At 37.1% G+C, this 72,089-nt stretch overlaps 1 protein-coding gene across 3 annotated transcripts; it reads left to right on the top strand.

Annotated features, from left to right (window-relative positions):
* Positions 1-15,410: 15,410 nt before the first annotated feature.
* LOC110570819 (U2 snRNP associated SURP domain containing) lies at positions 15,411-71,013 on the top strand. Of its 3 annotated transcripts, none has more exons than XM_044920331.1 (28): positions 15,411-15,513; positions 23,824-23,868; positions 26,542-26,673; positions 29,645-29,743; positions 31,961-32,075; positions 32,532-32,665; positions 35,267-35,334; positions 35,913-36,007; positions 36,090-36,125; positions 36,219-36,301; positions 37,512-37,677; positions 37,862-38,073; positions 39,000-39,043; positions 42,137-42,241; positions 43,341-43,407; positions 43,482-43,645; positions 45,159-45,321; positions 45,688-45,767; positions 46,864-46,951; positions 47,916-48,038; positions 52,834-52,990; positions 54,101-54,196; positions 54,891-54,957; positions 59,378-59,537; positions 63,759-63,869; positions 66,191-66,309; positions 67,622-67,798; positions 68,955-71,013. In XM_044920331.1, the coding sequence occupies exons 1-28, from the start codon at positions 15,469-15,471 to the stop codon at positions 69,091-69,093; spliced, it is 3,090 nt and encodes a 1,029-aa protein (XP_044776266.1). In that variant the 5' UTR covers positions 15,411-15,468; the 3' UTR covers positions 69,094-71,013. The 3 variants fall into 3 exon arrangements, with proteins under 3 accessions (XP_044776266.1, XP_021534536.1, XP_021534537.1); XM_021678861.2 differs by having other exon boundaries at positions 15,461-15,513; positions 36,090-36,122; XM_021678862.2 differs by lacking the exons at positions 15,411-15,513; positions 23,824-23,868; positions 26,542-26,673; ... (7 more) ...; positions 37,512-37,677; positions 39,000-39,043 and having other exon boundaries at positions 37,950-38,073.
* The last annotated feature ends 1,076 nt before the right edge of the window (positions 71,014-72,089 follow it).

Below are 72,089 nucleotides of genomic sequence, written 5' to 3'. Positions count from 1 at the left end.
AAATAGACAAGTTGATAACTCCTCATCACAGGGCATGACATATCTCATATCCTACCAACACTTGGTATCACCCAGCTTTCTAATCTTTGCCTATCTTATAGATATAAAATAATATCTTGTTTCATTTGGATTCTTTAGGATTACTAATAAAATTGAATATTTCTTTGTATGTTTGGTGGACTTTGGGCTTCTTTTTCTTAAATTGCCTATTCATGTCCTTTGCCCATTTTTCTTGTGAAGTTGCTGTTTTTTCTTGATGATTTGTAGTTCTTGCATATTCTAGATATTAATACCCTTTCATTTTTACATACTGCAAATATCATCTATCATGTAATCTATTATTTTTATCCATGATAGCCTTTGTTGAATCCAATTCTTTAATTTTTTATGTAATCAAATGCATCAACTTTTTTTTTTTTTTTTTTTAAGTAAGCTCCATGTCCAACATGGGGCTTGAACTCACAACTCTGAGATTGAGAGTTGCATGATCTACCGAGTGAGCCAGCCAGGCACCCCTTTTAAAGATTTTATTTGTTTGAGTAATCTCTATAACCAACATAGGGCTCAAACTAAAATCCAGAGATCAAGAGTTACAAGCTCTACCAACTGAGCTAGCCAGGTGCCCCTTAAATGCATCAACGTTTTGTTTTATGGTCTGTGCTTGTGAAATTTTGTTTAGGAAATGCTTCCCAACTCCTAGGGTCACAAAGACACCCTACTACAATTTCTGCCACCAACTTTAGAGTTCTTCCTTAGACAATTAGATCCTTCCTTCATTCCTCTTGAAACCTTACTGCTAGTTTGGAAAGTGAAAAGGGATTTTTGCACCACAGTCCCATGAACCTGCTTTGGGGCATGGTGTTAGATAGGGACCAGGTTTTCTTTTTCTTCATAGTGAGTCACTTTCCCCACCATTTCCCCACTGTCTGCTGGACAATTCATCCTTTCCCACATTGATTTGTGATGACACCTTTGTTGTACATTAATTTCCCTTGTGCAAGTGGGTCTATGTTTCTAGTCCATTGGCCAATTTGTCAGTTCTTGTGCTATTATAACACTGTTTTTTGTTTGTTTTGTTTTTACCGTGATAGGCTTGATAGTTTATTCTTATGTTATAGGCATTCTGCCATATGCTTTTCATTTCAGATGATTCACTTAATCTCACAAACCTGCAAGGTTTATATTATTATCTCTGTTTTACACATAAGGAAACAGATGCCCAGAAAATCTACTGTCATTGCCCAAATTTCATGTGATATTAAGTGGTGGAGTTAGGATTTAAAGTAGTCAATCTGGCTGGAGAACCTGTGTGTCCTATTCTACAATATACCCAGCTTGTCAGCTCCTGGTCTGGTTGTTCTTTAAGCTCTCTGAAGAGTCCTGGCCAATTGGGAAAGGGAAGAAAGTCATCTCCTCAGTCCTTTGGCAAACACCAGCATGGTCCCAGTTTTAACTGCCTCACTCTTCTCAGACCCCCGTCATATCTTTCCAAACAATAAGACTAGCAGTACCAATGCTCAAAGTTTTAAAAATACATATTCTGAGCTGGATTTAGGTCGCATGTGTGGTACTTTTTAAAAATAGATCTCCAGGTGCTGGGAGTGTTGTAGTGTTTTCTAATTATAATATATGCAATTTAGCATAATAGTGAGAAAAAAAAAAAGTAAGAGAGCCCAGGTCCTCACAATATAGAAGACAGTGTTGTTGTTACCCACCCCCTTCCTTCCTTTTAGCAAAAGGCAGATTTTCAGATAATGCATGTCCAAATGCTCCATATAAGCCAATCATCTATTTTACTCCCTCTGCCATCAGATAGATAAGGCATGGGTGTCAACCCATGTATGGCCAATGAAACATGAAGGGAAAGTCTGCTGGAGTGGTTTCTAGGACTTTTTTCCTCGGTCCTAAAAAAAGAGATATACAAGCTTTCAGGAAGAAAGGAACACTTCTTCTGGTGTGGTGTAGGGAGCTGTGGTAGCCAATCCATGGGGGGGGGGGGCGGAGCGGGCGGGCTTAGCCTGAGGGGCAGGTTGACCCACTGAAGATAACATTGCAGAGAGATGGAAAGTTCGAACTGGGTCCTTGATGAGACCGAGCTGCTAAATTAACAAATCCTGCAGCAGTCTTACCTCTGAGCTTCTTGATGGGTGAAATAAAATTTCCTTACAGTTTAAGCTACACAAGTGAGGAAGCTTCTGTCAGTTGCAACTAAAGGTATTTTATATATGCGCCCTAAGGTGATGCACGTATAAATCTTCAGATATCTCTTGTGAATTTGTGTCAAGAATGTAAGTGACCTATATGTCAGCTAAACTTATCCACTCCCACTGCTCTGGTTAGGGTTATGCACTGGGAAAGGGGAAGTGAAAAGGGTATGTTGTACCACAGTTCCCATATCCCTGCCTTCTATCCCTTCCCTTCTCATCTCCATGAAGCTTACTGACTAGTAGACAAGGCAGAAAAATGGCAGTACAGTGGGTCAAGACCTATTCTGGACTATGTTGAATAAGGGACAGCCCAAAGACGTAAGGGACCAACTTATCTGGGATGCATAGCCAGAAAGAGAATTGCAGGATGTGGGGGAGGGGGACAGGCAAGAGGCAGGCTGAGGCCGGAATGGCCTGAGGGTGTCAGAGGAGGAGTCTGGAGTTGGGTTTTGTATTTTACGTAGGAATTAGTCAGGGCAGAGGCCTGGGAGGAAAAGTATTCCAAATTGAGGGAAGGTGTGAGTTAAGGGACAGAGACTGGAAACAACAGATCCTAATGGCGGAACTGCAACCTTGGTGTGGCTGGAGCCCAGGGGAGTCAGAGCAGGGGGGGCAGACAAGAAGATTGAAAAGAAGGCATTTTTGGGCGCCTGGGTGGCTCAGATGGTTAAGCGTCTGCCTTCGGCTCAGGTCATGATCTCAGGGTCCTGGGATCGAGTCCCGCATCGGGCTTCCCGCTCCTTGGGAGCCTGCTTCTCCCTCTGTTTCTCTCTGTCTCTCATGAATAAATAAATAAAATCTTTAAAAAAAAAAAAAGAAAAGAAGGCATTTTTCCCATTCCCCCAAAAAGTATGAAAGGAAAGTCTCTCTCTCTTTCTTTTTTTTTAAAAAAAAGATTTTATTTATTTATTTGACAGAGAGAGAAACAGTGAGAGAGGGAACACAAGCAGGGGGAGTGGGAGAGGGAGAAGCAGGCTTCCCGCTGAGCAGGGAGCCCGATGCAGGGCTCGATCCCAGGACCCCGGGATCATGACCTGAGCCGAAGGCAGACGCTTAACGACTGAGCCACTCAGACTCTCTCTTCCTTTTTTTTTTTTAAGATTTTATTTATTTATTTACTTATTTATTTATTTATTTATTTGAGAGAGAGAGAGAAACAGCATGAGAGGGGAGAGGGTCAGAGGGAGAAGCAGGCTCCCCGCTGAGCCGGGAGCCCGATGCGGGACTCGATCCCAGGACTCCGGGACCATGACCTGAGCCGAAGGCAGTTGCTTAACCAACTGAGCCACCCAGGCGCCCCAGACTCTCTCTTTCTTAATGTGAAATGATATATGTGCCCAAGTTAAGAGAAGTATGAAAAAAACTTATTTGTGAGTGAGTAGATAATGGATACAGATATAGAAAAAAATGCATAAGAGAATTTTAGAAATGGGTCTTTGGAATTACTGTTTATTGGAAGGTATTAAAAATGTTATTATTTGCCTCCGTTCATTTGCTGAGTAAACAATATATTCAAGTAGACCGAAATGTGTACAGGAAAAAGTAAGTTTCCTCCCACCCCTGATACCCAGAATTTTAAGTTTCCTTCCTCAGGGGCAAGCACAGTGGCCACTTTTTGAAGAAATATATTGTATATATGCATAAACACACATTACATCTTGTATTAGTTGTCTACTGCTGTGTAACAAATTACTCAAAACTTAGTGGCTTAAAACCATGAACATTCATTATCTCACATGTCCTTTGGTCAGGAATCCAGTGGCTTAGCTGGGCCTCTGGCTCAGGGTTTCTTGCAAGGTTGTGGTCGAGCTGTCACCTGGGGCTGTAGTCATCTCATACCTCTACTAAGATGGATCTGCTTTCAAGCTCACTCAAGGGGTTGTTGGCAGGATTTAGTTTCTCACAGGCTGTTGGACTGATGGCCTCATTTCTTCACTAGCTTTTGGCCTGAGGCCTCCTTCAGTTTCTTGCTGCATGGGCTTCGGCATAGGGTGCCTCACAGCATGGTAGCTGGCTTCCCCAGAGCAAATAGCCAAGAAGAGCCAGAAAAGTGAAGGAAGACAACAAGCCAAACATTTTTTTTTTTTTTAAGATTTATTTATTTATTTATTTGAGAGAGTGGGGAAAGGGCAGAGGGTGAGGGAGAGGAAGAGAATCTCAAGCAGACTCCCTATTGAACATGGAGCCCCACACAGGGCTCCATCTCATGACCCTGAGATCATGACCTGAGCTGAAATCATGAGTCGAATGCTTAACCGACTGAGCCACCCAGGCGCCCCCAAAGTTTTTTTTATAACCAAGTCTCAGAAGTGACAACCTTTCACTTTTGCTGTTTGTTAGAAGCACGTCTCTAGGTTGAGCCCAATCTCAAGGGAAGGGAATTACATAGGGCATGGTTACTGGAGGTTGGACCTCATTGGGGTCAACTTAGAAGGTGCCTGGTGCACATGTGTATACTATATTTCTATCTATAGACACCTTTTTTTTTAAAGCACAAAGATGTTTCCTGCCTTGCTTTTGTCATACTACAGTGTATCTTGAAGAAATTTCCAAGTTAGTCCATAAAGACCTCCCTCATTCTTCTAGCAATGGCATAGGATTTCAGGCCTGACTCCACACTGATTTTTTTTTTTTTTTGGATGTGCCATACCTTTATTAAACAGTCCTTTATTGATGGGCAGTTAGTTAAGGTGTCTTTGATCTTTTGCTGCACACATTCTTTACTGGTGTGAGAATGCATCTGGAAGCTAAATTCCTACCAGTGGAATTGCTGGGTCAAAGGGGATGGGCACTTCACATTTTGGTAACTATGGCCAAATTGCCATTCAAGCGAGGTGGTACCAATTTATTTTCCAACCCCAAAGTATGAGAATTGTCTACTTCTCCACAGCTCCTTGAGGAGTTTTTTCCCCACAAGTTTTAATGAAAAAGGAACAGAGAAATCATGGAATAAAAACTAAAAACTGAAGTCTAATAAACACAACAAATTGGAGTCACTGATGTTTATTAAATGAAAATGGAGCAAGGCTCTGCTATTTGTTTAATTTGATCTGGATTTACCAGGGTATTTTCCTAGTATATTATACAAAAAGTGCAGGGACTCTTGGTTTAGGTCTTAGTGTCCCTGATAATCTGTTCTGGCTCCTGTTACTATCATCTTAGATAATAGCCTCCTCTAAGGTTGTCTGGATTTCTAAAAGCACTCAACAGTTAGCTTATCAGATTCAAACTTCATCTGGGGGACCTGACACTAATAACTCTCAAACCAATATACACTGAATAATTATTGACTTTGGCAACTTTACAGCTTTGGTCATCTTTGTCTTCTCTACTGATGTTTTAAGCATTAGGAAGACAGAGAATGTTGGGCTCTAAGAAGTCTTAGAGTCCAGCTATAAATCTTCCAACCTCCTCGTCCTTTTTACAATCAGTTTCTGTCTTTGTATTTTCACAGAGTAATGCTTATTTCATTAAGGTATACTGTTCCATTGTTAAACAGTTCTAGAAGTTAACAATTGTTTTATACATTGAGTTGAGATCAGAAATCTGTTGTTCTATGCCTCCATTCAATGCTTTCTCAACTGCCTTAAGGAGAGGGGAAAAGTCTTTGTTCATTTTAAACAGTTCCGATCGCTTCGCTTCCATTAAGTCTGCTTTTCTCCAGGCTGATGCCTGTTTTGCATCATTCCTTCTTCACTGGAGTTGATTCCCAGGTGTACCATCACACCGATTCCTCTCCACTTTACGTACTCCTCATCTAAGATTCAACAGATAGCAAGCAGGAGGATACTCATAGTGTCAGTTTTTTCTGCTGATCCCCACATGATAGTAGGTGTACTTTTAGGACCTTTGATCGCGAGTATGCATAATGACAAAGAGCTGTTGTGAATTCAAGAGTGCTTTGACAACGTGTATAGCAGCATTATACAGGATACCCAAAAGCTGGAAGCAACCCAAATGTCCCTCAGTGGATGAACGGATAAACAAATTGTGGTCTAGACATATAATGGAATATTATTCAGCCTGAAGAAGGAAGGGAGTTCTACACATGCTACATCACAGATGAACCTTGGAGACACTGTGCTGAGGAAAATAAGCCTGTCACAAAAGGACCAATGGTGTATGACTTCACTCATCTGAGGTACCCAGAGTAGTCAAATTTATAAAGGCAGAAATAGAATGGTGGTTTCCTGGGGTGGCAGGAGGGGGGATTGTGGAGTTACTGTTTAATGGGTACAGAGTTTCAGTTTGCGAAGCTGAAAAAGTTCTGAAGAAGGATGGTGGTGATAGTTTGCCCCACATGAATGTACTTAATGCCACCGAAGTATATACTTAAAAATGGTTATAATGACAAATCTTATGTTACGTGTATTTGACCACAGTAAAACAAATTGTGTCCTATCAAGTACAGTAGCATCTGCAAACATATGAAAAACTATTGTATATGTATCTGACACTTATTATTTATACACTCTACAATTAACTTTAGCTCACACATCCTCCTCCCCCAAATCTTCATTCATCCCATGGTGAGCCTCTGGAAGCCATTTGTACTTGTACTGTGTGGCACCGTTGATTAGACCAAAAATGAGCAGCTAACCTGAGCTAAACTATTCAGAAACTTACTGCTGTGATTTTGGAATTTGGTTTCAGGAACTTTTTGTTGGTCTCTAGGTAGGGGTAAAACTGAGAGGATAGATATGCGGTTGGGAGCTATCAGGTGGTTTATAGGTGATCTTCCATGTTTATTTATTATTTATTCAACAAATATATATTGTTTTCCTACTGTGTGCCAGGCATGGAAATAGGTGCGGGATTCAGCCCTGTCCCTGCCTTCCTAGAGAAATAGAGCAAGCCTGACTGTAAAGATATTATCTCTAATGTTGTCTCTAATATTCTTGTTATCTCTAAAATTTAGTGGACTGTTTGCTCCTAAATAAACAACACAGTATTCCATGATTTTATCACATTTAACTTCCCCTTCTACATTATTTTTTAGCACTTTTTTTTTTAGCAACAGCCCTAGCACAGTTGCTCAATGAAAGCTTGGTGGACAACAACAGGATACTAGAAAGATTTTTCACTGTAGCAAAAAATGTGACAAGAGCACCAACATGATCACAGAGGTTCTGTGTGTGTTCCTGGGATACCTACAAATTTTTGTTTGTTTTTGTTTTTGCTTACCAGCTGCAGCAGCACTTCCAGGTGGCAAACAGTAAAAGATGTTTGCAGCCCACTGAGCCTGCCTGTGTAGAAATTACACAATTCTTGAAAATTGTTTTTTCACTGGGGATGAGAGGAGAGTTGCATTATTTCAAAATTTGTACATGAAGGGAGACGTGTAAGCCTGCCCAAACAGAAAAAATTTGCATTTTCTTAAAATGAGACAACGTTTTGTAAGGTCCTCATTCTGCTCTCTGAGCAGCTTCTAGTTAATTCCTGGGAGTTCGCCCCAAATGTGAAGTCTTGAGATTGAGACAGACATGCCCAAAAGTTCTACAGCATCCTTCATGAGGTCTTCCCTCTCCTCTTCTGCAGTGCTAATCCTCTGAGCTCCCCCAAACCGCCTCTGATAGAGATTTCATTCATTAACAAATACTTGCCGAGTGCCTGCTTGGTGCTTACTCTATTCTAGGCACTGAGGATACAGCAGGAAATAAATCAGACTAAAATTTCAGTCTTCACTTAGGACACTCTTATTGTGACACACTTGTCTCCTTTATGCCTGTAAGTCTTTGACAATAGGGACCTGTCTTAACCCTTCTTCACTGGAACCACAGCCACTGAATTCCCCAGTAACAATTTCAAGAACTCAATTGGTTTGGCATCACCGTATTTATTAGAACCATTCCTACGTCAATTTTCTGATGGAATCAAAGCTGTGCCTGCCAACCAGCGACAAAACACAGAAGCAGAAAGTTCATTTTAGATCCTGTGGGGGAATGAACAATAGCCTTCCAAAGATGTCCATATCCTAACCCCCCAAACCTGCAAATATGTTAATTTACATGGCAAGCGGACTTGTGGACGTGAGTCAGTGAAGGCTCTTGAGATGGGGGGATTATCCTGGATTGTCATGGTGGGCCCAGGGTGATCACAATGGGCCTTATCAGAGGGAGGCAGTAGAGTTAGAGTCAGAGAAAAGATGTAAGGAGGTCAGAGAGGAGAGAAGATGCTATGCTGCTGACTTTGAAGATGGGGAAGGGGGGCCGTGAATCAGGGAATGTAGATGAACTCTAGAAGCTGGAAAAAGCAAGGAAAAGGATTCTCCTCTGGAGCCTCCAAATGAACACAGGCCTGCTGGCACATTTGAGACTCCGACCTCCAGAACTATGAGATAATACATCTGTGTCGCTATAATCCACTAACTTTGTGGTAATTTGTAATGTCAGCAACAGGAAGCTAACATAGATTTCTACATGTCCTCCCTCTCATTTGCCCTCCCCACTTCCCATTCTCCCTGGTGCAGAGAGCAGGACGTTTTTACTTTGTTCCTTTATTTTCCCAAGTCATTGAGATGTCCTGGTTTTTCTCGAGCCGAAGGCAGACGCTTAACGACTGAGCCACCCAGGGGCCCCGATGTCCTGGTTTTTCTTAACATGTGAGTGTTTCTCTAACCATCTTGTCTGACCAACGGCATTCTTTGGCATATCCTCAGAGTCGCTGACTTTTCTACGAGAATTTAAAATTATGTATTTTCAGTTCCATGGTTAGCTAAAAAATAAAAATTCAACTCACAACCCAAAAGTCAGCCTTATCCTGATAAGAACACTAAAAGCATTCTTATTAAAGTCAGGAACAAGACAAGGATATCCATTAGTACCACTATTACTTAATGTTATTCTGGAGGTCTGGCTGTTACTACACAAGAGAAAAACAAAAGGTGGGGTGGGGAAAGGGACAGCAGGAGGTAAATTTGCAATTATTTGCAAATGATATGACTGTATACCTGAAAGGCTAAGAGGAAAAAACAGAAAAACTATACAAATAATAAAGGAATTCAGCAAAGTGGCTGGACACAACATTAAGGTATAGTAATCAACATATAAACAACAATTACTTAGGACATATATAAATAATGGAAAAACAATCTATTTGCAGTAACAACAGAAAAGATAAAATCAATAAGAATAAAATAAGACATAGGCAAAGTCAACAGAACAAAACTTGAGAAAGAAGAATGGTATGTTATATTTTTTGGTAGACTTACCATGATAACGTCAAAATAGAGCCTTAAGTGTTTAATTTTTTTTAAAGATTTTATTTACTTATTTGAGAGAGAAAGAGAGAGGGAGAATGTGAGAATGAGTGGGGGGGAGGGGCAGAGGAGAAGGGGACTCCCCAAGGAGCAGGGAGCCCAATGTGGGACTCCATCCCAGGGCCCTGGGATTACAACCTGAGCCAAAGGCAGACGCTCAACCGACTGAGCCACCCAGGCACACGCCTTATGTGTTTAAGACCACTACACTTGGACTTCTGTTATTGGCAACCAAGTGAAATTGATAAGGGAAGTAGTAGTTTCATTTTCTCTTCATAAGTTTATTCTTCACCTAGCCTTTATATTACTTGGTCTTGTCTTAAGAATTTCAGTCTTCATGGGGATATGTAGGCTCCCCACCGGCAGAAGGCAGGTCACAAGTTGAGGCCTGATCTCTTGGTGATCTAAGCCAAGCCCACCTTTCGACTGCCAGGTCACGGCCAGTGAGGGCTCCCTAGGAGATGTTGCCCTTTGCCAGTTGTCTTGACTTGCCATGGGTCCTTCAGAATGCACACCTTTGCCACAAAGACACATGCATACACCTACACACACACTTAGGAACACCATTTCCAGAATACCCCATTTAGACCATCTTAGGTTTTATCTCATTGATAAAATAATTAATTCATGATAGCATGCTCATGGTAATATTCTTACCAGGATCATAGCTAAAATAGCAATTTTTATTATCTTCAACATGTCACGAGCCCATTCTTGGGCTATATGCTTGTTGACACCATTTTTACATATCTTTTATTTCCAGGCGCCTGGGTGGCTCAGATGGTTAAGCGTCTGCCTTCAGCTCAGGTCATGATCCCAGGGTCCTGGGATTGAGTCCCGCATCGGGCTCCCTGCTCAGCGGGGAGCCTGCTTCTCCCTCTGCCTCTCTCTCTGTCTCTTATGAATAAATAAAATCTTAAAAAAAAAATAAAGAAAGCTTTATTTAAAAAAAAATACATATCTTTTATTTCCCAGGCATTTTTAGTTAAAAAAAAAAAAAAAGCCTCTGCTAATTACTATTGTCAAAGGAATTCTAGATATCATCAATAAGTAAGTCGGGTAATAATTTTTTGGTGGGGGAGGGGAGAAAAGGGAGAAACTGCTATTGCCACTGAAATCTTGTCAGGCTAGCATTGTGGGGTGGACAGGCAGTCAAGTTTATCAGAAAGAATCTTTAATTTCACACAGAATACACCCTCCTTGAAGGCTGTTCCCTGACTATTCCTAGAAGCAGCTGGGATTTCTCTTAGCAGAAGAGCTAAATCTGATTTTTAGCTGTTTCTCTCTCCCTCTTTTATCTTCTTTTTTTAAGAGCCCGGTGTTACAGGATTTTTTCTCAGTCAGTGCCCATGATTGTTGGTCACGCTGCTTTGAAGAATGAAGTGTAGACCAGACAGAATGGTGGGCAGCAAAGCAAGGTTTACTGCGTGACAACAGAGTGATAGTACAAAGCTCCCAAGGACGGAGGGGACCCGAGCTGATTGCCACGGGAGTTTCTAAGTCTAGGGGTTTTTATGCGCTTGTTGGCGGGCTGTTTTAATCTGATTAACCCTCCCTGTGCCTGTCATCCAATCAGGTTCTTGTCATCTATCACATGGGAAAGGGTGGAGGGCTCCTCCCAGGGTGGTGTAAAATCCTTTTAAGGGTGGTTTCCTCTTAGGGTGGGGGCCCCTTGTCCATGCCTGTCTGCCTTCCAACTATCCTTTATCACTGGCACATGCTAGAAATTCATTAACTGCCAAATAAACAAATGGATGGGATTGTGCTTTCACCAGGCTCTATCCTGAAGTCTAGAGAGCAGGAAGAAGCTGCTTAAAAAATTCTGTAGAATTTAAGTGCCACCAAGTAGGAACAGTCCATTGGCACACTACAGGCGATCTTAGCTTTGGGGCAATCCTTTGTAAGGTCTCTCTCTTTTATTGTGTATATTGTTAAATGCTTTTGTTTCAGCCTCTCCAATCCACCTTCTTTCTCCCTCTCATTTTTTTTTCTTTTTTAATTTTTATTTATTTGAGAGACAGAGAGAGAGGAAACACAAGCAGGGGGAGTGGGAGAGGGCGAAGCAGGCTCCCCGCGGAGCAGGGAGCCCTATGTGGGGCTCGATCCCAAGACCCTGGGATCATGACCTGAGCCGAAGGCAGATGCTTAACGACTGAGCCACCCAGGCGCCCCTCCCCCTCTCATTTTTAAAGAAATTTAACATTTGGGAGGTCCCTAAAAGTATTGTGGGTCTTAGGCACTGAGCCTTTTGTGCCTGACGGATGAGTCGTTCTCATTGGTGCTGGGGGACTGATTGTTGAATGTTTTGTTCATCACCACTAGTAAGACTTAAATTGTACCCGAGAAGTAGAAAACTCAAATGCCTACAAGCAGACCAGGTGTGGGGCATTTGTCCACCGTGTGTGTGGTGAAGGTCTGGTGAACTGGAGTGCACAGCTCCCCTCCCAAGAGGTCGCTGTGGCTTACCTCCACTGAGTTGCCAGACTTTCCCATTTTTCTTTTCTTCTTTCCTCCCTCCCTCCCTTCCTTCCTTTTTTAAAAGATTTTATTTATTTCAGAGAGAGAAAGAGAGCACAAGCAGGAGGAGCAGCAGAGGGAGAGAGAGAAGCAGGCTTCCTCCTGAGCAGGGAGCCCGATGCGGGACTTGATTTCCGGACCCTGGGACCGTGATCTCAGCAGCAGGCAGACGCTTAACTGACTGAGCCACCCGGGTGTCCCATAGACTTTCCCATTTTTCTTTTCTTTTTAAAGATTTTATTTATTTATTTTTTTAGAGAGCGAGCGAGAGAGAAACAGCATGAGAGGGTCAGAGGGAGAAGCAGGCTCCCCGCTGAGCCGGGAGCCCGATGCGGGACTCGATCCCAGGACCCTGGGATCATGACCTGAGCTGAAGGCAGACGCCCAACCATCTGAGCCACCCAGGCGCCCGACTTTGCCATTTTTCAAGAAATGCTGGAAACCCAGAGTATAAAAACATAAAATCTCCCAATTTAAAAATGCTAGCTCAAATTTCAAAGAACAAAAACCTCCCCGGTTAAACCAAACAAAACACCTTTGTGGATTGCATCTGGCACTACTTTGCAAACTCTGTTGAACAGAGCTGCAGGGAGAGCCCTTTAAAACAGATGACAGGGACTAGAGAACCAACACATTACAAGGAGACAAAAAGCATCGTTTTAGTGTGATCATAAAAAAGTAATCCTAATTGTAGTAAATTGTAAGATTTTCTTACTATTTATGTGTAGTCCCTTGGCAACACTAACTGTGAATCTAATTAAAAAAGATTCTGTAATATTCCATCTGGATGATTCATGCTATGTCATCCTCCTTAATCTGTGGTTTGAGTAATAGGGCCAAGATTTTATGACATATATGTGTTGAGGAGAACTTTGCTTGTAACCGTGATTGAGTTTTTTAAAGTGTACTTAATTAGGCCTTAATAAAGGCCTATGTATTATTTATTGTCAGGTCACATTTGTCTGACTTTTGTTGGGACTTTACTGATGAAAAAGAAGAGAAAGAAGAAGTCTGTGTTCCTTTATTTCTAACTCTTTAGGGGCAAACATTTGGCAAACATTATTTTTGTGAGAAGTAGAACTTTGGGGATTTGAATGAAAAACATGCATTTTTTCTCTTTGTAGAAAAGTCAGCCTGCAGCATTGCCGGAACATGACGAGGCCCAGCCAGTCCCACTCCTTCTTCCTTCATCTCAGCTGATGATTTCACTTTTTTTTTTTTTAAAGATTTTATTTATTTATTTGAGAGAGAGATAATGAGAGAGAACACATGAGAGGGGATAGGGTCAGAGGGCAAAGCAGACTCCCTGCCGAGCAGGGAGCCCGATGCGGGACTCGATGCGGGACTCGATCCAGGGACTCCAGGATCATGACCTGAGCCGAAGGCAGTCGCTTAACCAACTGAGCCACCCAGGCGCCCTAACCCTAGATTGTAAACAATTAAGGTCTAGTTTGATGAGCATTTTGAGTGGGAAAGTATTAGGTTTCTATGGAAACAGAAGCAGAGTCTCTTAGGCTTGGTGGGGGAGGGAGGTCTATAAGGCTTCCTGGAGGAAGTGACATCTTCAGTAAGAGCGCAAAATTGATTCGCTTTTCAATTAGAGATCAAGATGAGGGTAGGAGAAGAAGCCCGGAATTGAAAAAGTGTGATAAAACCTGAGACTGGAAATAAATTCAATTGGACTGGAGATTGCAAAGCATCATTCCAATATAATTTCAGTGCATAGCACTTGTCACTTTCTGATCATCTCGTTTGCTTGTTTGTCTGTTCTTTCATCCCCATCTGCTCACACAGAACAGAAGCTGTTAACCTTTACTGTTAACCTTTACTGAGGGCCTGCCATGGGTCAGATCCCGTAATAAGTACTCCCTCTGTCTCCCCCCAACACCAACCAGCAGACAAAATTTTACTTCTTCAGAGTTGGCTTAAATGTTCCCTTTTCTGTGAAACCTCCCCATCTCTTTACCCAACCCTTACTCTCAGAATTACTTCTTTCAGGGTTCCCACCACTTTGGTCTCTCCTTGCAGCATCAGTTTAATTCTTTTGTTTTTTTCCCCCCATTCTTCATTAAGTTTTAAATCATAGGAAGACAGTGATTTTTATTTGTCTCTGTAAACCTCTCAACACTTTGGAAAGGATTTTATACACAAAACGGCGCTCAAAAATGAATTAATTAATTAGGGAGAGAAAGTGATGAATCCTTCTTCCTTTCCTGCAGTCCTGAGAGCAATCTTTTAAAACTTTAAGTCTGACTTCACAGCCCTACTTAACCCTGTTGGAGGCCACTTTTCATCTCAGACTAGAATTCTAACTCCCAAGCACCCTGCTTACTTTAGGGCCCTATGTGAACTTGCTCCCACTCATCTCTCCAGTCACGACCCTTTCTATACCTCTTCTAATAAAACTTGACTGCTTATGGTGACTGCACAACGGGCTGTACTGATTCATGTCCCCAGGCTTTTATTTCAACTACTCCCTCTACTTGGAATGCCCTTTCCATTTTCCTTGCCGGCTCAGTTCAGGCATGATCTTCTCAAGCAAGTTTTCCCTCTTTCTTTTTTTAAGTAGGCTTCATGCCCAGTGTGGAGCCCAACGCCAGGTTTGAACTCACAACCATGAGATTAAGACCTATGCTGAGATCAAGAGTCAGATGCGCTTAACCCACTGAGTCACCCAGCCACCCCAAGTTTTCTTTCTTTGAATACAGATCCTATTAAAAAGGTACTAAGTACAGAAAAATTTATGGTGCTCCCCTCCATTTATGTGATTAAAAATGGAAACACTATAACCCATGAAGTGTACTTTTAAATGACACACAGCTTACATGTATGCTAGATTTGGAATACTGTCTATGATTTTCTCTCATTCTCCCGCTCTCTGCTTGTACCCAGTTTGTAGATACCCTAACAGTCTATCGGATAACTCCATTGCCGGATTCTCAGGTTGGGTCAAATGCTCCTTTTCTCCACTCTCCAGGCACCGTTCTATCTGAAAGTAACTTGAGCAAATTACATGTTTCCCTTTCGCACTATGGTGTTAGCTCCGGAGCTGGCGCAGACGCCGTCTTTGGCCGTGGAGCGCAGGACCTCCAGTCACCTCCCTAGCCGACCGGTCCGTATCTTCTTTAAGGAGCCGTTCCCTCCTCACCCAGCAAATTCAACTGCCTCCCACCTACCAAGGGCGGGCGCTGGGAAAAAAGTGAAATATCAGCCGGCCCTGAAAGTCAGGACAAGGAGATTCTCCAAATTCCCGGACCCACAAGTTCGACGGGCAACCGGAACACCCACGAAACCCAGCGGAGCGCTCTGGGCCGAGGAAATTATTGCCACCGGAAGTCACGTGCCACAGCTCCGCCCCAATTCCCTCTCTCGGCAGTCGACTATTCAGTCTTGCAGGCGCCTCTGGCGGGCTCCGCTGAAATCCACTCTTTCGGCGCTCGACTCGCCCGTGCTGCTGCGGCCGCCGAAGGAGGGGCAAAGCTCAAGATGGCGGACAAAACGCCAGGCGGATCTCAGAAGGCCAGTTCGAAGGTAATTTCTTAGAGGACTTCATAAGTCAGTGAGTTTATCACTCTCATCTGGGGCCTAGAGATGCTTCTGGCCAGCGGGAGGAGATTGGGGTGGGATTCCATGTTCTGGTCACGACTGTAGGCCTGGGCCCCGACGCACTGTGGTGCGCAGGTTGAGAGGCCTGGTGTCTCCCTATAGTCCCAGCCTGGATTCGGCTCGAGACTGGCGGGCCCAGGGTGGGTGGCGTGAGTAGTTCGGCCTGCCTTTGGCATTGGAGTGAAGTCAGGGATTTAGATTGAGGTTTGAAGCCGTGAAAACGCGCCCCTGTATTCCTGTTTGTTGATCTCTTGAGGCCTCCGGACAGCACCTGGGAGAGGCGGGAATCGCTTCCCGGTGCTTAAGTGTTTGCCTCTCTTTCCTTGGTTCTTTGGTTTTAGATCTCACACGCTTCCGGTCTCCCTCAGTTTCCCTCTTGCCCTCCAGGGAATAAATAACATCTAGGGCTGCAAGTTGTGAGGGGAGGACCAATGGTGGAGGGACGCGGGGTGGGAAGTGCAGAGGCGGGAGCGGCTCTCCTTTGCAGAGCTGCATCGCCAAGGTTAATGCTACGCTCTACACGTGGTCTTATATCACTTAAGAGGAAGTACAAAATGAGCACTTTTTTTGAGGGTGCGTTTTCAGGGACTCGGGGTCTCCTTCATCTTCGTGTTGTGTGTTCCACCGAAAAGAGAATTTCCAAAGACTTGGCAGCCACTCAAGATTGTTAAATAGATTTTGAGCTAACAGGGTACCGTGTGTAACTATTGTGAAACCATTGAGCTGTGGAAGTAGTTTAGCAGTAGTTAGGTGGTGGTTAGCATCAGGTCTTTGTTGCCATCTTGGGCCGGTTACTTAATCATTTTTTACTTTTGAGTTTCTCATCTCGAACACGATATTAAAAGTAATAGATACTGCCCGAAGTAGTTATTAAGCTTTTTGATGCTAATGCAAGAAGCTGTGTAACACTTAAAGGTTTTAGGGACTGTTATATCTTGCGGAGCGTGTATGATTATAAATCGGTTATTAGGAAGTTAAGTTTACGGTGGACTGGGAGAGCCCTGCGTTTAGTTTGTTCTGAGAAACAACCCATTTTATACTTGCTTTATCAGTGTCAGATCATAATCTTTATGACATTTTGTGAATGATGTTCATAGTTTGTAATTAGTAATGTCTTTACCCCTCATCCTTTAATTTTGTAGAAACTATGGGAGAGGGCCAGTGTTGTCTGTTTTACATTCTACTTTTACTCCTTGTTAGTTTCTTCACTCCCTAGTACGTTTCCCGTCGGTGTGGAGCGGAATAGTTGGGTCCATCATTCAGGCCACTTCCTCAACAGATTCACAAAAACAGCCCTGCTTGCTGCTGTTAGGGAACTAGTGCTAAAGCTACTACACCCGTAATAATTCGCGTATAAGCTTCACAATTTTAGTTTCTTTCAAAGGAATATTTTAAGTACCTCCTACTTGAGGCCTTGGATACATTGAAAACATTTTAATGTATATGTTCAGGCTTCCTTCTAAAATATATTTCTTATGGTTGTGAGTGTGTGGCTGTTCCTGTAAGTAAATTGTTGGATCTTCCAGTAATCTTTTCAGTTTATATATTGCTTTAGATTATCATCAGTTCATGCTATTAAAAGATTCCTTACTGATGTCTGTAAAAGGAGAGTATCTCAGGACTCCAGTGATAATTGATGTGATTTTCTTCATTAATATGGGGGGCTGCATGATGCAGTTAAAGATTATGGATTTTGATAACAAGCAAAAGACATTTGGATTCAAATCCTGAATTGGTAATTGCTTATATTTGTGATAATAAGGCAAATTGCTTAAACTCTCGAGCTTCAGTTTGCTCATTTGTAATATGGATGTAATCTCTTTTTTACAGGTTGATGTAAGGATTAAATTAATGTTTATAAAGTACATAATAAATCTTAGTTCCCTTTCCCCTCTCCTTTTTCTTCCTAGAGGAATTAAAGTAATTACTTTTCAAAATGTTGGATAATTCAAATCCTAAGGTTTAGAATCTGAGTTGTCAGCTATCTTATGACTGCCCACATTGTTGCTTTCTATTTCTCACACAAGTCCAGACTTTATTGGAGAGAGTATCAGATCTTTTTGGCTAATACTGTAGTATTTGGAATTTCTAGCCTTTGATCTCTGTGGTTTGATTTTCTTTCCTCTGGGAGATCAGATGAGTGACCCATTCTGCAATACAGATGGAATGAACAGATTCTTTTGTTTCATGCTCATTCTTTGGTAGTTAAATTCCCATTGATATAGGTTGGGATGCTTGTTAGTCATATTTCTACACATTGAGGAAAAAAAGTTAATTTAAAAATGTACAAGGGAATGTAATGTACAGCATGGTGACTATAGTTAATAATACTGTATTGCATATTTGAAAGTTGCTATGAGAGTTGATCTTGAAAGCTCTCATCACAAGAAAAAAATTTCTGCATGGTGAAATATGTTAACTAGGCTTACTGTGGTGATCATTTCGCGATATATACAGATACTAAATCATTATGTTGTATACCTGAAACTAATACAATTTGTATGTCAGTTGTACTTCAAGAAAAATAAATAAATTAAAAATAAAGCTGGGCTTCCTTGGGCATTTAGTGCTGAATTGGTTAAGGAACTGTTTTGATTGCTGATTAACAAAAGTATTTCATTTCATTTCAAAGTAAAATGAGGATACATTCAAGGCTTGTGATCCTTAGGTATTTATTACTGCTTGTGTACATTCTTTTGATGGTACCTGAAGATATGTAAGATTTAAATATGGTAAAATACTCTAAGTGAAACACAAATCTTGAAAATTAGGTTCTTCATGGTTTGCTACTTTTAGTTTAGAGTGAAAGTTTGTTATGGTATGATTGTAACTTTATCTTAAAATATAAGGTGGATAGTTTTATGGGTGGATGGAGAGTGAAATTATGAACTTCTGTTTTCTTGATTGGTACTCTTTTTTTTTTTTTTTTTTGATTGGTACTCTTTTAGAAACTTGAGTATTTGCAGCGGTGGTGCTTCAGTATGACTCTTGATATGGTTTTTAAAAATTCCCATCTTATTAGATTGATTGTTTTCTGAAAGTCCAGTTTTTATTTTCTTTTGATTTTATTCCTGAAGCTTTTTTCTTTCTGGAAAGTAAACCTGTGGAACATTCTCATTTGCCTTAGTGGCATATGAAAGAGGGGTTCATGTGGTGTGCAAGTTGAAGACTGCTGCCTCTCTACTACTTTTTCACAAAGATCATTTTTTTAAAATAAGAATAAAAACTTGGCTACAGGATATTAAACTTGAAAATATTAATATTACAAATAACTTGCCTCTTATACTTTTTTTTTTTTTTTAAAGATTTTATTTATTTATTTGAGAGAGAGAGAGTGAGAGACAGAGAGCATGAGAGGGGGGAGGGTCAGAGGGAGAAGCAGACTCCCTACCGAGCAGGGAGCCAGATGCGGACTCGATCCCGGGACTCCAGGATCATGACCTGAGCCGAAGGCAGTCGCTTAACCAACTGAGCCACCCAGGCACCCTTGCCTCTTATACTGTTTTTAAGTAGTTTTAATATTTTATTGCAGACCAGCCGTGTGTTAGATATTGTGCTGAAATAACTTCTCAAAAAGCAAGATGCATTTGCCAGTAGCACTCAAGGCTATTTGGTACTGTTAGCTGTCTCTTTCTTCAGGAGTTAAATTTTTTCACTAGACTTTCCTTAATTTAGATTAACTACAGGATATTCAAAATGTACTTAACAACTTTTCATGTATTGGTAGTGTTTGGAATGTAACTTTAAAGATCATTTCAGGTTTTGTTTTTTTTTTTTAATCTTACATAGTACATGGCTTAGTGTTCTATAAGGTTTTTTTCGAGGGGTGGCCCTTGGTTTGCTTTGGAGAGTGGTATTAAGGTAGGTAGCTGCTACTTGTTAGTGTGTGGACAGCAAAGTATGTTGACAGTGGAGTGTAACTTAATTTTGTTGGGTAGGTGCTTGTTCCAGTAGGTTAAGTCAACAAGTATATTGAGGCTCCGTCACTTGGCAGATCTTGTGCTTGACTTTGAGGAAGAAAACATTAAATAAGACTATACAAACTGGGCAGTGTGCTGTCTAGTGGAAGAAAAGTCAGCACATAATAGTACAAAGTAGAGGTATCTAAAAGTTTAGAAAGAAGTGAAAAGCTGGTTAAATGGAGGGTGGAAAGGAGAAGGCTTGAAGAATAGAGGAATTTGAGTTCTTCTGAACAATGAGCAGAGGTTTGAAGGATAGAGATAGGGATATAAAAAGAGATGGGTGAAGTAAAGAAAAATAAATCTGGGAAATGGATTGGTAAGTGATCTCGTTTAGTCAGTGCATAGAGCACTTGCATAGGGAATAAAAGTTGCTGAGATGGAAAGATAAGTTTGAGATAAATTGTGGAGATTTTGAATGCTACGGAGTAAAATTAGAGAGCCATGGAAAATTTGAGGCAGGAAAATCCTTTAGGAAAGAATTCTTGGGGCGTACTTAAGGAAGAATTTGGGAGTGAGGAGGACCATTTGGAAGATTATTGCAGTGCTCCTGATAAATATTGAGGATTGTTGCAGAAATCTCACCTCAGATCTTCTCTGGGAAGCTTTCTTAACTTCTTCCCCACTCCCAATAAGATTTGCCTGCCCCCTCTGCTCTAATGGCCATTGTTTTACTTGACTCTTTTATTAGCTTTATTTTACTTTATATCTTATATCTCTGATGTAAGGCATAGTACCAGTAAATGGTTGAATTAAGGGAAGATCTGGACCACAGTTGTGTCTTTAGAAAGGAAGAGTCCCCATTGAAGAGCTGTGATTAGAGGCGGGATGAGCAGAATTTGACTCATGTGATTATGAGGGGATAAAGGAGTCCAGGATGATCCTGTTATCATGCTTGTTGCTGGGTAATACTTATTGAGCAGTTATTATTTGCTAGACACTGTTCTAAGTGCTTTACCTGTTTTTGTCTTTCACAATAATCCTACGAGGCAGGGTGCTATTCAGCTTTACAGAGGAAAGGAACTAGGGCCAAGGTTACAAAACTGGCAAAGTCCTAAAACCAGGAAGTCTGATTCCAGAATCTGTGCTCTTTTTTTTTTTTTTTTAAGATTTTATTTATTTATTTGACAGAGAGAGACACAGTGAGAGCAGGAACACAAGCGGGGGGAGTAGGAGAGGGAGAAGCAGGCTTCCTGCAGAGCAGGGAGCCCGATGTGGGGCTCGATCCCAGGACCCTGGGATCATGACCTGAGCCGAAGGCAGACGCTTAACGACTGAGCCACCCAGGCGCCCCTGGAATCTGTGCTCTTAAAAGCATTTTACTACTTCCATATTATTAGTGATTGAGAGATACAATCCATTGTCAGAAATAAGGTCAATAGGAGACACTAGTTTGGAAGGAATTTTAAATATATTGAGTTTGAGGAGCTTGCAGACATTTGGATGAAGAGGTCCAGGAGGTAGTTTGAGAACAGATTGGAACCCAGGAGAGGGACTAAGGTTGAAAATCTTTTAAAGATTTAGAAGTCATCTCAGTACAATAAAGGTGTTGATAGGCTTCCTATGGGAGAGATTGTTAAACTTGTGGAGATGTAAGTTGATGCTTTAGAGGACGAGAGGAGAAAGAAGACATTTTAGGAGTCAGTAATGGGAAGGGAAAGCTGATGACACAAAATGGTGGTGTTGGAGGAATGAATGTTCCTGTGACTAGGTTGCTCACTTGAAAAAAGTTTTTATTCTCAGCCACCAACATATAGGGCCATATAGTATAGTGTAGTTGGCTTAGCTTTTATCTCCTTAGCAGTCATAAGAATGATCCTTTTTTCTTTTGGATTTTCTTGCCATCCTTCACCACATTGTGCTATCTGCTTTCTCTACCCTGAGATAAATTTGTCTTGTGTCTGCTTCTTTATTGTCTTAAGCTTCCTTTAATTCTGTCCATTCATTTCTTTTTGGTGTTTTCATATGGCTGAAGAATTGTGCTCTAGACTTCAGAAGATCTGTGAGCATCATTAATTTGTTCTTCAGTTAAAAAAACCATAAAAACCAAACCCAAGACAAATAATATAGTCAGGTCTAGGTTAGGAAGAGGGAGAGGTTCAGTTTCTGAAATAGCATTACATTTACTGTTTACTTGGACCACTAGCTTTAGAAGTTGGTTATTTAAAAAATCTTATTAACTGCTGTTTGCGTCTCTCAAGCTTAAAGAAGTTCCATTCTGAATGCTGTGTAGTTATAGCTGCAAATCAGTGGAATATGTCTGGTTTGCAGTAGATGTGACCAGTGCCATCTTAGGTTAATTGAAATCAGCTGATGCACCTTCGTAAGCTGTTGCTGTTATTTTTAAATCCTAGAAATGATGATTTGGATGTGGTGGCATAGAAGATTAAAGAAGAAAAGGGTAGCACTGTTTTAGCTGCTCTTGCATGCTTATTCTTCTGGGTGAACTTTAGAATTATTTTTGGCAGCCCCTGTGCCCCCTTGCAAAGATTTTCCTTTGGGGTATAGAGCTGTTGAATGAAATTGCACTAAATATGTAAATAAATTTGGGTATAATTGACATTGTCTTAATAATGGGTTTTCCAACCTGGCATATGATGAGTCTTTTCAAAACGTGACTTGAATAACTGAATCCTTCTGTAAAGTTTGTGTTTTCTTCACCTGGGTTGTGTACATTTCTTTTGTTGGTTTCTGGATGCTTTATACTTCTTTTGACTATTGTAAATAGGATATCATTTTTGTTACCTAACAGGTTAATACTAGTATATTGGCAAGCAGTTGATTTTTTTTTTCTCTGTTCAGCGTCTTGATTGAATTTTTTTTTTCTTTTCTAAGAGTAGTTATTCTCTTGGATTTTCTCATTTCTTAGTGTGTGCAAATGGGCACATTTCAAACTGTGTCTCAGTGTGTTTCAGAGAATTAAATTTAAATATTAAAAAAATTTCTTCTTCCATACCATCTTGCCTTTTAAGAAAGGTTAGATGGGAGAAGAAAGTGAATGAGGAAGGACACAATAAAAGTTGGAGATAGAAAAAGATGGCTAGAAAGAATAGTGATGGAAGGTATCTCAGTGCTTAGTTGTCTTGAGCTTATTTTGCTTAGGGCCCAGCATGGTGGAGTTCAGAGGAACAAATCGATTCAGTGCGAAAATCTGACCAGCTTTTCTTAGCCTTAAGTTTAGAGAAGATACATGAAGCAATACTGTGTAGACTTGCATGAGTTTTACTGTATTTGCGCTTTTATATATCTTACAAATCCTTAGTTTTCTCTTAAAAATTAATATGTCTTGTGCATTTTATTTGAAATCTAGAACTCGGAGCTAGGGTCAGATATTTGTGGTGTTAAGATTCTTGGTTTCACTTTTAACATTTGACTGTACATAAAAATAAGTAAAATCTCACTACCCAATACCTTGCAAAATAAAAACAGCTCAATGACAGAGTTAAATTCTGGGACTCCCAAGTAAAAATTTCAGACAGATACCACATGTTATTTAGTTAATAGTCTTGTAGCTTGGCTTCTTTGTCTGCATAGTGAAAAAACAAAATATTGTATGCCATATGTAATTTGATCTGTAGATCATTAAGAAAAAATAAGATGAAATTTTAACAGTTGACATTGTTGAGAAGTGCCATTATTTGAAGACTGAACTTTTTCTGTGCAACCGTCAGCAATACTGGCATGCTGAATTAGAAGCAGCCTCCTTAAAACAAGTTGTAAATGGTGGCCAGCAGTGGATTTGAAAAAAGCATTTTCTTTTTTTTGAACTCTTTCTGCAGCAGCATTTGTACCTTTTACATTAAGGGTTTATGTGTGGATTTTCTTGTTACTAGAATCTGCTTCTTATATGATTGTGTAGTTGGAGGAAGGAGGGGAAGTTTCTTTGCTGTATAGCAAGAAGTTGCTGCTCTGTCAGCGTTGTGGCAGTAAACTGTGTATCTTATGACTTGGGAAGAGCTTTTGCACGAAAATGCTGTTGTAAAAATAGTGGTTAGGTTTCCAGTCTACAGTTTAAAAAGTTTATGCCTCAAATATATCCTACTCTCATTTGTATCATATTTTGGCATATATGCATTCTGAATTTTAAAGAATTGACTTGCACATTTATTTTGGATCACAATCTTTTGGTAAGTCCTAGATTTCCTTTGGTTTTATTAGCTGAGGAGAAATTGCTACAAGTTTGGGAAGATTAAGTCTATATAACTTGAGACATACTTGTTTTGTTAGCATAATACATTTTTAGATCATTTAAATATTGACTTTTTAATAATTGCAGACCAGATCATCAGATGTTCATTCATCTGGATCTTCAGATGCACATGTGAGTATAAAAGACAATCTTTGTCTTTTTTTTTTTTTTTTTTTTTTTAGTATTTATTTATTTAAGTAATCTCTACACCCAACATGGGGCTCCAACTCATGTCCTCCCAGATCAGGAGGTGCATGCTCCACAGACTGAACCAGCCAGGCACCTCTCGTCTTTGTATTTTTTTAAAAAATATTTTATTTATTAATTTGACAGACAGCAAGAGCAGGAACAGAAGCAGTGGGAGTGGGAGAGGGAGATCAGGCTTCCCACCGAGCAGGGAGCCCGATGTGGGACTCGATCCCAGGACCCTGGGGTCATGACCTGAGCTGAAGGCAGATGCTTAACGACTGAGCCACTTAGGCACCCTCGTCTTTTTTAACATTTAATTTCTCTCTGTATCCCTATGTTTATGATTTTACTTGATAAATATTATTGTATTGTATGTGTCTATTTTCTGTCATGTTTTTGCTAGGTGCCCTTTTTTTGTGTGTGTGTTCTATTTGTATAAGTTGGTCCCCTCAGACCATATTAGAAACCAAGTATGTATGTATCTTTATTTTTTTATTGTGCTTATAAAGTTCTGTACATATACAAATGTGTATGCTTGTACATTGACTATGATTTGCATTATACACGTTATTTTTTCACTGCACGATATACCTGTTGGAAATCCCTGCAAGTCAGCAGTTAGAGCTCTAATATAGTCTTTCTCCTGCCATTGTAATATCCCATAGGGGAAAGTACACATGATTTTTTTTTTTTTAAAGATTTTATTTATTTATTTATTTGAGAGAGAATGAGAGAGAGCGCATGAGAGACCCTCCCTAGGGTCAGAGGGAGAAGCAGACTCCCTGCCGAGCAGGGAGCCCGATGCGGGACTCAATTCAGGGACTCCAGGATCATGACCTGAGCCGAAGGCAGTCGCTCGACCAACTGAACCACCCAGGCGCCCAGTACACATGATTTTTAAAGCTATTTCTCTGTTGATGGGCATATACTTGTCGTTTAAAGCTTTTTGACATTTTGAATAATTCTTAAATAAACATTCCTTTACATGTTATGATAGCAGTGCTCAAAGTATGGTTTTCAGACCCTTGGGGGTTACTGAGAATTTTTCATGGGTTTTGTGAGTTCAGCTATTTTATAATAATACAAAGACATTTGCCTTTTTCATCATGTTGTCATTTGCATTAATGGTGCAAAAGCAATTGATGGGTAAACTGTTGGCATCCAATATAAATCAAGCTAGTGTTGTCAAAATGTATTAGTAGTCATTGTATTCTTCCCTACCTGGCACAGTAAGGTAAAAATATGCTAGTTTCACTTAAGAATGTTCTTGATGAAGCAGTAAAAATTATTAATATTAAAAATTTTGCCCTGTGGGGCGCCTGGGTGGCTCAGTTGGTTAAGCGACTGCCTTCAGCTCAGGTCATGATCCCAGGGTCCTGGGATCGAGTCCCGCATCGGGCTCCCTGCTCTGCGGGGAGCCTGCTTCTCCCTCTCCCACTCCCCCTGCTTGTGTTCCCTCTCTCGCTGTGTCTCTCTCTGTCAAATAAATAAATAAAATCTTAAAAAAAAAAAATTTTGGGCGCCTGGGTGGCTCAGTTGGTTAGGCGACTGCCTTCGGCTCAGGTCATGATCCTGGAGTCCCTGGATCGAGTCCCGCATCGGGCTCCCTGCTCGGCGGGGGGTCTGCTTCTCCCTCTGACCCTCCCCCCTCTCATGTGCTCTCTCTCTCACTCTCTCTCTCAAATAAATAAATAAAATCTTAAAAATTTAAAAAAAAAAAAAAAAATTTTTTTTGCCCTGTGTATGGGTCTTTTTAATGTTTTGTATGATGAAATGGGAAGTACATATAAGGCACTACCTCTTCTCAAAGTATGTTTGTCTTGAGGAAAGGTATTTGATGGATTATTTAAGTTGAGAAATGAAAACTGGCTTTTTTTTTTTTTTTTTAAGATTTTATTTATTTATTTGCCAGAGAGAGAGAGGGAGAGAGTACAAGCAGGGGGAGTGGCAGGCAGAGGGAGAAGCAGGCTCTCCCTGAAATCATGACATGAGCCAAAGGCAGACGCTTAACCATCTGAGCCACCCAGGTGCCCCAAACTGGCTTGTTTTTTGATGGAATACCATTTTTACTTGAAGGAACAACTGACAAACTGTGGTTAATCAGACTTGGATGTTTGGCAGATAAAAGGAAACAGACCTGTTACTTCAAAGAAAACAGTTACTTGTTTTTTTTTTTTTTTTTTAAGATTATTTATTTATTTATTTGACAGAGAGAGACACAGTGAGAGAGGGAACACAAGCAAGGGGAGTGGGAGAGGGAGAAGCAGGCTTCCCGCCGAGCAGGGAGCCTGATGCGGGGCTCGATCCCAGGATCCTGGGATCATGACCTGAGCGGAAGGCAGAGGCTTAACCACTAAGCCACCCAGGTGCCCCGAAAACAGTATTTGTTAATGATATATTTGTTAATGATACAAAATTTGAGCTTTCAGGTACAAGTTAGAATTATTGAAAACTTTCCCTGTACCAAAGGACTTTTCTGATGAAATCATTGGTGATATTAAGGGATGAGAGTTTTGATAGTGTATAGTGAAATTTGTCACTCTTTGGACATTTGAGTTGTTTGTAGTTTTAGTACTACATCTGTGATTTTAAAAACTTGTTTTACTTTTCCTGAAGATGGATGCATCTGGACCCTCAGATAGTGATGTGCCAAGTCGGACACGACCTAAGAGCCCAAGAAAACATAATTATAGGAATGAGAGTTCCCGTGAAAGCCTTTGTGATTCTCCTCATCAGAATCTCTCAAGAGTAAGTGTTGATAAAGATAAGAAAGGATTAATAATTTTAATCTGTCCTTGATTGAATTTGGTGGTTGAATATTTTGGTTTTATACTGGTTCTTTCATCATGTACTATTTGAAAATAGCATTTTTTTTTTTTTAAGATTATTTATTTATTTATTTGACGGAGCGAGACACAGTGAGACACAGTGAGAGAGACACAGCAGGGGGAGTGGGAGAGGGAGAAGCAGGCTTCCTGCTGAGCAGGGAGCCCGATGCGGGGCTTGATCCCAGGACCCTGGGATCATGACCTGAGCCGAAGGCAGACGCTTAAGGACTGAGCCACCCAGGCACTCCTAGCATTATTTTTTGTATCTGGGTTAATGATAAACTCAAGTTCATGTAAGGAAATTTTTTTTTTTTTTTAGCTTATATGTGAGATAAGATTCATTTAAAATTGAAAATTTAATTATAAAACCAAGGAGTGTTTTGTATTAAAATGTTTTTTTTTTTTAAAGATTTTATATATTTATTTGACAGAGACACAGTGAGAGAGGGGACACAAGCAGGGGGAGCGGTAGAGGTAGAAGCAGGTTTCTTGCAGAGCAGGGAGCCTGATGCGCGGGACTCGATCCCAGGACCTTGCGATCATGACCTGAGCTGAAGGCAGACGCTTAATGACTGAGGCACCCAGCGCCCCTAAAGTGGTTTTTTTTAAAAAAAGATTTTATTTATTTATTTGCCAGAGAGCACGTGGGAGAGAGAGAGAGAGAAAGAGTACAAGCAGGGGGAGTGGCAGGCAGAGGGAAAAGCAGGCTCTCTGCTGAGCAAGGAGCTCGATATGGGACTCGATCGCAGAAGTCTGGGATCATGACCTGAGCCGAAGGCAGACGCTTAACCGACTGAGCCACCCAGGCATCCCTGGATATAAAATGGTTAAGGGTCAGATTATTGTTCCTCCCTTGTACCAAACATTTACTGAATCAAATACCACATGCCAGTCACTGGAAATAAATAGATGGGTAAAATGCAGTTCTTGCTCTTGGAGAGCTTATAGTCTCACCATGGGAAGTAAACAGAGGTAGGTATTATTCACTCTGATTAGTGTGCCCAGGGCAGTATGAAAACAGAGAGGGAGCATCTTTTTTTTTTTTAAAGATTTTATTTATTTATTTGAGAGAGAGAGAATGAGAGACAGAGAGCACGAGAGGGAAGAGGGCAGAGGGGGAAGCAGACCCCCCGCTCAGCAGGGAGCCCGATGTGGGACTCCATCCCAGGACTCCAGGATCATGACCTGAGCCGAAGGCAGTCGCTTAACCAACTGAGCCACCCAGGCGCCCGAGAGGGAGCATCTTTATTATGTGTATCTGCAAAGCGTTCTCATGCTCTTTTAGTCTTTTTTCTAGTTTTCCTATTTCATATAATTTTTCTTGTTATTAAACTTGGGGAATTAATAAATTAATAAAAATTAAATTTGGAAATATAGAGAAGGCAGTCATCACCAGCCAGTATTAACATTGGTAACACTTTATTTTTATTGTTTAATATTCTAAGCATAAATATATTTTTACTTTGCTGAGATCCATTTTACAGGAATACATTTTAAAATACTCTGTTTTCAGTTCTAATTTTTTTAATTTTAGCAAAAATTCTGTGAAACTTTTTTTTTTTTTTTTTTAAAGATTTTATTTATTTATTTGAGAGAGAGAATGAGAGAGAGAGAGCAGATGAGAGGGGGGAGGGTCAGAGGAAGAAGCAGACCCCCTGCTGAGCAAGGAGCCCGATATGGGACTCGATCCCAGGACTCCAGGATCATGACCTGAGCCGAAGGCAGTCGCTTAAACGACTGAGCTACCCAGGCGCCCATCTGTGAAACTTTTTAATTGATGATTATATTTCTTTGTGTAGACATTCCATAATTTCCTTAACCATTTTTCTCTGTGGTGTGCAGGTTTAGCTCTTAGGATATAAATAAAATTTGAGCCCTTCTGATTTTGTTTTGTAAAATTATGTTTTTCATTGAATTTATATGTAATTTTACCATTTGTTTAAACTTTTAAAATTAAAACCAAAGATGCTTTACTTTGAATCTATTCCTGAAACCTCATTTTGACTTTTGGGTTATAAACTTTTATTTTTTCAAAGTGATTTTAATGTAACTTTAAAATAATTTGTAGCAGTATTACTCTTCTATTCTGCTTCTGTCAGGGGCAAGCCTATTTATAACCAGGGGATTGATAAAGTCTAATTTGTAATTGGTTAACTTCTCATTTTGGTAGGCAAGAGCGAAACCTTCGGATTTCAATTACAGATTAATATTTTAGGTCGTATTTAATAGACATTACTGTCTTTTAAGTTTATGAATCAAAATCTAACATTTAAATGAATAACCGAACAACTAAAGATCTGTAGATGATTTTACTTCTGCTGTAACCTGAAATACTATTATTATGTTCCTAAACATCAGTATTATTGATGAAGAATGAGTTTATTTACTGAATTATAGAAGGAAGTGATGTGATTTGTAGGACCTGAAATGGAGGTTATAGATGGTATTTAGATTTCTGCTACTGAACTTTGGAAATATATGCTGCCTTCTCCCATTTGAATGTTTTCCCTCACTGCTTCTTTTGCTCAGAACCATCTGTACTTTTTCTCAACTGCTTTTATTCTTGCTGCCAGCAAGTCGATTGAATGAGTTCTAAGCCTTGGCATCTCTCTCTGCTTTTTCACTTTTTTTTTTTTTAAAGAAAATGGCTTTTTTATGTTATTGACCTTGAATTAGCAAGTGAAGACATTCCTTAAGGAATACTTAAATCAGAATCAAGCCCACGGTAGGCACTTGATGCTTAAGAGTAGCCTCAGCTTTTCTGCTTTATGGTGAAATTTCTTTTTAAAAGTCATCTAATCTGACGACTTGGTTATCAGTTAAGCTGTACCAGTTGAGTTAGATAGTATTAAGAATGTATGTAAAGGTATGCTTTTTATTTCTTTTCATAGCCTCTTCTAGAAAACAAACTGAAAGCATTCAGTATTGGAAAAATGAGTACAGCTAAGCGAACTTTAAGTAAGAAGGAGCAAGAAGAATTAAAGAAAAAGGTAATATTTAAATTGTATTTTGAGTTATCCTTGGAAATGTGTCTAAATAAGTGTATGGGCAGTAGGGAAATGCTTTTCAAAGATCCTTGACCGGGATATTTTCAGCTCCCACCACCAAGTCACATCTGTAACACAAGGTATATTTAGAGGTTTGTATCCCTGTTCCCGCCACTGCTTCTTCTATGTAAGATTTAGTTATTTTCTGGCCTCTTCTTTTTGTATAAGCAAGTGTGTGTAAATATATATTGTACTCCTCTCTCTTAAGTGATCAGTAATAGGCTATATACAGTGTGCTTTTCTCCATATTGCTTTTTACACTTAACATTGCAGAGATTACTGCAGGTATAATGAGATAGTCTTTGTTTTGTTTTTAAAGATTTTATTTATTTATTTGACAGAGAGAGACACAGTGAGAGAGGGAACACAAGCAGGGGGAGTGGGAGAGGGAGAAGCAGGCTTCCCGTGGATCAGGGAGCCCAATGCGGGGCTCTATCCCAGGACCCTGGGATCATGACCTGAGCCGAAGGCAGACGTTTAACGACTGAGCCACCCAGGCGCCCCTATTCCTTGTTTTTTTAAATAGCTGTGTAGACATACAGTAGTTATTCACTAAAATTCTGTTGAGGGCATTTTTGTTTTGGTCTTTTGCCATTTCAGATTGTGCTGTTAATGGATAGTGTTATGCATATAGTTTTTTTGCTAGTTTATCTTTGGGATATATTCCTGTAGGTGAGATTACTGGGTTGAATGGTAAATGCATAAATGTAGCTCTGTTGGATATTGTCAAATTGCTCTCTATAAGGGCAGGGACATTTCACATCTCTCTCAGTAATGTATGAGAGGTTGTTTCCCTATAGCCTTGCCAACAGAGGATGTTTTTGAAGTTTTGCCAATCTGCTCAGTGAAAAATGGTATCTCAGTGTAGTTTTAAATTTGCATTTCTCTTGTAAGTAAGGTTGAAAAAGCTTACTTTTTTACTTTTACGTTTTGTGTAAAAGGTTACACAAAAGCTTTTGAGTTTGTTTCTGTGAGCTGTCTTCTTATATCTAAACCAATTTTTCTAGAAATTAGTAGTTTATCTCTATTTTTTAGAAACTTCGTATATTAAGTATATTAACACTGTCTATGACACAAGGTGCAGTGTTTTTTCCCAGTCTGTCGATTGTCTTTTTATTTTGCTTCTGGTGTTTTTCCCATCCAGAAACTGTTTATTGTTATGTAATCAGATTTATCAGTCTTTCTTTATGATTTCTAGTTTTCAGTGTTTTTCTTACTCCCAGCTTGTAAAGGAATTACCTCATGTTTTTTCTTTTTCTTTTTTTTTAAAATACTTTGTTTATTTGACAGAGAGAGAGACAGTGAGAGAGGGAACACAAGCAAGGGGAGTGGGAGAGGGAGAAGCAGGCTTCCCGCTGAGCAGAGAGCCCGATGTGGGCCTCGATCTCAGGACTCTTGTGATCATGACCCGAGCTGAAGGCAAACAGACGCTTAACTGATTGAGCCACCCAGGCATCCCTTAAATAGTTTCATTTAAAAAAAAATTAAATATGATTCATTTGCAGTGTCTCCTGGTATATGATGTGAAGAATTGGTTCACTTTTGTCTTTTTTTCAAATAGTTATCCCGACATCATTCATTGAAAAGTTGATCTATTCTCCATTGATTTGAGATGCTTCTTTTATTGAATACTAAATTTCCAAGTGTTACTGGATTTATTTCTCTATTTTCTGTTCTGTTCCATTGGCCTTCTATGCATACATGTTTTGGGGACATTGTGAAGAGTTATAATTGAAATTGTCAAGGTTCTTTGGAGCTTTTTTTCTAATGCCAGCTGTGGAGTTATTGCTGCTTCATCTTCTAATACTCATGTCTGTGGTTTGTGAAGGAAATCTTTATAATCACTGAATTAAATCATCATGCTTTGGAAACATCAAAAACATTAATAGGATAGTGTATTTTGACTCTTAATGTCTCTAAATTTACTTAGTGGATCCAGAATTTCTAGTTCCACAAATTGCCAGTAGAGGATCAAAGTCTTAGTTTCAATGTTAATTAGTATCTAATATCTACTAAAGATTAGATATTACCTATTAGGACTGCCAAACCTGCTTTTGCTAGCGAAGAGAAAGGTTTTGTTTACATTATTCCTTAATGAGTTTCGCCCTATGTACAATAATATTTTTCATATGAAGTAGTATTATTTTCATGTGTATTTAGGAAGATGAAAAGGCAGCTGCTGAGATTTATGAGGAATTTCTTGCCGCTTTTGAAGGAAGTGATGGTAATAAAGTGAAGACATTTGTGCGTGGAGGTGTTGTTAACGCAGCTAAAGGTTAGTGTGAATATTATAGTCCTTGAGCAAACCCCAAAAGTCTTGGTAGAATAATTGTAGGTAATTATGAAAGATGTTTGGTGGCTTTGAATGTCACATTTCCTTTCTACCAGCACCCTCTAGTGTTGATATTAATTATTAATTAGCAGCTTAAATGGCCAGATGTGGATTAATGATAAATTGGAGCCAAATAAATTTAAAAAATAGTACCTTTCAACGTTGAATACAGCATAACACTTTGCAAAAATTTTAATATGTTTCATAGTTTTACTATAAAATGACTAGTATTTTGGAGAGTAAGGTGGTAATAGGAATTTAACTTCATATTTTGTCAGTAGTGATATATCTTAGTGCTAAAAGCATTTTACTAATTTATGTTTATTTTCAAATAAAAAATCAAATAATATGAAATTATTTTTGAAAATTAGTTTTGAAACTTACTATTTTAAATTTCAGAAGAACATGAAACAGATGAAAAAAGAGGTAAAATTTATAAGCCATCTTCAAGATTTGCAGATCAGAAAAATCCTCCAAATCAGTCATCCAATGAAAGACCACCATCTCTTCTTGTGATAGAAACCAAAAAACCTGTAAGTCATACCCAAATAAGTGACTTTTTATGTTCAGAGATGATACTGCCAATGATATTTCACTACTTCCACTGTAAGCAGGACTTTGGTTTCTTGTTTTTAATTATTTTGGGAGTAGATGTTGAGTTTTGGTGTTTAATTTATAATTAGAGTAGGACATGTAGAAAGTGTTTTTTTTATGTTCTTTGAGCAATGAACCTTTGGTGTTGTTATATTCATAGTATACTACAAGTAAAAAGTTGACTATATTTTAGGTATAAATATAAAATAATGGGATTGTCTTTTTAAGCAATTCTGAACTGAGGTATTTAAATAATATCAGCATGTGTAGTGGCAGTTACCTTGGAAGACTATATGTATTCCAGTAATGTATCTTTTGCCTAGAACATTTTTGGAATTAATTTGGAATTACTGTCAACTAGTGGTACTTTCTTTTAAATATTCTCAGTGTTAGAAAATTTATTTTTTGATGGGATTTTTCATGGGGTTGGAAGATAGATGTGGGTCATGTCATTTGGAGCCACACTTGGTGAAGAAGTATGATTACACTGAACGGTGAGACTGACTTTTCTTGTGTGACTTTTAAAATAGCTCTGAAAGCAATGCAATGGAAAAAAGCAGTTTTACTGAGATATAATTCACATACCATAAAATTTACTCTTTTAAAGTACACAATTAGTTTTTAAAATGTATTCAGTTATGCAACAGTCACTAATCTCTAATTTCAGAACATTTTTATTACCCCAAAAAGAAACCTGACACCTACTTTTAGTCATCCCCTAGCCCTGGCAACCACTAATCTACTTTTTGTCTGTTTGGATTTGCCTGTTTAGGACATTTCATGCAGATGGAATCATACAACATGTGGCCTTTTGTTTCTGGCTTCTTTACTTAGCATAATATTTCAAGGTTCATCTGTATTCCAGCACATACTAATACTTCATTCTTTTTTATAGTTGAATAATACTCTATTTTATGGGTATAGCACATACTGTTTATCCATCTATTACTTGATATTTGGGTTGTCTCCACTTTTTAGCCATTATGAGTAGTGTTGCTACACATTTGTGCGTAGGCTTTTTTTTGTGGACTTGTGCATTCAGTTCTCTCATATATACCTAGAAGTGGAATTGCTGGGTCATATGGCAACTATTGGTTTAACCTTTTGAGAAACTGCCAAAACTCTTTTCTAGATTAGCTGTACCATTTTACAGTCCCATCAGCATTGTATGAGGGTTCTAATTTTAACACGTTTTTACCAACACTTGTTAAAATTGTCTTTTTTTTTTTCTTTTAGATTTATTTATTTATTTATTTGACAGAGAGAAGGAGAGAGAGAGAGCACAAGTAGGCAGAGTGGCAGGCAGAGGGAGAGGGAGATGCAGGCTGTCTGCTGAGCAGGGAGCCCGATTTGGGGCTCAGTCCCCGGATCCTGGGATTCATGACCTGAGCCGAGGGCAGCTGCTTAACCCACTGAGCCACCCAGACGCCCCTAAAATTGTCTCTTTTTAAAATTGTAGTCATCTTAGTGGGTGTGAAGTTGTACCTAATTGTGGTTTTGATTTGCACTTCCCTAATGATGTGGAGCATCTTTTTTATGTGTTTATCATCCATTTGTAGTCTTCTGTGGAGAAATGTCTTTCAGATCCTTGGCCCATTTTTTAATTGGTCTATTTGTTGTCTTTTTATTGTTAAGTTGTAAGAGTATTTTACACTTCCTGGAGTCAAGTCTCTTATCAGTTATGTGATTTGCACATGTTTTCTGCCATTCTCTGAGTTGTCTTTGTCCTTTATTGATAGTACCCTTTGAAACACAAAAGTTTTTAATTGTGATGAAGTAGAATTTATCAGCTTTTTCTTAGGTCACTTGTGCTTTTGATGTCATATCTAAGAAGCCATTGCCTCATTCAAAAGTCATGAAGATTTATTCCTATGTTTTTCTCTTAGAGTTTTATAGTTTTAGTGGTTAAATTTAGGTATGTGAGCCATTTGAGTTAATTTTTGTGTGTGGTGTGAAGAGGTCCAGCTTCACTTTTTCTTGCATGTGGATATTCACTTGTTCTGCACTATTTGTGAAAAAAGACTTTTTATTTTTCCCCATTGAATTATTTTGGCACTTTTAAGAGAGGGATTTCAAAAGCAGTTTTAAAAGAGGAGTTCCAAAGATGTTATTGATTATTTCAATAATTCATGGTCCTCCTAAGGTGACTGTTTTGAAGAAGTGCATATTTTTGGTAGTTGCTCATGGCAGTTACTTGGCAGTTCAGTTACTTTATGATCATTGGTTTTGCTCCCTGTTGCCCTCACAACAGTATTCAGGCCTAAGTATCACAGGCTTTTGGAAGATAAAGTTTGTGGTTCCTTTACTTTAAGACCACTGCTTGTCATTTTCTTTAATTGCTTTAATAATCAAATTGTTAAATTCTTAATTCCAGAGAACAGGAAGGAAGTGTAGTGAGAACAGAAGCATTCTTTTTAATTTGAATAATTAGAACATAATTGGCACTAAAATAAAAATTACTTAAAATGATCTGATTATTGAACCATTAGTTTTGTTTTACCGTGTTTTGTTTGAAGTATAACTTGTCATATCCTTCATAGCCACTGAAGAAAGGGGAGAAAGAAAAGAAAAAAAGCAATTTGGAACTCTTCAAAGAAGAATTGAAACAGTAAGTTTTATAGTGTGGAGAATGGCTGTCATAGGTATATTGAGCTGATACGTACAGATGCAGGTATGCAGAACGTAGTGTCCCGGTTATCACTAACTGCCTTACCTATAATGAGGTTGTTTTAAGTATGATAGTGATTTTTTTTTAGGGTATGCTTGAAGATGATTTAGCATTTCATCTAGCATCTAGGTTGGTAGCATAATATGGATGCAATTCAATTGATTTATCTAATGTCCGGAGTCCTGTTTGCAGTGGAAACAATGTAGTCACTGAGATAGGGGTGAGGAGTGAGCAGACTTAACCAAGAAAGGACAAATTCATTGGTTTTGATGTTGGATTTCCTCCTCACCTTAGAAGTGAGCTTCATACTCTAATGCTTGCATGACATGTCAGAAATTTGCTTATGACTGTTATAGCTGAGGAACTCTCTAATCTTGGTTGTTAGTACTGGCATTTAATTACTCACAAATATTTCAAGTTATATGGTTATATGAACATAGTACCTGGATAAACTGTATTAATAAATGTGAATGAACAACTTTTGCCTCATTATTAGTGATTATAAATATTTTCAACAGAATTCAGGAAGAGCGTGATGAGAGACATAAAACAAAAGGCAGGTTAAGCCGATTTGAGCCTCCTCAGTCAGATTCTGATGGTCAGCGTCGTTCTAGTAAGTGGCATTTATTTTAATGTTTATATTGTGATTAACTATTCTAAAAACTAAGAATTGTTTTCTTTTTCCCCTTTTACAGTGGATGCGCCTTCAAGAAGAAATAGATCATCTGGTGGTAATACAGTTTTTTTGCTTTTTTTAATTAATAGAAATTTTTCAAACTTTGTATTATGCAGGTTATAATTTTTTTTTCCCCTCTTTATCCTAGTTCTTGATGATTATGCACCTGGCTCACATGATGTAGGGGATCCAAGCACTACTAATTTATATCTTGGAAACATTAATCCACAGGTAATATTAGAAAAGTTAGATGAATGTTGGCTCATATTCTTTATAATTATGGAAGAAAATTGCTTTGTCAACAAAAAATAAAGTCAAGAATCTGAAGTAAGCAAATTTGAAGGAACCTAGAGACTATTGAAGTCTCTAAAATTATCTTATAAAATTGAGCCTTACTGGTATGGGCTGAATTGTCTTGCTACAATTCTTAAGGACTTATCTCCTCTTTCTGTAACTTGGCTATCTTAATTTGAAATATCTTACTGTGTACTGATTTTATTATTTATCAAATCAGGATTTGACCAGTGGTGAACAGTGTTCTTTTGAGACTGCCCTCTTGTGCATAGCTTACTTCCTTAATGGACATCCTTTTTCTGTTTTCTCTTCATGATAGCAAATTAGTAATTTGTGAATTCTTTTCCTCACTTCAGTGTTACTTGTGTTATGAGGAATATAGTGGTAGTTATATGTTATATGCTCTTTTAAAAAATTATGTTTTTTTTTTTTTTAAAGATTTTATTAGAGAGAGAGTGCACAAGCAGTAGGGGAGGGGCAGAGGGAGAGGGAGAAGCAGGCTCCCCACTGAGCAGGGAGCCCGATGTGGGACTCCATCCCAGGACTCTGGGATCATGACCTGAGCCGGAGGCAGACGCCCAACCGACTGAGCCACCCAGGCGCCCAAAATTATGTTTTGGACCTCATTGTATATTTACCATTTTCTCTTTTTCTCTCTTCTTAATTACATTGGGTGCTGGAAAAAGAAAAAGTGATTAGATGCTTTTTTTTTTCTTTCATCACCAACATGTACTTTCTCCTTGCCTTAAATGTGATAATCAGAGTTGACTGAAAAAAGTTGCTAAATGTCTAAACAAACCACTGCCGAAGAACAGCTTATTTTAGATGCAGGATCTCAAAAGGAACAGCAGGGGAGATAGAGGTGTGCTTTTCTTTAGCCACCCAGCCTCTTCACCCTGACCACTTACTTGTGTTTCTGGTATGAAAAGATTTGTGAATGTCCCCTGAGGGCAAGATTGTACTATTTAGGGTCCTAGTACTTGAATGGAAACTTGTAGCATTAATAGGACTCACTGTTCATTTTGTAAAAATTTGCTCTCTGTCACAGACTTCTTCCTTACTTTTTTCCGCATGCCGAAAAAACTCTTACGCCTTTTATATTTATTTATTTATTTATCTATTTATACATTTTTATGCCTTTTAATAGATGAATGAAGAAATGCTTTGTCAAGAATTTGGAAGATTTGGACCATTAGCCAGTGTGAAAATTATGTGGCCTAGAACTGATGAAGAAAGAGCAAGAGAGAGAAATTGTGGCTTTGTGGCCTTTATGAATAGAAGAGATGCTGAAAGAGCTTTAAAAAATTTAAATGGTAAAGTTTTTTACTGTCTACTATAGAATTCAGACTTTTTTTCTGGTTCTGAAAAGTATAAAAACTCTAGGGAAAAAATGGACCAGAAATGGAAAGGTTAAACATGGAAATTAATTCAAATTAACAGAGATCTTTTATTTTGTTTTGAGAATTACCAGGGTGACCTTTCTTTTCTTCTTTGCAGGAAAGATGATTATGTCTTTTGAAATGAAGTTAGGTTGGGGTAAAGCTGTGCCTATTCCTCCACATCCAATATACATTCCGCCTTCTATGATGGAACATACGCTTCCCCCACCTCCATCAGGACTGCCTTTTAATGCGCAGCCTAGAGAGAGGTTAAAAAACCCTAATGCTCCAATGTTACCGCCACCTAAAAACAAGGAGGATTTTGAGAAGGTAATTTAAAAAATGTACATAGGGCCGCATCTAATTTGTAAATACTAAATCTGTGGTAGTATTTCTTTTCAATAATTTTATAGAAAATGTGTGTGTAATTCTGTTTGACAACTCTTAAATAAGTAGATGTGTTCCCTGCCTTAGCCCATGGAAACCCTGTATTGAAATACTAGGTCATATTTTTATTTGTGGCTACCATTCCTTTTTTGACCACTTAGGTTTTTTTTCTCTTTGTCCACTGTTGTATCCAGGTTTGCTAAAGTGCAGTATCTAAATTTACTTTGTTCTGAGAAAGTGTTACTTTGTATTTGGTTAAGTGACTTTTCAATTAGAAAGACCTAAATAGTTAAACTGTTTGGATGGCTGCTAGCTAACTTAGTTCTCAAGATCTGAGGTATTAGAGTATTTGAGAGCATATGTGGTTTTTAAAAAAGCAGTTAACTACTCTAGTAAAGGCAAAGGGTGAGTATTTTCTTTTTATTAAACATAAAACCAACTTAATTTCAAGTTTATAAGAATTTGTTGGTTCTATTATGAAATAATTACACTTAAAATGACAGGGCTGGTTTTAAAGGCTTGGGAACAAAGTAGCAAACTGTATGGTCAGAGGCAAACAGTTAATTATTTCACAAATTAAAATCTTTATCTGATAATTCTCAGTGTAGTACCTATTTCAGTGCATTGATGTGCATTCTGGCAGGAATGTTCTGATTCTTTGCATTTGGTGAACATTTATTGTTCACTGAACACATCCATTTGCATTTATGTAATTGCTTAGTGTATAATTACTTCAAATGCAGTGATTGCCTGCAAAACTTGTGATTAGATGTGTAGTGTTTTCAATGCATTATGTATATTTTTGCTTGTTACTTGTTAACAATACTCACATATTCTATGTTTATTATCTGATGTGACTTCATATACAGACTCTGTCGCAAGCCATAGTCAAAGTGGTTATCCCAACAGAAAGGTACATGTTTTTCTTTATTATTACTGATCTAAATATAGACAATATCCCCTTCTGAATTAAAAAAAAAAATGGTGTTGAGGAAAAGGTAATATCTTGACTGAGCAATGGTTCCTTCCCAGTACTTTTTGGGGGGGATATGTGACTAACTTTAGTATACTTTGCAATTTTATGTCATTATCTTTTTGTTTTTATTGTTAACAAAGTAGGGCATTTTATAGTTTTAGTAGTTAGAATGTGTTTGATACATTTAATCTGGAGTTGTTAGTTTAATAATATTGTGATGGGAAAATAGGTGTTTTAAATGTATTTTAAATTGTATATAATGTTAGAGTTTGACCCAATCTGTTTTTTTCTTTTGGTTCCTGAATGATCTGTGTTTAATATGCAACCTTAGTTTGAGTTCTCCTTACTGAAGGGCATAGCTTTGTTTTTTTTCTAATTGATTAGGAATTCCTGTTATTTTCATGAACACTCAACATACTAGAAATTTTTTTCATGGTGACAAAGGTGTTTGGAATTCTTTTCTTTTCCTTTCTTCCTTTTTTTCCTTTTTCAACATAATGATAAAGCAGAAGAATTCATGCTCTAGGTATGCTCTTGCTCAGTCAAGCTAAGCCTTTTCCCAAACACAGGAACACAACACTGGTTGAATAATAAATGAACACAAAAGAATACCAAATTCTCTTTGACATTGGCCTTGGTGAGCAACACCAGCTGAACTGTCTGCGGCAGCGGGGGACCAGGAAAACATCATGGGATGGATTGGGAAAGTATACAGTTTTTGACCAGACATTGGTACGATCGACTCCAATAAATGTGGTTTTATTATAACTGAGAGACAATTTTTGTTTTTTTTTTTTTTGTTATTGTTGCCCAGAGTAAGATAATTGCCATTTTAAAATAAAATAATGCACTTTAAAATATATCATCTTTTTGTACTACACTGTTTCATTCTGATAGAAAAGTCACCCTTTAAAAAATGTTAAATACACCATCTTTAGGGAAAAAGTGTGATTGCAATTCTTTAATAATCTTGAATTCAGCTTAGCAACAACTAATTGTCAGATTTTGATTTTAAATAATCACATGAAATATTTTAAAACTTTAAACTTTAAATTTTCTAAAAATACATGTTATCAGTTTACAAGCCTGTTTAAAACTATAGTGGGTTATTTTTCCACTGATAAAGCATTCACAGGAAAGTATTTTTGTAGCATTCAAAAAGCATATTCCAGTAGTAGCTTTACATGTGGCTCAGCTTATTTCTAAACTAAATTTTGAGTATACATTTTGTTGAAAAGTCTTAACTCACCATTACAGTAAATCCTTTGTTTTAAACTTGCTAAACCACTTTTCATTTAATAATATTCAAGTCAAGTTGCATTTGACTTAAGTCATACAAGTTTCTGGATGTATAGTATTTGTCCCCCCAGTAATTGATTTTATATATTATGATATTTACATAAAATTTCCCTTCACTTTAATTTGACACATACCAGTGGGAGTTTTGGAACTGAATCATAACTTTACATTATCTCCCTTCCTTCCAAATAATATCATTAACTATATGGATGCTGAGAGTACATTGTCATTTGGATAACAAAAACTGCATATTTGCAGAATAGTTAATACTTCTGTTAAAGAAAAATAATTTTTAGATATAAAATTAAGTGATGCTTCTGGTTTTTTGTTTTAACAATTTGAGGTTGAATTAATAGTTTTAAATATGTAGCTTTCCCTTTATTAAAGATTTAAACTTTCATATAATTTTTTTGACCTAGAGGAGGTCAAAAAAATTTTTTTTCACCATATAGAGATTTTAGTGTCCATTTAATAAGTAGGTTTGTTTGAAATGGGAGAAAATAATTACAGTGACCATGAGATAAATTTATTGTTTATGTACTCTGAAGCAGGGCATTATAGAGCCAAAAAAATCTGTCTTATTCTATAACTATATATTTATTTATATTCTAGCAATTACATGAACTTAATTTGAGCTGGGAATGCTAAAGGTGTAATTTAGTGTGTGCCTTGTACCAAGAGCCAATATCCTTTTGCTTTTCCCAATTACTATTTGCCTACTCTGTATGCTGGGGGACTGGTGAAGTGAGAAATCAAAAGCAGCTTATAATAAGCTGAGTCATTTATGCTTGATGCTGTAATTAATGTCTAAAATAGTGTTTAAATCACATGAGTTTTAGGACCTAGATTTTAAAAATAAAGATTTTCTATGAGCCCAACCAATAAAATGATTGTACTAAAAAAGTTACAAGTTTCTTCTTGGCTTAAATATTGGAAAGTAATTGTTACAAAAAATGGGAGAGGCATCTCACCATGTCCCTTATTTTGGAATATTTTGGAAAGAGGACTCCATTTAAGGCTTTGGCAATATAATTGCTTCATTGAGTCACAATATGCAGGCAGAATTATACATGTCATGAGTTGTGTGAACCAGTTTGATGTGTGATCCAAAGGGATGTTGCCTCATTCAAGGTCAGATTCAATAAAAACTCCATCTGCTATATGTGTACCAGAAAAACACAAGAGTTGGATGGATTTTTTTATTAAATCAGGCCTTAAACTTGTTAAATAGTTTTACATTTTTTCTAAATTATAGTCATGTATATCACATTTCAATACCACCACAAAAGTGCTTGGTTTAGGAATATTTTCTTTTAAAACTGAGATAGTGTGTAAGTTTTTAGATGGCTATGATAACATGTAAGCTCTAAGTTTACTCATTTTATATATTTGCAGCTTTCCAATTAGTTGTGATTCATAATTTAATGTTTTGCATTTGGAAAATAAAATTAAGTGGCATTTAGAAAAAAATCTTTATTGCTATGAAGCTGTGTTGTGGTTTCCCACCCTCCCTTCATCTCTCCTTCCCCTCCCACTCCCCTATCCCCATTGTTCCACTCCCTCTTAATGCACAAGGCATTAACATATGCTCCAGGTTATTTTTTTGGTATAAAATTTTGTATTAGTCAGCAGAATTATCTTTTTCTGCACAATTATAGTAACTTAGGTCAAGTATAGTTTTATATAGTGGTAGGTCTGAATCCATTTTCTTTAACTGTGTTGTTGTTGTAGGAATTTGCTCGCCCTGATACATCGAATGATAGAGTTTGTTGTACGTGAAGGGCCAATGTTTGAAGCTATGATTATGAACAGAGAAATCAACAATCCTATGTTCAGGTGTGCATTTTTTTTTTATTGTGGTAAAATATACATATAATAGAAAATGTACCGTTTTTGCCATTTTAACATGTACAGTTGAGTGGCATCAAGTGCATTCACATTTTTGTGCAAACCACCACCATTGTCTATCTCCAGAAATTTTCTTATCTTCCATAACTGAAATTGTACCCCTTGAACAATAACTCCCCATTCCCTGGGCCCTCCAGCCTCTGGTAGCCGCCATCTACTTTCTCTGTCTCTTTGAATTTGTTTACTCTAGTTACCTCATATAAGTGGATTCATTCAGTACTTTGAGACTCGCTTATTTCATTTAGCATAATGTCTTCAGGGTTCGTCCATGTTGAAGCATGTGTAAGAATTTCCTTACCTTTTAAAGCTGAGTAATAGTCCATTGCATGTATATACCACATTTTTTTTTTAATCCTCAGGTGTGCATTTAAAAAATACTTTTTACTTATTTTTTGGAGCTAAAAATATTTGCTAGAATAAAGTTCTATAAGTATGGGGTTATTTTTGCAGTGGGATGAGAAGGCAGTTTTAGTAATTAGACTAGGATCTTGGGTCAGTTTTCTATCTGATTTTGATTTAAGTTAATTAAATAACATTGTTTTTAGCAGTCTCTAGGAGGAAAATACTACTCTTTTTTTTATGTTTTTCAGTGAAAGAGTCCTTCATAGTAGAACAATAGAGCACTATAGAAAATTGCTTATCTTCTGAACAGATATATCTAAGACATTCATTTAACACTCCTAAGTCATTTAACAACCACTGCTTTTGAAATTTCCATCTTGGGAAAATCCACTGCCAGATATAATATCTGACATATAAGCATTCAATAAAATTGATTGTAAGACTCAGTAAGATGCATACATACCTTCTGAGTACCAATGTCAGTCACAAAGGCAGTGTGGGGGCTAGGCTGAGGAAGGGGATAGATGGCAGAAGGCAGTGGGTGAGGATTTTTCTTCAGGGATCTTTGCTTTTGGTTTATTTCAAATGAGATAGGCAAATAGTATTTCTCATTTGTTTAAATTTACTTGAAGACACTCCTTTGTTAAAGAATATATATTTTTTTTGTTTGTTCGTTTTGTTTTAGGTTCTTATTTGAAAACCAGACACCAGCCCATGTTTACTATAGGTGGAAGCTTTATTCTATTCTGCAGGCAAGTGGAATCAATTACTTTGTTAATTTCGACTCTGAGGTATTTCACCTAATAACATTCTGGACATTTATTAGGGAGATTCTCCGACTAAGTGGCGGACAGAAGATTTTCGTATGTTCAAAAATGGATCTTTTTGGAGACCACCACCATTAAATCCATACCTGCATGGGATGTCAGAAGAGCAAGAAACAGAAGCTTTTGTAGAGGAGCCTAGTAAAAAGGGAGCACTTAAGGAAGAGTAAGAATTTTTTCTTTTCCTGTTACATATTCAGAAAAGTTGCTTTAATGATCTTACTAAGATGTTAACCTAAAAGAAAATGTTTTTTCTTTTACTTGTGAATGTTTAAAATACATTTCTCATTTTGTGTTTTGTAATTTTAAACATCTTGACAAGTATAAGTATGTGTCCTATTGACCTCTATCTCTTCCTACTGATAAAAAATAGTGATAATCTCTTAGGCAATGAATCTCTAGCAATGGAATACTTGTGATTCTTACAGAAATTACCTTGGGATCCTTGGAATTCTAGCCTCTCTGAATGCAACATTAAAGAGGAAAAATTACTGTAGAGCTTTGTGAAGTCAGATGGTTGATTATGCAGAGTCTTTACGCAAGAGTTGCAATGTGTCGCCACCATGAAAACGTATTAGTGCTCAGTCAGTATGGGTACAGTGAAGTTAGTCTGGTTTAAGAAGCAGAAACATGTAACTAGGGCGCCTGGGTGGCTCAGTCGTTAAGCGTCTGCCTTCGGCTCAGGTCATGATCCCCGGGTCCTGGGATTGAGTCCCACATCGGACTCCCTGCTTGGCAAGAAGCCTGCTTCTCCCTCTCCCATTCCCCCTGCTTGTGTTCCTGCTCTCGCTCTCTCTCTCTGTCAAATAAATAAATAAAATCTTTAAAAAAAAAAAAAAAAGAAACGTAACTATTAAATATTAAGAGTAAGTTCTGTATACCTCATGGGGAAAAATTGGCTAAAAGATTATGGCATATAGGATTACGTACTCCATTGCGTAGTCTAAATCTTTATACTAGTTGCATTGATGCATTGTTTGTGAGAGCATTTGCTAATGGAGAGCTATATATATTTGAAGCATATTTGCTTCTGCAGATGTATTTTCATCATTACTTTTGCCCAGGTCTGCAAACTAAGCCTAAAGGCTAAATCTGGCTGTCACCTGTTTTTTATAAACAAAGTTTTATTGGAACACAGTCATGCTTCCCCTCCCCTTTTCTATGTTGTCTATGGCTGCTTTGGTGTTAATAGCAGTGAAGTCAGGTAACTACGAGAGAGACTGTATGACCTGCAAAGCCTAAAGTAGTTACTCTCTGATTCTTTACAGAGTGCCACCACCTGCTTTAGCCTGTTTCTAATCTGATGCAGAAGTGCTAAAGTAACTGACTTCTTCAAAAGAGAGAGAGAAACATGAAGTCTTTTTATTTTTCACTACAATGGGATAATAGTACCGGGGACATTCTCAGACACCTAAAAAAATGCCCATAATTTAAAATTTACTTTATTTGTAAACTAAAAATCACTGGAATCCTTTATTCACGAGAAAATATTCTTCTCCCATGTAAGCTCTTCAAAGAAATGTAATATATTTGGGGGGCTTAAATCAGACTTAACACAATTTAGTCTTCACAATTTTATCCGAATAGGTTTTAAAGAAATTAGTTTGTGAGCAGAAACTGTAATGGCATTTGAAATTTATATCTATAAATATTTATAAGTTAAAAACTTTTGTATTCAGACAGAGGGACAAATTAGAAGAAATCCTGCGGGGGTTAACTCCAAGGAAGAATGATATTGGAGATGCAATGGTTTTCTGTCTTAATAATGCTGAAGCTGCTGAAGAAATAGTGGATTGCATTACTGAGTCATTGTCCATCTTAAAGACACCCCTCCCCAAAAAGGTATGGGAATGATTTCTCTTTATGGAACATTGGTGTTTTTTTTTTTGTTTGAAGAACTTGACTGAAGAGATCTTTCCCATGCAGTCTTATTTTCCTCCTGTCTTGGGAAACTTGTTATGTTAATCAGTACACAGGTTATCAACAGGTTGAAATGTAAATGAGTTACATATTTTATCCCTGCCAAAGTAGTGGCTTTGGTAATGTTGAATTTCTTATAACTCTTCTAATTAGCTGTTATTATTGTAGCTAAACATTAGCCGTATGCTACTGATTGCAAAACATTTCAATATGGAATTTTTTCTAGATACATTATTTGCTGCTGGTTTTTATTTTTAATCTCTTTTATGTTATCTTTTGGTATTCTAGATTGCCAGATTATATTTGGTTTCTGATGTTTTGTATAACTCTTCAGCCAAAGTTGCCAATGCTTCATATTATAGAAAATTGTAAGTATAATGGTGTAAGCTGATATTCCTGAAATAAAACATTAAGGGTAAGGAATTCAGAAAAGAGGATTGTTTTGTTTAATTCATAGTCTCAGTAATAAATAATTTGTATTTCTTCGTAGTTTATAGAATTTTCTAAAAAATTGGGTTGCATTCATTAAACCACTTTAAATGTTTAGAAAGTTTTCTTATCAGTTTCTCGGTAAATTATACTAGAACAACTAAGAGTTAAAAAAATAACTTTATTTTTATTGCATGTTTAGCCACTTGCGTAGTAAATAAACTGAAACAATAGAACTAATGGCAAGCATAGAGTATGAGACCAAAGACAGAACATTAACTGTTTTGATCATCATTGTATTGGTGTAGTTCCCTGGGTTGTTTTCCTAGGCAGTAGGAAATTATGTTGCTCTATTCTTTTTTTTTTTTTTTTTAAAGATTTTATATATTTATTTGACAGAGAGAGACATAGCAAGAGAGGGAACACAAGTGGGGGCATTGGGAGGGGGAGAAGCAGGCTCCCCGCGGAGCAGGGAGCCCGATGCGGGGCTTGATCCCAGGCCCCTGGGATCATGACCTGAGCCGAAGGCAGATGCTTAACGACTGAGCCACCCAGGCGCCCCTATGTTGCTCTATTCTAATTAATATGTAATTCTTCTTTAGAGTTCGTTTTTGGTGTTTATTTTATGAATCAGGGAAACTTTTCTCTAGGAGCTGACTCCGAAATGAAATTTGGAGATGTGGGTCCTAATCTTAGCTCTGTTATTAGGGTTTTTTTTTTTTTTTTTTTTACCTTGGATAAGTCACTTTTCCTATTATAAAACAAAGAGGTTAGTTTAGGTAGCATAAGGTATCCGAAATGTAAAGTTTCTTGTTAATGAAGAGAACTAATTCTTTGCAGGAGGATAACTCAGAATAAGGCGTTCAGTTAGAGTTTGAAGAGTTTAGATACCTAGTTCTTGATTTTTAAAGAATTACTTGATTATTTATGTTTTTTTTTTTCACGTTCAAGAGAGGTTTTCATTGGCTAGCATGCTGAAGTAGATAGGGGTTTTAAAATAAATTGTATTGTAAATATGTATTATTTGAATTTCAGTTTTGAAACAAAGTTATGTCAGATATTTTCAGACCTCAATGCTACGTATCGTACAATTCAAGGCCATTTACAGTCTGAAAACTTCAAGGTATGTTTATTGTTTTATTTTTTCCCTAATGTGAAACGGGGTAGGGGCTGGCAAGCATATTGGAGCGCTTAGAAAAGTACATAGGACAATTATAAGACATAACATGCATCTTTCAGAAATTATTGCTTTAACATTTACTGCCATTTTATCTTCAGTATCAAAAATGCCTGCAAGTTTGAAATACGTAGTGTTACTTTGTTGGGTATTTGTTTTAGTTCGAAGTGTTTTATTTAAATGTTCTATTTGTTTTTTCACAAAAAACATTCAGAACGTCACTTGTTTCAGAATGATATATATAATTTGGCTGGAGTAGGAACATAATTTTAGTTATTCATGTTTAGAAGATATATTCAGTTACTTTTTATAACCTCTTAGCTGTGGACCAGTGTTAAGAAAAGCCAAACAAAATACCTTGCATGTAATGGAATAAATAGATACTACTTTCATGGGAGGAAGACTTCTATTAAAGAAATTTTTAGCCTGGGAATTTAAAAAACTCCATTTAAAAATTTTTTGACCTTAAATTTTGACCATAAATCAAACTTTTATAGAAAAGTTTTTAGGAATGGGACAGAGAAAAAGTATTAGCCAGAATCAGAAAAGTACTTCATTGGACCATAAAGGAATTTGGTTCGAAACTACCTTAATACCAATTTTCATAAATTTCTAAGCTATTATTCCCAGAATGTGGCCTCATGTGTACCACTAGTGCTATGGGACATTGATCTTAGGTGGTCAAGAGCAAAACAGTTACTGTTTCTTTTTCATTATATTTATTTCTAATTTTGTCCCCTTTTAGTTAGAAGGTGACATTAATTTTTTAAAAATATACTGATAGTTATTTTCTGTCAAGGATGTTGGTTTAAAGGAAAATTCAGCAAATTGTGGTGGCCATTCTCATGAGATGAAGTTTGAGACGTATTGCCCTAAATAATAATTTGTTGTCTTTTTCCTATTTATTTAGCAACGGGTAATGACCTGCTTCAGAGCATGGGAGGATTGGGCAATTTATCCAGAACCATTTTTGATCAAACTACAAAATATTTTCTTAGGACTTGTAAATATTATTGAAGAAAAGGAAACAGAGGTAGGCACTCAGTGTCTTTGGGTGATTATTTTAGAATTTATTTCTGGGGATGCTCTGGGGGTGTGATATGTTATGGATGTGAGTACATTTCTTTGTGAAAAATACCTGCTGTTTAACACTAACTTAGGGGTTTTTGTTGCTGGAATTGCTGGAGCCCGGGAGATGAAATGATGTGTAACAGGACTTCTCTGTTTTGTGGCCTTATGTGAAAACTGGGTGACTGGGTTTCTTTCACCCAATGCCTGCATTTTTTTTTTTTAATTATTGAAATATATTTGACAAACCTTGTTATATTAGTTTCAGGTGTACAGCATGGTGATTCAGCAATTCTATACATTATTTTATGCTCATCACAATAAGTGTAGTTACCATACACTGTTATTACAGTATTATTGACTATGTTCCTCATGTTGTATTTTTAATCTCTGTGACTTATTTATTTTATAACTGATGTTTGTACATCTTAATCCCCTTCACCTATTTTGCTCCCTTCTGGCAACCACCAGTTCTCCATGTTTAAGAGTCTGGTTTTTTTTGTTTTGTTTTGTTTTTGGTCTGTTCAGTTTGGTTTTTTAGATTCCATGTATAAATGAAATCGTATTGTCTTTCTCTGATGTATTTCACTTAGCGTAATACCCTCTAGGTCTATCCCTGTTGTCATAAATGGCAAGAATCCATTCTTTTTGATGACTAATATTTGTGTATGTGTGTATACATCACATCTTACCCATCTGTCAGTAGACACTTGGGTTATCTTCATATCTTGGCTATTGTAAATAATGCTGAAATAAAAATAGGGGTGCATGTATTTTTTTGAATTAGTGTTTTTGTTTTCTTTGGGTAAATATCCACCAGTGGAATTACTGGGTCATATGGTATTTCTATTTTTAATTTTTTGAGGAATCTCCATACTGTTTTCCACAGTAGTTGCACCAATTTATATTCTCACCAACAAACAGTACACATTGGTTCCCTTTTCTCCACATTCTTGCCAACACTTGTTATTCTTATCTTTTGATACTAGCCATTCTGACTGGTGTGAGGTGATACATCTCCTTGTGGTTTTGATTTGCATTCCCCTGATTAGTGATTTTGAGCCTCCTTTCATGTGTGTGTTGGCAATCTCTGTGTCGTCTTTTGAAAAAATGTGTGTTCAGGTTCTTTGCCCATTTGTTTATCGGATTATTTTATTTTGGTGTTGAGTTGTATAAGTTCTTTATATATTTTGGATATTAACCCCTTATTGCAAACACCATCTCCCTTTGGTAGCTTGCCTCTTTGTTTTGTTGATGGTTTCCTTTTCTGTGCAAAAGCTTTTTATTTTGGTATAGTCCCAGTAGTTGATTTTCACTTTTGCCTGGGGAGACATATCCATAAATTGTTGCTAAGGCCGGTGCTCAAGAGATTACTGCCTGTGTTTTATGCAGTTTTATGGTGTCAGGTCTTATATTTAGGTGTTTAATCCATTTTGAATTGACTTTCGTGTATGGTGTAAGAAAGTGGTTCAGTTTTGTTTTGTTGCATGTAGCTGTTCAGTTTTCTCAGCATTATTTATTGAAGAGACTATCTTCATTATATGTTCTTGTCTCTTTTGTGGTAGATTAATTGACCATATAGGTGTGCGTTTATTTCTGGGTACTTATCCTGTTCTATTGATCTATGTGTCTGTTTTTGTGCCAGTGTCATCTTGCTTTTTTTAAAGATTTTATTTATTTATTTTAGAGAGCAGAGAGCAGGAGCCAGGGGGAGGAGGAGAGGGAGAGGGACAAGCAGACTCCCTGCGGAGCATGGAGCCTGATGCCAGGCTCAATCCCAGGGCCCCCAGATCACAACCCGAACCAAAACCAAGAGTCAGACGCTTAACCAACTGAGCCACCCACGCACCCTAGTACCATCTTGTTTTGATTACTATAGCTTTGTATATTTTGAAATCTGGGATTGTGATACCTCTACCCTGTTCTTACATTGCTTTGGCTATTTGAGGTCTTTGTGGTTCCATACAAATTTTAGGATTATTCTAGTTCTGTGAAAAATGCTATTGGTATTTTGATAGAGATTGCATTGAATCTGTAGATTGCTTTGGATAGTATGGACATTTTAATAATATTCTTTCAATCCATGAGCATGGAATATCTTTTAATTGGTTTTTGTCATCTTCAGTTTTTTTCATCAGTGTTTTAGAGATTTCAGAATATGTCTTTCACCTCCTTGGTTAAATTTAATCCAAGGTATTTTGTTCTCTTTGGTGCTGTTGTAAATGGGATTGTTTTCTTAATTTGTCTTTCGATTACTTTGTTATTAGTGTATAGGAATGCAACAGATTTCTGTATATTAATTTTGTATCCTGCAACTTCGCTTCATTCATATGTTCTAATAGTTTTTTTTGGTGGAATCTTAGGGTTTTCTATGTATAGAATGGTGTCATCTGCAAATAATGACAGTTTTATTTCTCCCTACCAATTTGGATGCCTTTTATTTTTTTTTCTTATTTCATTGCTGTGGCTAGGACTTCCAGTGCTGTGTTGAATAAAAGTGTTGAGAGTGGACATCCTTGTCTTAATATGGCCTTTATTAAGGTATGTTCCCTCTAAACCCGCTTGGCAGAGAGTTTTTATTATGAATGAATATTATATTTTGTCAGATGCATTTTCTGCCCTACTGAGATAATCGTACGGTTTTTGTCCTTCCTCTTTTCAATGTGATGTATCACATTGACTGACAAATATTGAACCACCCTGGCATCCTAGGAGTAAGTCCCACTTGATTGTGGTGAAAGATTGTTTTAATATATTGTTGGATTTGGTTTGCTAATATTGAGGATTTTTGCATCTGTGTTCATCAAGGGTATTGGCTATAGTTCTCTTTTTTTTTAGTGTCTTTGATTTTGGTATCAGAATAATATTGGTCTTATAGAATGAATTTGAAAGTTTTCCTTCCTTTTCTGTTTTTTGAAATAGTTTGAGACGAATGAATAGGTATTAACTCATTTTTAAATGTTTGGTAGAGGGGTGCCTGGGTGGCTCAGTCGTTAAGCGTCTGCCTTCGGCTCAGGTCATGATCCCAGGGTCCTGGGATTGAGCCCCGCATCGGGCTCCCTGCTCAGCGGGAGGCCTGCTTCTCCCTCTCCCACTCCCCCTGCTTGTGTTCCCTCTCTCGCTATGTCTCTCTCTCTGTCAAATAAATAAATAAAATCTTAAAAAAAAAATAAATTTGGTAGAGGGGTAGGTCGTGGCTCAGTCAGTTAAGCGTCTGATTCTTGATTGCTGTTCAGGTCATGATCTGAGTTGTGAGCCCACTTGGGATTATCTCTGTCCCTCTTCCTCTGCCCGTCCCCCCCTCTAAAAAATAAACAAATAAGTATTTGATAGAATTCACCTGGAAAGCCATCTGGTCCTGCACTTTGTTTGGAGGTTTTTGATTGCTGATTCCAGTTTTGGAAGATTGTATGTTTCTAGGAAGTTGTCCATTTCTTCTATGTTATCCAGTTTGTTGGCATATAATTTTTCATAGCGTCTTCTTGTAATCCTTTGTATTTCTGTGGTGTTGGTTGTTATTTCTCCTCCTTCATTTCTGATTTTATTTATTTGAATCCTCTCTTTTTTCTAGATGAGTCTAGCTAAACATTTATCAATTTTGTTTATCTTTTCAAAGAACCAGCACTTGGTTTAATTGATTTTTTTTATTGTTTTTTGAGTACTATTTTATTTCTGCTCATCTTTATTATTCCTTCTACTAGCTTTGGGCTTTGTTCTTCTTTTTCTAGTTCCTTTATATGTAAGGTTAGATAGTTTATTTGAGATTTTTCTTGTTTTTTGAGGTAGGCCTGAATTGATACAAACTTCCCTCTTAGAACTGCTTTTGCTATGTCCCAAAGATTTTGGGCTGTTTTTTTTTTTTTTTTTTCTTTTTCATTTTCATTTGTCTCCATGTATTTTTTTTGACTTTTGATGACATGAAAAGATATATAATGTATTAGTAGAAGGAAGTATGTAATAGAGCAATATATATAGCATGATTTAATTTTATTAAAGTAGCTTTATAAGTAAATATGTGCATGAAGAGATGCACCGTGATGGTAGCAGATTCTATTCATCACGATTCTGTTGCTTTTCACCTCATTGTGTTTCATGAATCCTTTATATTCATTTCTACCATCCTAATCCAATTATATTTTCACTTTCACTCCTACAAGATCCTCCTAATTGGCCCCCCTGTTCCAAGCACATGGTCCTCATTTCAGTTTCTTAAATATATATTTCCTTCTACCATAGACCTTTGTAAATACTCCTCCCTCTCTCTCAAACATCTCCTGTTTACCAGAGATCCTTTAAGCATAACTGCATTGAGCTTTCTCAGACCTCTGTAGGTGAAACTTACTTATCATACACTTGAATAGTATGATATACCTCTTTGTTGTAGTGGTCATGATAGTTGCAGTTCTTTGTATATTGTGATTATATGATTTCCTGCTTCCTCCCCCCCCCACAAAAAAAAATTCTAGTAAGCCCTATTACAGGAGGGACCAAGGGGACAAACTCATTTTTGCTCATCATTGTATGCTCAGTGCCTTACATGGTACTTGGTTTCAGTAAACACTTGGTAGATATTTCATAAATAATGAAAGAATGACTGCTTCTTTGTCAGGAGGATAAATTATATCCTAGTTATGTCCTCACATTGTACCTGGGAATGTGGGTATCCAGCTGGTTGGGTTTTACTGGTTTGCAAATTAATCTTGTAGCAATATGACTAGTAAGCAAAGGAAAATGTTACAACAGTATGTATATTTCTGTAGGATGTACCAGATGACCTCGATGGTGCCCCAATTGAGGAAGAGCTTGATGGTGCACCTCTAGAAGATGTGGATGGAATTCCTATTGACGCTACTCCCATTGATGATCTTGATGGTGTCCCTATAAAGAGTCTTGATGATGATCTTGATGGAGTGCCTTGTAAGTTCAGATTTCAAACTGATGATCTAAGAAGTTGGATTCCAAAACTCTTGGTGTCAGGCTTTAATTTTTTTCTTTTATTTCTGACTTTTTTTTTTTTTTTTAAAGATTTTATTTATTTGACAGAGAGAGCACAAGCAGAAGGAGAGAGAGGGAGAAGCAGGCTCCCTGCTGAGCAAGGAGCCTGATGTGGGACTCTATCCCAGGACCCTGGGATCATGACCTGGGCCGAAGGCAGCCGCTTAACCGGCTGAGCCACCCAGGCGTCCCTATTTCTGACTTTTCAAAATTCAAATTCCCAGTAATACATTTGACTCTGCCAAGAAAAAGGTTTTCTTTCTGGTCACATTTCTTTGTTGGGATAGTCAACCCGGTATAGTATTAGTTTCTCTTTTTGTCTTAATTTTCAGGAAAACTGTAGGCGAAATCTTGTGCTCAATTTTATTTATAATCCCAGATTCCTCATTTCATCAGTTCTCTTTTTATTCATAGTTTATGGATTCAGTTTTCCTAGATGCCTAAAATCATTTTTGGAAATAAGAAGGGTACACAGTCTTTAGTACATTTGAATTACATGAAAAGATTGAACAGTTAAAGAATTGTGTAGTTTAAACAGTAATTAGGTAGGTGGCGCCTGGGTGGCTCAGTCGTTAGGCGTCTGCCTTCGGCTCGGGTCATGATCCCAGGGTCCTGGGATCGAGCCCCGCATTGGGCTCCCTGGTCTGCGGGAAGCCTGCTTCTCCCCCTCCCACTCCCCCTGCTTGTGTTCTCTTTCTCGCTGTGTATCTCTCTCTGTCAAATAAATAAAATCTTTAAAAAAAAAAAAAATAAACAGTAATTAGGTAGAGATAATAAAGATTTTTTTATTGCCCCAACTTCTCCATTTGCTTGAAATCATAACAACTTGTATATTCTGAATTGACACATACATGTTTAAAAATTGGACCTCAGGTTTAGAGAATTGGATTAATCATAATTCTTGACACTAGCAATTACTAGTCCATGTGTGGCCTTATTTTATTTTACTTTTCAATAATATAATTGAATACCCATGGACTACTTAAGTCAACCCCTAGTAGTCAGGGTTAATGGCTTATCTTTCCTCAATAGTGGATGCAACTGAGGACTCAAAGAAGAATGAGCCCATATTTAAAGTTGCCCCATCAAAATGGGAAGCTGTAGATGAATCTGAATTGGAAGCACAGGGTGAGTAAAAGTACAATAAATATTAAGCTTTAAAAAATTGAGTACTTAAAATTAATCATTAGTGTGTATGTTTCCTTTTTGCATTTTATGATGTTTCAACCTTAAGACCCAGAGTTATGTCTAGTGGCTAAATTTTCATTACGGTTGCTGTTACCATTTTCTTAGATCTTTCAGTTTGGATGCTTTGAGAGTAAATCTGAGAAATCACTAAAACTTTTCAGGTTAAGGCATTTCAGTAGAAAATGTAGATGGGAAGGTATACCTATTTGGAAATCTACTTAGAGGTCACTTTCAGAGAAACCAGGCTTTGATCTTCCCATAGTGCTTGACTTATTAGATGCAGTTTAGACCTGCCTTTCATAATTACTTGGACATGTGTCCTTAGTGTTTATAATCGTAATTGTTAGTATTTGTAGGTTCTAGTATTTGTAGGTTCTAATGAAATAAATGTTAACCATCTAGCACACAAATAAGAATGATAACGTAATTTGTCACTCTGTGAATTTGAATAAAATTAAAGCATAGGTGTGAGGAAAGAAAGAAATTTAGTGCATAGAAATGGCTATTCAAAAAATAGATAATTGTAAATAACTTCTGTAATATAAACTTTCAGTTCTAAAGCTGGGCTTCTTTGCTACTGCAAAAATGCTAATTTACCTTATGGAATTACGTCCTTTTTTTCCCTTCCACTCAGCTGTAACAACTTCTAAATGGGAGTTATTTGACCAACATGAAGAATCAGAAGAAGAAGAAAATCAAAAGTAAGAATCTCAGTTTCAAACATACTTAGTTTCTTATTGCATATACACTCCCTTTTTCATTGAGAGGTATGCTTGAAATAATAGTGAAGAGGAAAACTCACTCTTAAAAAACTCGAGAGGATCATTTTTAGTTTGTCATTGTTTTTTCCAGTGAATAAAGAGCTTTTGGTTTCTGGTCTTGATGGCTCTGGTTTCACTTTGCTTCTGAGTTGATTTTTCTACGCTAGGTGCGTATACTCTCGGTAGTTACTAAATGGTCAACTGCACTTATTTCAGATCTTTGTCATCAGGTATTGTTTTGGCTCCAAAAAAGTGATTTTTTAAATGTGAATGGGAAAGTTATGCTGCTTTTTATTTGAATTGTACAGTGCTAAGCATTGCATTATGGCCATTCTGTTATTTAAATGTAAACACCTCAAAAGAACTAAGAATAAATAACAGAAAGAAAGCTTTTAACATGTAGAGAAATTACAATTTTGAATTTTGCTCTTCGGTAATCACCCCAAGATTGTGATTATAGGAATACTCTTCCCAGTTTCTCCTGGCAAGTGTGTATTGGTAGTTTTCAGGTAGAACTTGACACCTTTTTAAATCATTGGAAGGAAGTTGATTTTATTAAATAGAATAGGTGACCTCAAGAACACAAAGCAGAGGTTTCTGTTTTAAAAAAAAAAAAAAAATTTTTTTTTTTTTTTTTTTTATGGTTATCAAATGGAAAAGTGAACAAAGGAAAAAGTCCTTTTTGTGTCCCAGCACAATTTGGGCATTTTTGTGGATTCAGAAAATAGGTATTAGTAGCATTTAGATTGTGAAGGAAATGTGACTGATAGCATATGTGGGAGCACAATTTGATATGCTGAGGAAAACTTGGCAGCAGTGATGTCTTTCCAGAAACATTGGGATGGTCAGAACAAATCAATGATTATGACAAAATATTTACAAAATATAGGTGTGGTTTGCTGGTGGAAATACCTCTCTAGGGCTGTTGAGGAGTACAGGAATTGAGACAGTCCAGTTTGCTTTAAAATAGTGTTTTAACCTTTTTTTAATGAATATAATACATCATTATTAACGTCTCTCACTATTGTAGCATCACTGGCTTAAAATAATTATATGTATTCATGACAATAATTTAGGGGTTAGGAAGGGTAGAAAAGGCCATTGCAGAACTCAAATATTTCTTCAGTTGGTTTTGTTTCTAAAAGTGTTAACTTTTTTTTGTATAAATTTGATATTTGTGTTAATGTTTGGAATGTGACTGCATTTTAGTGTTGACAGAGTAATCATGTTTATACAGCGAGACCTGGATCACGGAAATATATTTTATTTTATTTTTTAAAGATTTTATTTATTGATTTGACAGAGAGAGGTAGAGACACAGCGAGAGAGGGAACACAAGCAGGGGGAGTGGGAGAGGGAGAAGCAGGCTTTCCGTGGAGCAGGGAGCCTGATGCGGGGCTCGATCCCAGGACCCTGGGACCATGACCTGAGCCGAAGGCAGACGCTTAACGACTGAGCCACCCAGGCGCCCCTAATTTTTTTTATTTTTAAGAGCTCCAAACAAATCACAATAACAAAAATAACTTTCTGAAAGTACAAAGCAAGGATAAGATATTTTTTCATATACAACTTTTTGGTCTTTTAAATTTTCTTATGCCTCGCTACTGCTCTCTAGTGGCTGAATCCAAAATGCCATTTTGAAACTAGTAATTATTTTTTATGGCAGAAAGGTGATTAAAAAAAAATAGAGCCCGGGTAGACGAACCATGAGAGACGATGGACTCTGAAAAACAAACAGGGTTCTAGAGGGGAGGGGGGTGGGAGGATGGGTTAGCCTGGTGGTGGGTATTGAGGAGGGCACATTCTGCATGGAGCACTGGGTGTTATGCACAAACAATGAATCATGGAACACTTCATCTAAAACTAATGATGTAATGTATGGGGATTAACATAAGAATAAAAAAAAATAGAGCCCTACTATTGTTTTGTAGAAAACTTCCAAATAGTAGTTTAATTTCATTTATAATGAATCCTGTATGGTTTTATAGATTTGAATTTCCATTTCTTTAAAAGAGTAAGATGAAGCTATGATGAGATCTGAACCTAGAACTGGTAACTGAGAGCTAAAGTCAAAACCAGTTAGAACAGACTGCTCAGGCCCTGAAGAATTAAAATCGCAATTGTAAAATGAATATGTATTTTAGATTATCAAGTGTAACTCACTTTAAAAGTAAATAATATGGTTAATGTTTGGTGTCTTGCCATCTGGATCATTTCTCTGTATATGTAAGACATGTATATTTATTTTAAACATAAATTATATAATACTGTCCATACTGTTCTCTGACTCCATTTTTCACGTAAGTGTCATGGGCATTATTTTGTGTCCATATAGTTATGTGCTCTGTATTTATCTGTAGTTGAAAGCATTCAGATAAGTGTTCAAGGATATTTATTAAGGAATATTTGAATTTGCAAAAAAATTATTGCAATTTGTAAATACAGGCTGGAATTGGTTAGGTAATTTCCATTGCATAGATACCACAATTTAATTGTGACTCATCTTTTTGAGTGACCCTTTCCGGAATAATCTTCCAGCAAACCTCTGTATTTACACATACACATGCATATAGTTTAACCATTTAGAAGCATCTGAAATACTTGTAAAAAATTTATGCACCATAAAATAAGAAATTCTTGTGTTTAAAAAAATTACCTAAAAACCGCATTTAGGGGGCGCCTGGGTGGCTCAGTCGATAAGCGTCTGCCTTCGACTCGGGTCATTATCCCAGGGTCCTGGGATCGAGCCCCGCATTGGGCTCCCTGCTCAGTGGGGAGCCTGCTTCTCCCTCTCCCACTCCCCTTGCTTGTGTTCCCTCTCTCACTATGTCTCTCTCTGTCAAATAAATAAATAAAATCTTTAAAAAAAAAACCTGCATTTAGGAAGTTTCTGACAAATTAATGAGAAGTGTTAAGTATAAGTAAATATTTATTTCCACAATGAATATAGTTTTCTAGAAATGGTTTGCTTTTACTATTTTCTTCTTTAAGTATTGTAGTGAGTTTTACCTTTATGAGGTACTAATGATTTGTGGGGCTCTGAGAGTATAAAGTTTGTAAAGCACTTTAGTAATGTTCAGGAAAGGACCTTTGGGTAAGAAATTACAAAACTAGTAGTATAGTCTTCTCTTAGTACCATGTTTCTTATTCTGAATTGCCAACATTTTATTTTTATCTGCCTTGTTTACATTTTTCTCATCAGTGTGTGAGTTCTGTTATCAGTCTCTCAAATAATTTTTATTTGGAACGAATTTGGTTATAACTACTTTTACATTATTATGAATAGTTTTAAATATATACTGAAAGGACTCCTGCTTATGGTAGAATGTGTTTAGTACCCAATCCCAACAAATAAGGTTCAAATATTAAAGGGAAAATGGCATATTTTCTAGGCTATGCCAGTAATGTTAATGTCACAATCAATATTGTTTATAAAAGGAATTTTGTTTATATATATATATACATATATATATATATATGTATATATATATATAAACATTCTGAGTTTGTGTGTGGATGACGTGTTTTCCCAGATTTGACATATGTGCACACCAAAGTCCTGTCCCAGAGCATACAACTTCTTTTTTCTTTTTTTTAAGCCCCTTCATTTGTGTTTCAAGAACATTTTGTCAGTCTGAGTCTAGCAGTGAGGACCAACTTTGCACATAGTTGCTTGCCTGTCTGTTTCCACTATATTGCTTCTGGAGGGATAGATTTTTTTCTTCTTTATATCCTTACCCGTGGCAGTCACTTAGTTTTTCATTTTCTTCTTCTTATCTGATATAGAATCAGTATAATTCTTAGAATCAATTCTGACATGAGTACTAATGTGTGATAATATTTAAAATTTATACATTGCTTTATTCCTAGGGTTATATGCTAATCAGATAAGGTCTTTACATGCTACATTGTTTCATAGTTAACTGTGTGACACAAACTCATGTATTTTCTAGTGTATAGCCCCTGCTGAAGAAAGAGTAAATACGTTTGGCTTTTTTAACGTTAAGCTTCCTGAACTCACGCTGAACTGGAAAATGTGGGGAATCATTGCCTGATTATTCATTTCACTTAATGCCGCAAGGAAAGTTTGTTGCAGAATGAAAGGCACACAGATAACATTAACATACACAGAATTTTAAAAAGTGATTATGTTGAAGCTCAACTTCTTATGTGGAAGAAACATAAGTTTTATAAAATTGTATTATTTTATAAAATATTTTCTAGAAATGTTTTAGTAATGAATTGGCCTCTTATGTTTTGTTAACATTATTTACAGTCTAAGGCAGTGAAAAATAAAGCCAGACTGTAAAATAACATTTTTTTTCTGCCTTGACATATGATATATTCTGCTTATTTCCAGTCAAGAAGAAGAAAGTGAAGATGAAGAAGATACTCAGAGTTCCAAATCAGAAGAACATCATTTGTACTCTAATCCAATCAAAGAAGAAATGACTGAGTCCAAGTTCTCTAAGTACTCTGAAATGAGTGAGGAAAAACGAGCTAAACTTCGTGAAATTGAGGTTAGTATTGCAATGAAGTTGAAACTATACTTCACTGGCTTTCTCTCACTTTTCCACTGACCTAAGCTCCCTCTTGGCATCATTCCTTTGCATGCTGTGTTTTCTGTGCCTGGAAACCTTCATACCAGCTGACTTCCTACAGGCCTCTTAGTTCAAGCATCCCTTCTCTCCTGCTGTCCTTTTCTTAAACTTCTGTATTTGCTTACTTCTCCCTATTTATTTCTCTTGTGATTTTACATGTATTGTGGTGTGTGTTTTATTTTTGTTTTCTTATCTTGCTTGTTTAATGTCTGTATTCCCTACGAGGCTGTGATTCACATGAAGGGAAAGGGCTTTGTCTGTTGTCTGTTCATCATCATAAATCCAGTGTGTGGCACAGAGGAGATCCTCTGAAGATCTTGATTCTTCTAATGAATAGATTACATTTGGCATTATGAAGTCCATAACATTTGAGTGCACATAGTATGTAACAAGGAAAAGTGAGATTCTTTCTGGCACGTTCAAGTTATGTGTACATTTTATTACAGTGGGCTCATTTTAAGTGTATGCATCCTTTTGTGATGGGGAGAGTAGACATTAAGTAGTAACAGTAAGAAGGGGAAAACCTTCTGATAGTCTGAAATCCAGACCATCTCAAGCAAATTTTTTCCTCCCTCAATTCCCTCTCCTTTTTTAATGCCTGTTTTATTACCAAAACTAGTCAGACATATCAGAGAGGGAAGGGTATTGTAATGGGAACCTTCCCCATTCCTTGCCCCAAGGAGATGAAACATTCCCAGTAAACGTTGGTGTAGCAGTCTGCCCAGAGTCTCAAAAGTATATATAAGAGTGCATTTTAAATCTTTATCCATTCATATAACTAACAGTATTTTGCATGCCTACTGTGTGTCAGCACTACTCGTTGTACTACTTTGTAATATCTGCCATAGTCGTTAACTTGTTTCCAGTTCTCTAATCACTGTTGTGCTGGTACAAGTTTTTGTCCAACTCTTTCTTAGAATCACCAAGCCAGAATGTTAACAGGGAAAGTATTTTGGTTTAACCTTAGACAGAATCAGCATACTGTCTATTGTAAGTGAAGAGAAGAGATTTTCAGAGTTAACATGTTGATTCATTTTTCCTGGGATGTATTTATTTATATACATTCTCTATAAATTTTTTAGGGGCAAAAATGTATCAGTGAATATACTCTACCTGTGGATTTTTTCCAAGCTGCCCATGCCCATTCTTAACTCTCAGAACTCTTCCCAAGCTTACCGAACTCTGCCTTCCTGGAGTTGAATAAAAATATATTTTCTTTTTTTTTTAAGATTTTATTTATTTGACAGAGTCACAGCGAGAGAGGGAACACAAGCAGGGGGAGTAGGAGAGGGAGAAGCAGGCTTCCCCTGGAGCAGGGAGCCCGATGCGGGGCTCGATCCCAGGACTCTGGGATCATGACCTGAGCCGAAGGCAGACGCTTAACAACTGAGCCACCCAGGCGCCCCATTATAGTTTTTCTTTTTGAAAGCTCTTCTCTTCCCCAAATACATCGTAATAAAGATGTCTATAGCTGAACATTTTTTAAGTTTTTATTTAAGTTCCAGTTAGATAACACATAGTGTAATATTAGTTTCAGGTGTACAATACAGTGATTCAGCACTTCCATACAACAGCTGGTGCTCATCACAAGTGCACTCCTTAATCCCCATCACCTATTTCACCCATCCCCCCACTTCCACCTCTCCTCTGGTAACTGTCAGTTTGTCAGTTTGTTCTCTATGGTTAAGAGTCTGTTTCTTGGTTTGTCTGTCTCCTCCCCCTTCCACCCCCCTTGTTCATTTGTTTTGTTTCTTAGATTCCACATATGAGTGAAATCATATGGTATTTGTCTTTCTTTGACTGGTTTGACTTATGTAACTGAACATTTTTTAGCATGGGATTAATAAAAACCGAAGAATATGTATTATAAAATACAGACTTTCACAAAGCACTTAGAAAACATGCAGGCATAGGGTATTACTGGTGTTGGCTGGAAGGAAGTTCTTAATCTTTCAGATATACTGCTTAGAGCCTGGCCTATGCTGGAGTTGTCTTTTCCTATTCTGTTGGCATCCCCACTTCTACCAAGAAGGGTTGGAGGTGTGGAACACATGGGTTGGTTGGGGTGGTGGTGGTGTGTCTTCTATGTTGTTGGAGCAGAAAGATCCCTTTTTTGCCCTGACCCCTGAGGAAAGAGTGGATAGTTGAGTGGGAAGGTGATACTTGCCACTGTCCCAGGGCAACAGGGAGATAGCTAGCTGGCAAATAAGCCAGTACATGGTGCTGCTCTCATTTGAGTTGGGATCCTTTGCCACCTGTTTTCTGGGTGCCCTGGACTTGTGCTTGCACCTGAGTTAGGTCACATGAGCAGGAACTATAAGGATTTTATAATAATTTTTATTTTTTTATTATTTATTTATTTATTTATTTTTAAAGATTTTATTTATTTATTTAAGAGAGAGAGAGAATGAGAGTCAGAGAGCACGAGAGGGAAGAGGGTCAGAGGGAGAAGCAGACCCCCAGCTGAGCAGGGAGCCCGACGTGAGACTCGATCCCAGGACTCCAGGATCATGACCTGAGCCGAAGGCAGTTGCTTTACCAACTGAGCCACCCAGGCGCCCTAGGATTTTATAATGATTTTTTAAAAGATTCTCTTAGGAACGCCTTTCTTTCTCCAAAGTAACACTGGGCAGCGCTTAACTCTTAAGCTGATTTGCCATGAATGCATTCTGTAGAACAGAGTCACTTTAGTCATAGGAGGCTTCACACAGTGGTGAAGTGAGACATTTACATTTCTTTCCCTTTTCCCCTCTCTCTTACCCTTATGTCTTCTGTGTTTTGAAATGTAGTCCTCATTAAAACAACAATGCAAAGAGTTTTTAAGAGTTTTGAAAGAGGCAAGAACCTCAAATCTCTGATTATAAATGACCTGGTTATAGAAGTGGAATTAGGTAGAAAAAGGGCAAAAGTTGGCGAAAGTATGAGAAATGGTCATGAAGTCAAAAAACAGTGAAAATAACACTTTGAATGGAAGAAGGTTTTTGTAACTTGTTCCCATTCTGTTGGTTGGAAAGCCTCATTTGTAGCGAGGGGGGGAAAAAACCTAAAACAAATGAGGTCTTGTTTCCAAATACAAATAAAACATTTATAGTAGCATTTAGTCCATTTAAAGGACATATCAGTGCTCAATAAAAATAGGTTAAGATGTTTGCATATACAATAATTCCATTAGGCAAGACTGTTTTCTTTCCCTCTTTGAGTGAAATAAGGTATACAGGTTTGGCACTGCAACCCAGTGGATCCATATGTGCTTTCTACCTCCACTTCCAACATTATCTGAATCTTCATGCATTTCACCTTACCTGTTCTCCCTTTGTTCCATAAAGATGTATATATATCTTTATATAGTAAGTATTTTATATTATATTTACATATGTAACATAAATGTACTTATAAATGTATATGTATTAATATATGATGCATATTAACATAAAATACTTAAAATATATAATGTATACACAAACAATGCAGAATTGAATAATTTTGTACAAATAGTTTTGTGCTCATATGGATAAATTACAAGAAATGGAATCGGAAGTTTTTCTAATCTTTTTTTTATTAGTATATACTCTTAGTATATTTCTACTATGATTTAACCTTTTCTTGATGTTCAGTGATTGCACTGTACTGTAAATAGAGTGAAACCTTCAAACTCTGTTGCTCTGTGTTTTTGGTCCTGTGTGAACTGTAAAGAATGCTGCTTAAAAAAAAAATTATGGTTACTTGTGTTCTGCCTGCTGTCCTATCTTGTTGGAAGTAGGTTGCATTTAGCAACCTTGCCTTTCACATTTGGGGAGCCAGATAGCAAATTCATTATCATTGAGATAATAAGTAGATTCTTAAGGGCATGAACTATAGTTCATGAGTCATCTCACGTGGCTGTGCAGAGAGCATGTGGGCCCACGCGCGATCACTTGAATTCTTCGTGATTGGACTCGTCTAACAAGTGGCCTTCAGATAAGGGAGCTTTATGTTGATGTTACATTTTGACTGAGTCCTAATCAGTTACTACTTTGCTATGTTCCTTTTTTTTCCTTTTTACACACTTTTTCAAAGAAAAAAATTTTTTACAGGAGCAAAGCACTGCTTGAAAAACTATAGTGATGAAAAGATTTATTTTTAAAATGTCTTATTTCACAGCTCAAAGTTATGAAGTTTCAGGATGAATTGGAATCTGGAAAAAGACCTAAAAAACCAGGCCAGAGCTTTCAGGAGCAAGTAGAACACTACAGAGATAAACTTCTTCAACGAGTAAGGAATGAGTGTATTCAATAATACGCGTTTTCCAAAGTTATTTGTTTGACTACCTAGAATATTGGTGTATTGGTATACTTAAAGAAAAGTATGTCTCAGATTACACCCTTTCATGTGTAAATGCTGAATACTGGTAGACAATTGGGAACATTTGAAATTTGATGTTTTGCAATTATTTCAACTTGGAAAAGGGTCTTAGGGCAACAGCACACTTTTTTATTCTGGATATGCTACCTATGGACTAGAAAATCTGCTAAGACCATGCTTTCAAAACTGGAAGACCTTCTGTGAAGCTTCAACATTTGTGACAATGAAACACCAGCAACCCTCAGAAGTGGCACAAAGACAAAGATGGAGTTAGTTGGGAAGTTCATTTAGGGCTCCTTTTCCACTGTTTCCAAAGAAGGACACCAAGTGGTAGACTATCTCATCAGTGAATTCTAAGCCTCGTATTCTTTATGCATAAAAAATATGTAGCGATATACAGAGAATTTTAGAACACATGTTAATTTTTGGAAGAACCCAGGAATTTTATTGGGACTGCTATTAATTTTTACCTGTATCTTGACTGTCATTACAAAAATGACTACACACACACACACACACACATTATATATAGAGAGAGAGAGAGAGAAATAAGAACATGCTGGAACAGAAGTTAGAGTCTCTAAAAGCTGTTAATGGCATAGTACTGGTGACGGGAGCAGCAGTATAGTCAGATAGCTTTGGCGCTGCACAGACCTGTGCGTTCCTGGTGCCGCCCTTCGCTCTCTTCTGGGCGAATCACTGGATCCTGCTTTGCTTCGTGAAACTGGGTCGATAGTCCCAATTTTGCAGGATTGGGAGATAATAGCTACTGTTACTCTTTTATTGGATTAAATTGTTTAAAATATTTTGAGTATTTTAACTAGTTTGATTCCTATAAAATTATCAATCAGGAAAATATATCCTACAGATCACCAGAGGAAGATGGTGTCCTCTGCATTACATTTTAAATCTATACTCTATATGTTGTATTTCAAAAAAAGAAAAATGAGATTTTAAAAAAGATGTATCTGTACTCCATAAGTCCCTTTGGAGTTGGTGGCAGGTATCTGATCTGCATGGAAGACTACACTTTGAGATACTCACTGGTCCTGATGGTTGTAATGCATGTAGTATCATTTTAATCTCTTTGCATTCCATGATTGTAACTGGAGAGGAGGATGTGTTTCTTGAAGGTATATACTGAGGGTCAGGAGATTCATCACCTCACAGGCCATCACCTCATTTTAAATAAGCTTATTGGAACATAGCCATGTGCCTTCACTTACGTATTATCGATAGTGGCTTTTGGACTATTGTGACAGAGTTGAATCCTGGGACAGAGACTGTATGTGGCCCACAGAATGGAAAATATTTATTGTCTGGTTGTTTACAGAACATTTCTGTTTGTAACTTCTGGTATAGGCTTTTTATCAGCTACCAGATAGCTTTCTTGATGAATACAAATCAGAGAAATTAAATTCCTGTTAATGAAGAGCTAAGTTGGCTTAGTGGGTTCATTTTCTGTAGCCACTCCCTTAAGTATATTATCAACAGAAATAATTTCAAGTGAGAAGTGGCGATTGTAGCAGTGGGAATAAGTAGATAGGTCATCTTTCTGGTTTATGTAATTGTATAGTCATGTAGTCAGTTTGTACTTTTATAAATTAGGATGTAAAATTTCCAATAAAAATGGTACTTGTTACTAGTAAGATTTTCTGATGGACGATTATTATGAATAACTATTTTTCCTTTTCAGCCTTGTGCTTTGGAGAGAGCTCTCTTTAGATTAAATCCACTTGCTGTAGAATCGCTACTATTTTATTGTAGTTTAAGATAGGCCAGTGTATTGTTGGCTTTTTCCTTTTTTTAAAGTGGAGGGACAGAGGAAGTAGTTAAGAGCCCTGGCTCTACAGCCTGGACTCCAGTCCTGACTTCACCATCCAGTGTGACTGTGAGCATAGTACTTAACCTTTCTGAGTCTCATTTTTCATCTCTTGAATGAGGATAATAGTAGTATTCCTAAGGAATATTTGAAGTATTACATGCAATGGTATATGGAAAGTTGTTTAGTAATTATTTGGTCTATGGTACGGACTTAGTAACTGGTATTACTATTATCACTCAGTATAAGTAGAAGAAATAACTAGGTTTCCTGGAAGAGTAGGTATTTTTTTTTAAAAATGGCATTATACGTAGTGATTTAAAAATTAAAATATTGTTGCATAAATGAGATTAACCTAGATAGGTATTTTTTAATGACTAAATATTTTTTCTTTAAAAAAATAAAACAGGAAAAAGAGAAGGAATTAGAAAGAGAACGAGAAAGAGATAAAAAGGATAAAGAAAAATTGGAATCTCGATCTAAAGACAAGAAGGAAAAAGATGAATGTACTCCAACAAGGAAAGAAAGGTATACATTTCTCATTTAAATGCCTATACTGCTTTTTGAACACTAAATCAAAAACTAATGTGTACTATATGTTGGCTAACTCAGGTAGTAATAGTACTAATAATAGTAATAATAAAAGATAAAAAATAAATGACATTACTGTGTGCCACCCCCCCAAATAAAGTTTTGGAATGTTTCATTTTGTAATGTTTTCATCACTGATGCCAACAAACTTGAAAAGTATTTTTTCATGATAAACATGTTTGGCTCTTGCCTGTAGGAGGCAGAATTAACTGAGAAATGGGGCAGTTAGTTGGCACTTGGCTTAGTTAATTGGGACATCATCCCATTGCATGGTTCAAATGGTACCTTAGCCTTAGTTAAGTGCAAGAATTCAGTTACCATATTAGGTATCAAACCTAAGGTTTAAATAACTAAACAGGCTTGCTACATCTTCCTTGTTGCCTTTGGTATAAGCTTTTCTTCTCTGCTGAGACTGCTGCCTTTGTAAATTTGAGTCTCCCATTCCTGTCTAAAAGGAGTTTGTGTACATAGGCCATAGGGACTCACTCCTCACTTTAAGTCTTCATTCTAATCAAAATCATTTCTCTCTTAGTTTTTATTTTACTTTCACAGTTCCTAAGTCTCTCATTTAATAGAGAAAATTGCTTTAGTTAACGAAGATTTTCCTAATATCCAAGTGAATGCAAATAAAAAAAATTCTGGCTTAGTTACTCTACAGGTAATTACAAATAACATAGGTATACTAATTGGTTAAATGCTAAATTTACCACTTGTTTGTCTTGTATTTATTATTTTGATATACTTTCAGATTTATAGAAAAGTTGCAAAGATAGTATAAAAAATTCCCAGATATCCTCCACCCACATTCTCCAAATGTTGAAATATTTCTACTTTTGCTTAATTTTTTCCCCCTTCCTTTGCCCTCCTCCCAACCATTTAAGAGTAACTCGCCAACATGATGCCCCATTTTCTTATATAAGCACAATAAAAGTTTCAAGATTGGAGGATTAACATTAAATACTGTTACCTAACCAGAGACCTTAATGAGATTTTATCCATTGTCCCGATCTCTTACAGCAAAAGAAAATCCAATTTAGTTGACTTCAGTTTTTGTTTTGATCAACCTATCTTTAAGACTTTCTTGTTCTTTATAAAGGGCTTTGAATGTTGTTGGAAAATAACATTAACAAGGTTAGTGAAAATAAAGTTAGTGTAAACTGATAGGAATTAATAGCTGATTCAGTAGAAGGAAAATGAATACCTGATCCTTTGCTCACTTATGGAATATTTTGGGGGCTTTGTTCCGTAGGAAAAGGCGACACAGCACATCCCCTAGCCCATCTCGCAGTAGCAGTGGTAGACGAGTGAAATCCCCTTCACCCAAATCGGAGCGATCAGAGCGTTCAGAAAGATCTCATAAAGAGAGCTCACGATCCAGGTCATCTCACAAAGATTCTCCTAGAGATGTTAGCAAAAAGGCCAAAAGGTAAATGCAAGTTATTTTTTTGTAATATTTCAAATGCCAGTTTCCTTGTCATTTCACCAGCTTTTGAAAATAATTTGGCTGGCAACCATTTTTTAAAGGGCTTTAGAAAACCAGAGAAGTATACTTTCATTTTAGATGATTCCTTCCCACCTCCCCACCCTAGTCTCCTCATGACTAAAGCACAAGAAGGCTTCCAACAAGTAAAGACCAGCCAAGAATTTTAAACATTATATCCAGTGTTTTCTGTGGACTAGGGGTAGCTGCTTTACTTTTCATTCTGTTCTTCAGTTTCTATAAAATATTCTTTGATTTTGTCAAGGCTGAAAGGAGAATACTTTACCCCCTCCCTCCTGCCCCTGCATCTTATTAGCAAGTTCTTGGGTAGAGATTTGTGGAAATAAATACCATTCTTCAGTGGGTAATTTAAATGTGTGTTATATACTTTTTTTCCTTGTAGTTCCAGAAAAGTGGTTAAGAAATGTTTTATTCATCTGGTGTTACATAGTGGAATTTTCCTGAGAACTAAAACTGCTTTATATCCTAAAAATTTATTTTTGTGACCATTTTTAGTAAAATTTTTATAAAAGATAAGTTTTTTCCTTTTCTAAATGGCACTTGCATATATATAAAGTGTATTTATTTGTTTTGGTAATCTTCATGAACTGCACTTACAGAATTATGGTATCTTAAATGATTCCCTTGAATGATATGCAGTAGTTGGTGCTTTTTCCTTCAAGAAGATAGGTTGTAACACTTTTTCAAAAATTTTGTGAATGATCTTAGATGCCATTTTGAACTTTATCTTGCAGATTTAGAGGTTCAGACTAAGGGATCTATCAGTAACCTGGGGAACTTGTTAAAATTGCAAATTCCCAGTCCCTGCTTCTTGGGATTTTGATTAAATAGAGCAGTGGTAGGGCTCAGGAATCAGTCTTTTTAAGCAAGCACACCGCTCATAATCATTGATGCAGTGCACAGAAGGTGCAAAATTACGTGTGTGTGTGTGTAAAGTAGGCAAAATACGAATTTGGGAAGTTTACAGCCTTTTTTATTTCTGACTTTCATTGTGCTCTGTTAAAGATCATTTTAGGTAATTGAAGGATGGTCCATTTTGATCATATGAGTGCTTTGATAAATTGTTTGTTTGTTTCCTCAGATCACCATCTGGTTCGAGGACACCTAAAAGGTCTAGGCGATCACGGTCTAGATCCCCTAAAAAGTCAGGGAAGAAATCCAGATCCCAGTCCCGATCTCCACACAGGTCTCATAAAAAGTCAAAGAAAAACAAACACTGACATAAATTTTTAAGATGCTGTCACTTATTGGAAATGCAATTTTGTTTTGTGCCTGAATGGTCTGTTTTTTTAAAAAAAGAAAACAACAAAAAATCAAATGAAAGAGCATTCCTGGATTTTTTGTTTTTTTTTTTGTTTGTGAATGCATGTGTAAACTCATGAGTAACTGCATCTGTAGACCTGTCATTGTTTTATATTGTATAAATTACTTTCGTTGTGGCTGTTTCTCAAGATGAAATTTTTATTGTGCTAATGAATTTCATCAGAAATGTGTATAATGGATCTGCTGGCAGTAGTAGTATTTTGTTTTAGGATGTTGTGACTTAGCAAAAATAATACAGATGTCTTCCCCCCTTTTGTAGCTTTGACAATTTGAATTAGATTTCAAATAAAATCTGAACAGAAAACTATAATGTTGTTTTTTTGCCCTATTGGTGACATCAAGTCCCTTAAAGTTCTACCAAGTGAGTTTAGCACTTCTGTTGTTTCTTATACTTAATGCACTTTATAAGCTCCACTGGTCAAGTAGCTAAAGTTTTATATTTACTAAGATGACTATCAAAATTAAGGGACCTAAGACTCCTATTTGGTAGGTTTGCCAACCAACTTCTTCGATGAGGTTATCTTGGGTAATACTAGTCCCCAAAGATCAAAAGACTAGGGAAAGGTGGCATGGTCTTTTTTGTTAATGGAATGCCTGGCTAAAATATTTTTTCTTTTATCAAAGAAGCAATATGATTTCAGTGTACTCAGCTTGTATGTCCTGAGCAACTGCTTTTTTTTAGGGACAAATTAAATCTCCATCTTTTGATTTCATCTTCTATCATGAAAGAAGTTTATTTATAAAATAAATTTTCTAACAAGAGTTGGCCATAGAAGTTTTTTGTATGATAATTGCCCTTTTATAGCCCCCTGTAGGTTATCTTTCAAACATTGGTATCAGTATATTTCTGCAGAGTTCTTTTTAAAGCACCTTAGGTTTTTGTTTTTTGTTTTGTTTTTAGAATTGAGTTTTAGGTTTATCTTTAAGTAAAGCTTAAAAGTAAAATAGTTTTCAGGAAACTTAACATCTGGTAGTTTGTAAATTCAAGGTGCAAAAAGTTGATTTAAACGATTTGCCTAGTTAAAGTCTGTTATACAATGGGAATAAAATTGTTGCGGTATGAGGAAGAAATAAGGAAACTTGTATAATGTTGATCATAATATTGCTATCAGTATAATGTAATAAAGGGTTATGTAGACTTGAATGGACACTACTATTTGTGAATCTTTCAGTTTTTCTGGACACTTTATGCAGTGGTTTGATGGTTTTTGTTTTTGTTTTTCCCTTAATAGAGAGCATAGAAAACCATTCTAATATGGATTGTTTTGAGTTACCTTTTTAAAACTATATTTTCAAGTTTTATTTAATGCTGCCTAGTTACAAATAAAATAAGCTGTACTGATGATTTGGGGAGTAGGTATATTAGCTGGCAGTGAGGTGTGCTATTTCCAAACTGGGCAAACCTATAGCATCTTTACAAATGAGCCAGTCCGATTATTTGACTTAATGGTTCTTACCAACATGCAATATTTCTTGAAAGTTATTCCCTTATTGTTCACTCTTTTGTTTGTCCATAATGTTAGGGGATGTTAATTCCTAAATGTTGCTCAGAATAATTAAACATGAACATTTGGTGCTGGTTTCTAAAAACCTACAGATACAGCCATTTTTAAAAACCTACAGATATAGCCATTTTTAAAGTAACGTGTTTTTTCTCCCCTGTTCATTGCCTGGGGGGGAGGGAATTTTATATATTACTTTTTTTGCAAAAATAACAGTAATGTTGAGTTCCTGGTGATTTGGGCATTCCATCATTATTTGGTATCTAGTATAGGCTTAGAAATAATTGGACAGGAAATGGTTTTTGCAGTCAAATTACAAGGAATGCTTATTTCCCTCTCTTTAAAAAATAATATCCTGAAGAAGGAGGAGTGAGTAGAAATTGTTAGGTCAGTTTGGGGTTCTTATTTGTATTTTTCCTACTGCAGTGGAATTTAGCAGTTCTTTTAATGTGGATCCACATACAACAAATATCTTATGGAGGGTAAGACTGGCTTCCTTTTGGGTGGGTGGGTGGGGATTGCTTAGGGTTGATAGAATATGTGTTCTGTAAAGTTTACTAATGTGTGTATTAGATTGTATTGGATTTTTTTTTCCTGGAATTGTAAACGGTTATTTCCAATTTTACTTAATGAGGAAATATCTAGAGTAAGCCTGTTTAATTCTTCATGGATTCTGTGAAAGTTTAACAGGATCAGAAATTGGTGAATTCTAAGGAGGGAGATACTTTACCATTTTTTTTAAATAACATATTATTCATGTTTCGCATCTGAAGAACACTTGATTAGATAGCAGAATTTCTACAGGTTGACTAAAATGTTCATAGGGTGACTTTCTAGTTATAGGAAATACCCTCTTCCAGCTCTGTAATAGACGGTTATTATGCTCTACCATAACTACAAGTAAGACGAAATCCTCTGTTACCTACTCTTCTCATAAAGGGTGTGGCTTAAACTCTTTACCCTCTATCCTAACATTTATACACAGGGATTTCTTAACAGGTTAATACCATTTAATCTCCTTCTCCTACACTGAGAGAAAGTAAATAAATGGTGGTCTGTTTCTTGCCAAAGAGAGACCTATGATTGAAAAGGATCATGTTTGTGTATCTTTTCTTTGACATTGTATTTCCTTATTACCATTAGTTAAGCATATGGGCATTTCTAAATTGTAATATGTTGAGAAGTTAGAGATTAAAGAACTAAAACAACAAAAAACCCTGACCCAAAAGAATGCTTTTATGATGCTCAGAATGTTCTCGGCTTTTCTGCTAAAGTTTGCAGAAACCACTAGACACTGACCTAATTTTTCTTTATTGCAGACCATTCCTGTGAGCTAACCCTGAGACTTTTATCCCAATTAAAGAATCTTAGAAGAAATATTTGCTTATGAC

Source organism: Neomonachus schauinslandi, chromosome 1 (genome assembly GCF_002201575.2).
Source record: "Neomonachus schauinslandi chromosome 1, ASM220157v2, whole genome shotgun sequence".
Lineage (NCBI taxonomy): Eukaryota > Metazoa > Chordata > Mammalia > Carnivora > Phocidae > Neomonachus > Neomonachus schauinslandi.
Note: the sequence above shows the minus strand (reverse complement) of the source record. Positions and strands in the feature narration are given on the sequence as shown.

Coding starts and splice junctions, on each gene's coding strand:
- LOC110570819 (XM_044920331.1), top strand. CDS start 15,469: ATGGCGGACAAAACGCCAGGCGGATCTCAGAAGGCCAGTTCGAAG. Junction 32,076..32,531: donor TGTTGTTAACGCAGCTAAAG/GTTAGTGTGAAT, acceptor TTTAAATTTCAG/AAGAACATGAAACAGATGAA. Junction 42,242..43,340: donor ATCAACAATCCTATGTTCAG/GTGTGCATTTTT, acceptor GTTTTGTTTTAG/GTTCTTATTTGAAAACCAGA.